Source organism: Acomys russatus, chromosome 21 (genome assembly GCF_903995435.1).
Source record: "Acomys russatus chromosome 21, mAcoRus1.1, whole genome shotgun sequence".
Lineage (NCBI taxonomy): Eukaryota > Metazoa > Chordata > Mammalia > Rodentia > Muridae > Acomys > Acomys russatus.
The window spans coordinates 39,715,922-39,788,010 of record NC_067157.1 but is presented as its reverse complement, the minus strand read 5'-3'; the positions used below and the strand labels follow the sequence as shown (position 1 = coordinate 39,788,010).

General features: G+C 41.8%; 2 protein-coding genes across 2 annotated transcripts; both read right to left on the bottom strand.

Moving 5' to 3' along the window:
• Window positions 1-15,686: 15,686 nt before the first annotated feature.
• Window positions 15,687-42,951, bottom strand: Zc2hc1b (zinc finger C2HC-type containing 1B). The gene is given in 8 exon segments (XM_051164347.1): window positions 15,687-15,784; window positions 17,195-17,303; window positions 20,763-20,902; window positions 33,230-33,302; window positions 33,304-33,369; window positions 34,255-34,374; window positions 36,695-36,756; window positions 42,715-42,951. Coding segments are annotated over 8 exon segments (696 nt in total). The 5' UTR covers window positions 42,743-42,951.
• A 407-nt stretch (window positions 42,952-43,358) lies between these two features.
• On the bottom strand, window positions 43,359-56,783 carry Ltv1 (LTV1 ribosome biogenesis factor). Its single transcript, XM_051164235.1, has 11 exons — window positions 56,645-56,783; window positions 55,779-55,910; window positions 54,189-54,356; window positions 50,227-50,314; window positions 47,611-47,749; window positions 46,679-46,931; window positions 45,655-45,782; window positions 44,784-44,923; window positions 44,440-44,492; window positions 43,885-44,085; window positions 43,359-43,753 (listed from the first exon to the last, which is right to left on the bottom strand). Exons 1-11 carry the CDS (start codon window positions 56,645-56,647, stop codon window positions 43,643-43,645), a joined length of 1,416 nt encoding a protein of 471 aa, XP_051020192.1. The 5' UTR covers window positions 56,648-56,783; the 3' UTR covers window positions 43,359-43,642.
• Between the last annotated feature and the right edge of the window lie 15,306 nt (window positions 56,784-72,089).

The following is a 72,089-nucleotide window of genomic DNA, read 5'->3' as shown; positions in this document are numbered from 1 at the left end:
TTCAGTTAGGGAAGGAGGAAGAAGCTGCCCTGGGTAAGATGCTTAGTTTGTCAAGCAACCACTGGTTGCTCCAGGAATCAAAAAACAGAGCCCAAGGCATCAGGGCTGCACGATGCTACTCAGTAGCTACATGGAGCAGCAGCAGTGTGTATCCTGCCACTATGTTTTCATGGTGATTTTAGTCCTTGCATGGAGGTGCAGGGGGGAACGAATCTGGTGCTGCACCTCCCCAGGACTCTCACTGCTCTTACACAAAGCCCCAAGAAAAGAGCTACTAATCACCAACTGTTAAGCCATGAACTCTTTTTCCATTTGAGCATTAGAGTCTTTGTGGAAAAGCAAAAAGAGCCGTATTTATTTTTTTCTGAAATAATTTCCTAATGCAGCCTTGATCTTTACTGTTCTGTTTTAGACCCAGTTTTTCCAAGGACTCTAAGGTTTGGAGAAAGAGCCACTGCTTTTTATTAGTTATTTCTTGTTTTAGTTGGTATTTCCGGTGTTGCTCTTTTGTCTAAGTTGCCTAATCTTCCTTGTAACTTGCTTATCTGCAAAATAGGGATATGACTCTATATGGACACCCTTGTACTATTGTAAGGCTTAAACATGCTTAGAAGAATGCACAATGTAAACAGGGCTGGGGGGGGGGGCTCTTGTGCATCAACAGGGAACTTTATTTTGGAGACAAGGTCTCACTATACAGCCTAGGCTGTCCTTCAACACAAAGATCCATGTGCCTCCTCCTCCAAGGGCGGGGACGAAAGGTGTGTGCCACTGAAACTGGCAAATTTATTTAACACAAAATAAACAGGAGCAAAGTCAGGAAAACTGTGTTTTCAAAGGAACTCTTTTACCATAGGGGAGTATTCAAATTGTGTTAGGTTAGAAAAGTCAGGTAGGAACAGAAACAAAATGGCGGTGGAGATGTCAGCATTACCGATAGTTAGAATATTAGGAATCAGAATGATATTTACTTGCTTTATACCTTTCCCTCTGTTTCCCAATATCTTTTACAGTAAGCATAAATTTCTTGGGAAGTTTTCAAAATTGCTCTTTCTCAAACAGAACCTCTGGAAGGATTACTTAAAAAATGGCCCAAACCAAAAAGTTCCCAGGGCATTACAACTACTGGCTGACACAGACATGCCTGACGACGGGTGGAGTGCAGAGGATTCAGTGTGGCTCCAATGGCCTGGGCACAGATGCCTTGCATGACACTCACTGCTGTCCTTGCTCTGGTACTAGCCTTGGATTCCAACAGTAACTTCTCTTTAGCACTCTAACTTGTCCCTGTGCTTTGGCCAAGGGAACTATGGACTTCCAGACCACATCCTTGGTGTTCTTATATCCATGTCTTTGCTCTTCTTCAGCATTTTTTTTCATCTGCTGTCTAGCTCATCCCATCTCTGTCACTTCAGGCATCAAGGCCCAGGGACGAAGCTGGTCTCTTTCATTCATTGCCTTTAGACTTTGCTGTCCTGTGTGAAATATAGATATAATGATCCACTGTTCTCCTAGACTTCACTACCTAGGGAACAGCCAGCCATATATAGTAACTTATGTTGAACAATGACTTCTCTTGAGTCTCCATGAAGGTATGTCAACTTCATGTGACATCACAGGCTATCTAGTGTTACTTTTCCTGTGTGTCCTGTGATTTCAAATAAGGCTCTAGGATAAGAAAAACCAATACACTCATGTGTCTGGGCTGCTGTGAATTTCTAGAGACTGTTAAACATGGGAGGGACTATGTACATTTTTTATGGATGACGCTTGGCAGTGAAAGCCAGAGTTTGGGGAAGATACTATAGTTTGGATGTGGGTTGGGTGTGTTTCCAAAGGCTCCTGTGTGTGAAGCTTAGTCCCTCATGTGGTGATGTCAAGAAGGAGTGGACTTTAAGAACAGAGCCTAATGTGGAGAGGACATTAGTGTAATGACCCTAGGAAGGAGTGAAGTAGTTTTCTCTCTCTCCTCTCTCTCCCTCCTCTCTTCACTTCTTCTTTTTCCTTTCTCCTCCCTCCCCCTGCACCTTCCCCCCTCACTTGCCATTGTGAATATCATTCACAACGATTGGCCCAGACCTGTGACCTTCCATCTATAAAACTGTAAACTAAACACATCTATTTTCCTCATTAAGTAACTAGTCTCAGGTTCTCAGTATAGTAATTGAAAATAGACTAATACAAAAGTTAACTACTAGATAGATGAATAATACTATATAAGGTAATAATTTTCAAAAAGGAGACTAAAACCAAGTAGCCTAAACTACTACCAAAGTCAGAGGGCAGCTTGTGGAAGTAGATTCCTTCCTGCCACTTGGACCGAGGGTCCAATCTCAGGTCTTTAGGCTTGGTGGCAAGCAGTTATTCCTTTGAGCCATCTTGCCAGCTCAATGATATACATATACATATACATATACATATACATATACATATACATATACATGGAAGTTAGGAAGTACAAGCTCAGGGTGCCTGTGTCCGGTGACAGTCTTCTTGTGGTGTCATTCTATGGCAGAACACCCAATGGTTAGAGGCCACACTCACATGCATGAGAGTGGGTAGAGCTCTCACATTCTAATTCACCTCTCAGAAATCTCCCTTTCAACACAGTCGCACTGGGGATTACGTTCCCAAAGTATGAATTTAGGTGGACATGCTCTTACCATAGCATTCTGCCTTAGCAGGCCCCATCTGATGTCCTTTTTTGCAAAATAAATCCATGCTATTTCAACAACATTGGTCTTAACTCACACCAGCCCTAACTTAAAAATCCAGAATTGAGAGTTTCATCTATGTCAGAACTCACCAGGCAAATTTCTCCTAGCTGTGAACCTGTGGAGTGAGACGTCATTTGCTTTAAATGCAGGAACCATACAGGCTTAGGATAAAGGCTTAGGAAAGAAAGGTTAACCAAAATACAAGAGAGGAAATAACATTAAGTCTTAAGACTCCAGAATGTGCTCTTTTGATGCCATGCCTCACGTTCTGGATGCAGCACACTAATGGGTAGCGCTCCCCCTTCAAGGTTCATCTGGTTTTGCTGCGCTCAGCCTACATACAACTCAGCTACATGGCTTGGAATTTCTTGCCTGCAGACTTCCTAGAGTGGCATTTATAGCCATTCGACTGGCTATAGAGTGACCCAGGAGACACACTTTTTGGTGTGTCTGATAGTTTCTTGTAACTGAGGAGGAGGGATCCACCGTGAATGTGCGTGGTGGCAGGATCACACAGAAAGAGAAAGCAAGTTTAAGACCAGACTCCACTTCTCTCTGCTCCCTTGCTGTAGGTGAAATGTAACCAGTTGTGTCATGCCCCTGCTACCACTGCTGGCGCCCCTGTTGTGGGAGGGACTTTAGACTCTAGAGAGCTTCTCTACCCCAGTTAGTTTTCAAATAATAGAGGCAGGGACCTTTCAGATTTATAAAAGCTTTAAAGCACCATAACTGGGCAGATATCAACCCTCTAAGTTATTTTGCTGTTTCCCAGCTACACTCACCAAGTTACTTGCCATAATTGTTCCTGCCTGGGCTGCCTCTGTTCCATCAGGCCAGCCCTCATGGGCAGGTGTTCGTGGTCCATCCTGCCCCATGGCGACTTCCTTCTCTCTGGCTTCCTCTCTCCTGCTTCTCTCTCCCCAGACTCCAAGCCCAGGAAAGTAAACTCCACCTTGCTCCTCTTCTGCCCAGTTATAGACTGTCACAACTTTATTTAACCACTCAGAGCATATTGGCAAGCGAAGTTTGCACAACAGCACTTGGCGTACCTGAGAATCTGGGCTGTAGCCAGATCTTGGGGGCCAGGACTTAGCATTTGAATAGATAGCACCAGACCAACCCCCAATATGCCACTCTGGCCACCATATTGCTTTCACTGCCAGGATGGGTTATGTCCTCAAACTCTAAGCTTAAATTGACCTTTTATCCCTTAAGTTGCCTTTGTCTTGTTTTTCTCCCAGCAACAAGAAAAGTAGCAAATACATATATATTCCTACAATCCTGTGGTCCCAGGGGCTACTCTGCTCCCACAACTCCACTAAGTATTGCTTTAGACTGAACTCTGCTGTGCTTACGTGCCTCTGGCAGGTTGCTGCCCACATCTCCAAGCTGTCAATGACATCACTTGAAGGCCAGGTGGGCCACCATGGCACTAGTTCTCTTCTACTCCTCACGCCCATAGAGCTAAGACCAGGTGGGTGCTGCCAAGGTTTATAGCTTGTTCCTCCCAGAGCAGTGGGTGGAGTCACATGCTTCCCCCATCCCCTACCCACCTTGAACCCTGGCTGGGACCACTGAGGGATGCTATGCCAGAATTCAGAAAGCAGAGTCCTGAGGTACAAGCCAGTGAACAGTGAAGTCCTGTGGGCACATCTCTGAAAATAGTACACTCAACGTCTTAGCTTGCTGGAAATTCTCTGAAATACCTTCAGGGTCATTTGCTGACTGGAGGATTAGAAACTGTCTTCTTTGTATCCATTAATCTCTTGAGCAAACAGTTGCGGGAACACACCCTTTGTAGTTTCTCCCAAACATGCTCTTTTATTATTCACAGGGCCCTGCTGAGAGGTTCCCAAGTCCCCCCTTTCTGCTTCTTTTTTAATTATGGATTTCATATTTAAATAGTTTCTGCTTTCTTTCCTTACTGTATGTCGCCAAAGACAGCTGTGTGGTACCTTGAGTTCTTCGCTGCATAGATATTCTTTCTGCCAGACATCTTAAAGTCGGCCTGCTGCAAAGTCCTAGCCCTCAGACAAGCCCTGCCAACTCCACGCAGCTGCATTACAAACTCGAATTTCTAATAGCTCATTTTCTAATCTCCCTCTGGAAGCTCAGTGGAATGGCCTTCTGTTATCTCTATTTCTGCATTTTGAGCATAACTACTCAAGTATAGGCAGGTGGTCACATGCCACTTCACAACGGAGATACATTTCCAGGGGTGTGTGGATGTGTACTTTTTGTTGGGCTAATAGCACTTATGCAAATCTAAATCTATCCACTGCACTGGCAGTCACTTAGTGGCCTCTAGGTGGGCTGGAGACTGGTACCCAGCTAGACTGTAGTGGGCAGAGACTAGTGAACATGAGATGTATGAAGCCACTGCTAGTCCAACACAGCTGCTTTACAATATAATCACTTTTAGCAAATAGGAACATACTCTGAAATAATGCTAAAAAGTATGCTGTAAACACATAAATTGTGTGTTGTTCCAGCAACCTAGTCACTTGCTACCATTAGGAAGTACTTAGTGCTATGCATTGTGGATGTGCTACACTTTTATACAGATGCGGCGATAGATTTGCTTAGCTCAGCATCACCACAAATACATCAACAGTATGTTACATTACAACCTTATGGAAGCTATGCCATCATTAGCCGGTTCTTATTTTCAAGCTCCACTGGGAGCTTATCGCACCATCATTGTATATGCAGTCTACTGTTGACCAGCATGTTATTAGGTGGCCAGCATGTTATTTGGGCTTTGCCTAATGTCCTTGTCTGCCTAGTCCTAATCAGAATTAGCCTTACTCCATCAAGAACAATCTAGAGTTTTCAAGCTTGACGCTCTGAATTCTTCCTGCCTCTACCCCATTACCTGGCTCTGAAGCTGCATGTGTGCCTTCACAAACGTGTCTTTGATTTACTTCTTTGTTGTAGCAACGGCCACACTTCTCGGCGCCGATTTCTGTTTTAGTTTGTTTTGTGCTTCTATAACGGGCTATCTGAGACAGGATTTATTTAGTCTGAGATTTAGTTGTTATAGTTCTGGAGGCTGAGAGGTCCAAGGTGAACTGTCTGCATTTGGCAAAGGACCTTCTTGCTGCACCTTCCACAGCAGGGACCAACTATGTGTGAGCAAGGGAGGTAAAGATAAGCTCTGCCTTCTATATGGAACACAGTGCCAATAACATGCCCATTCTCAGAGAAACAGCATTAATGTAATCACCAGGGCAGAACTCTGAAAACCGCATCACATCTTCAAGGTCCCACCTGTCAGCACTGCTGGTTCTGGGAGTTGCAGCACAGTGCTTATAAACTTTGATTACCTGGTCAAGAATGAACAGCATTTGCCAAAACCGACCATCCCACTACCTGGTGGGTGAGAATGGAGTCTAGCCAAGAGCCAGGACACAAGACTTCAGTGTCCTCACTTGGGACCTTCGCATTTCTGCCTGCTGCCACACTGACGTCGTTTCCAAGGAGGTAATGACTGACTTTCAATAGTAAACCTTACGTGCTAGCTTCCCTCCACAGCTCCCCCCTTTTCTATTTTTCCTGTTCCCACCCTCTTTCCAAGTTTACTAGATTAGAGAGCAAGCATCCCAGACATCTAGTACTGAGGCCAGACTCAACTTTGCACACTGTCAACATCATCTAGCCCTGATGTATTAAGAAATGGTCTCTGTTGGTCAATGCGTGTTGACCTCAAAATTCACAGAGCCCTTTTTACTTTTTTAAGCATTATCATATACTCTGTAAAGAAAGAAATAGACAACTTTCAAAATGTAGAACACAAGTCATTATACTTTAGAGAAAGGCCTGGTAATACATTTTTATTAAACAAATACATGCAGCTTGAATGATTTTTCTCAGTTAAAAGCAAAATCTACCTTACTGTTCACATTATTTCACGGCTCAGGGAAAAGTTAAACCTTGTGAGAATTCTGGGAAGAAGGCAGGGTGGGAGGCACTGGGAATCCCCCATCTAGACCCCCTCGCAAGGGACACAGGGACACGGTCTTCCTGATGGCACTGCTTTTCAATTCCGGAGACTATCAAAAGCTTGCTATCTCCAGGGGGAAGGCTTGAACAGTAAAATGTGTTAATTTTATAAACTTCAACTCTTAGCACAGTAGGGATTTCACTTTCTTTCCTCATGTTCCCAGCTCAGTCTACACTCGACTTGTGAGATGCAGGGTGGGCAGCAAGGATGCTGCTCTCTAGTCATCTGGGGTCTGTGCTCAGATCACTGATTGGTGTTTCTGATCCAAAGGGTGCAGGTAAAGAGGTGGGGAGCCTCAAGCATGGCAACCTTCTCCCACTGATCCCCTACGCTGGCTCTGGGGGATTTTAAAAATTAAATTTTTAAAAATTTCTTTTCCTTTCAGGCAATCAGATACCAGAAACATGACATTTAAAAACATCACATATCCAGGAAAACTTAAAAATAAGCATATATTCCCAGAAAAAGGCACAAGATCTGGAAAGACTTTAGGGCAGTGGTTCTCAACCTTTCTAATGTTTTGACCCTTTAATACAGATCCCCATCCCCCAATTATAAAATTAATTGCTACTTCATAGCTGTAATTTTTGCTTCTATCATGAATCATAATGTAAATATTTGGTATGCAGAGGGTCTTAGCTGACCCCTGTGAAAGGGTCTTTTCACCCTAAGGAGGTTGAGAACCACTACCTTTGAGGATCTACTTGTGCTGATCAAGGGCACAGAGGCAGTCACAAGTTTTAGAACTCAGCAAACTCTGTGGAAGGAAGATGATCCAGTTTCCAGGGTCATTGCACTATTAGATTTGGATGCTTAGTATTAAAAAAAAAACAAACAAGAAAGTAGTAACAATAACTTCTTTTGAGCTTTATTTACTGTGTGCAAGTGTTTTGCCTGAGTGTATGGACATGTACCAACTGCATGTTGGTGTCCACAGAGTTCAAAAGAAGGCATCGAATGCCCTGGAATTGGAGACACAGATCGTTGTGAGCTACCATATGGGTGCTGCGAACCAAACCCAGGTCCTCTGCAAGAACAAAAAGTGCCTTTAAGCACTGACCCTGCATGCCTAGTTTTCAATGAGAAAACTACAGGTGAAATAATGTAATGTGGCTCACCCAAAAGGAAAAGCAAACCACAGACACGGTCCATGAAAATGACCAGATGACAGATCTTCTAAACAGATATAACAGACAAAAACTTAAATACTATAAAGTGCTCAAAGAACCAAAAGAAACACTAGAAAAACTTAAAAAAGAAAAAGAAAAAGAAAAAGAAGAAGAAGTATGCATAGAATGGAAGCAGCAACAAAGAGAGATGGCATTCCTAACAGAAGCCAAAAGTCAGCTCTGTAACTGAAGGCACTAAATGGAACATTTTGCTGAAAGGGTTTAAGGACACATTTTATCAGGTAGAAGACATAATTTAAAAATAAGGCAGTAGAAATGATCAAGTCTGAAGATCAGACAGCAAAACAATTGATGGAGTTAGAAGAAGTGTCTCAGTTGATAGTTGTCTGCCTTGTAAGCATGGGCAACCGAACTCAGCCTCCAGAGCTCAGTCACAAAAAAGCTGGGTCCAGCTGCATTCACTTTTAGGCCCAGTGCTGTGGAGGTGGGATTAGATAGGTGCCTGAGGCTTCCTGGATAGCTAGCCTACCCTAAGTGGGGGCCCAGGCCAGTGAAAATCCACGTCTCATAAAAATGGGTGGCTAGTCTTTTAGCAATGCACACACACACACACACACACACACACACACACACACACACACACACAGACACACACAGGCACGCGCATCACCTGCACACATGAATATACACATACAAAGAAGGAAGAAAATGAAACTGTGCTTAAGGGATCTGTAGAAGTACATCAAGCCAACTGTATTAGTGACGTGCTTTGGCAAAAACACCTGAAAGAAGAAACTAAAGCAGGAGAGGTTTATTTGGCCTTACAGTTCAAAGAGACACCGTCCATTATGGCGGGAAGGTGTGGCATGCAGAGTGTGAGGCTGCGCTGTGAGTAATGGCTCAATGGAAAGTTCCTGAGAGGTGAGTGCTGGGGGTGCTTGGCACTCTTACTCAGTTCAGGACACAAGCGCATGGCATGACAAAAGCCCCGGTAAGGGTGGGTCTCCCTTGCTCACTTAGATCTTTATGAAAACGCTTTGGTATGTCTTCCAGCAGTGTGTTTCCATGGTGATTGTAAGTACAGTCAGGTTGACAGTGAAGACAAATCCTCACACCAATGAATGTATGCATTGTGGGAGATAACATTCATTCTGGATTAAAAGAGAAAAGAGCAGAGAGGTTAGCCATGATATCATCTGTAAATTCCCCAAATGTAGTGAAAGTCATAATAACCAACATTCGAGAAGTACGACAAACTCCAAGTGAGGTGACCGCTGAAGACTGAACTAACACAAAATCAAATTTCCAAAAGACAGCAACAAAAGTTTTTTTTTTTTTTTTTTTTTTTTGAGACAGAGTTTCTCAATGTACCTTGGATAGCCTGGACTCATTTTGTAGACCAGGCTGGCCTCGAACTCACAGAGATCCTCTTGCCTCTGCCTCCTGAGTGCTGGGATGATAGGTGTGCACCACTGCATTTGGCTTAAGGCAACAACTCTTGGAAGCAGCCTGAGAAAAGTGACAGATCACACACAAGGGGCTCCCCAATAAGACCACCAGTAGTTCCCATTGGAACTTTCATGGGCAGAAGACAGTATGTTCAAAAGTGTCTTTAAAAATGGCCAACTAAATAAACTAACAAAAAAGGTTAACCAAGAATCTAATGTCTTTTTAAAAAGGAAGAGAGAAAATAAGAACTTCCTGCCTAAAAGAACGTGTTACTCCAGATCTAGACCCAGGGTAGTCTGTACAAACTGATACACCAACCAAGGACAATGCATACAGAGAACCTAGACCCCTTTATTCAGATACAGCAAATGGACAGCTCATTCAAGGTTGTGGAGGGAGCCAGACTGCCCCTGACCTGAACTCTATTGCTGGTGATTTGATCACTTCCCCTTGGGAGGGAGACCCTGCAGGCACACAGAAGAGGAGATGCTGGCTACACTGATGAAATATGATAGGCTGTGGTCAGACCATAGAGGAGGAGCTTCCTCTCCTCCCCCCCCACACACAGAAAGAGGGAGGGAGAGTGGTAACGGGAAGATACAAGGAGAGAAGAACAAACAATCAGGATATAAGATGAATAAATTATTTTTTTTTAATGCGTTACTCTTGTCTTGTAAGAATGCTTAAGGGACCTCTTCAGAGTGAATTAAAGAACCTTATACAGTAACTCCAAACAGTATGAAGAAATAAAGATTTAATAGAGGTAGTCATGTGGACAATGATAAAAGTTGGCAATAATGCAACATTAGCTTGTAACATTTTTTTTCCAACATAATTTAAGAGAATGATTAGTTTCTGTCTACGGGTACAAAGTTAATATAAAAACATAATTCTGTGACACCAAAAATCAAAAGGTGCATGGTGGTGTGACTTTCTTCCCGGCATGTAGGAGGCAGAAGCAGGTGTGTTTGAAGCCAGCCTGGATCGCCTAGGGAGCACCCATTGCAGCCTTGTCTCAATAAACAAACAAGACCAAGAGGGGAGGGGTGCACCGGACCAGCAAGATGGCTTAGTGAGTACAGGTATTTGAAGGCAAGCTTGATGACCTGTGTTCAGTTTCTGGGACTTAGGTGTACAAAATAAATAAATAAACGCGAAAAAAGAAAACCAAACAACCCAATGTCCTGGAAACAGATATGAAAGGAACAGACATTTTTGTATATTACAGAAAATAAGATGCTATAAATTCAAAGTAGAATGTTATGATTTTAGCATGTTGAATGTAATTCTTACAGTAATCACAAAGGTCATAGCAATAAAATATATATAAAAGGAACTAAGAAAGAAATTTAAATATTCCACTAAAAAAAAGGCAGGAAAGGGCTAATGAAAAAAAAAAAAGAGAAAGAAGGAAAAAAAAAACAAAAACAAACAAACAAACAAAAACAAAACCCCAAACCCCCCAAAAAACAAAAAACCCCAAAGACAAGTAGCAAGTGGCAACATGAACACCATCTTCCCTCATCAGTGGTAAGTTTACCTGTGACTAGAGTAGATGGTCCAGTCAACATCTAGAGATCAGTAGAGTGGACAAGACACAATCCAGCCAGATGGTACCTATAAGGGACTCATCTTAGATGTAAATAAACAATGAGGTTGAAAATCAAAGAGCAGGAAAACAATATGATGTGTAAGTCATTAAAAAAGAGGAATAATATCATACCAAGGTCCCATAAAATGAACTTTAAATCATAAAGTTCCATGAAGGAAAGAGATCTAATAATTATCAACCTAATATTAGATCCTTCAGAACATATGCAACAAAACTAAAGGAATTACAAGGAAACATAAACAGCTTTACAGTAAAGTTAGAGATTTAAACTCCTTCTTTCAGTGGCAGACAGAAGAGCCAGAGGGAAATGAGTGGAGCACAGAGGAGTGAAGCAACACAACGGGTCAACCCCACTGGAGATACGCACACAGCTCTGCCTAATAGCAGCAGCAGCAGCAGCAGCAGCAGCAGCAGACACATTTTACTCAAGTGCACACAGGGCGTTTCCCATCACAGACCACATGTTACACCACAAATCCAAATCAGTAAGTTAAAAAAGATAAACAGCACATCAAGTGTCCTTTCCTAACACAACAAGGTGAAGTTAGAAGTCAGTGGTAGAAGTATGCTGAAATCAAATAATACACTGTTAAGTATGGTTTAGAGGAGAAATCACAGGACAAATGACAAAGGCAAGATGGATGAGGCTGAAATACAACATACCAAGACCTATAAAATGCAGCAAAGGCAGAGGCAATGGGAAACTTATGCTATAGAGGTTTATGTTAAAATAAAACGAGAGAGAAGCTGGGTGCTCAACCTCACACTTGGAGTCCCAGAAGGAGGAGGCAGAGGCAGGGAGGAAGCGCTTCAGGTTCAAGGCCAAGTTGGTCTATGTAGAAAGTTCTTCTCAAGTTTACATAACAAGATCTTGTCTCAGAAGTCCCCTAAATTAAAAAGAAATTAATTTGACAGCCAAAGTTGGCAATTGAAGGCATGGGAAAGAGAAGAGTCAACCTAAAGACAACAAAGAAATGTAAATGATAAAGGGTCTAGGAGAGATAAATAAAGTTGAGATTAGGAAAAAGGAGGGGGGAAAATCAACAAATCCATGAATTACTTCATTAGAAAGAGCAATGATAAACCACTGGGTAGATGAATTAGAAACAAGTGAATTCCCCAATGTAGCAGCCGACAAGTGGAATGCACAGCAGCTCTATTTTATACAATAATAACAAGCAATTTAAATTGTGAATTATGAAATCAATTCTATTTATAACATCATAAGAATAATAAACTAGCCTGGAGCAGTGGGGCATGCCTGTAATCCCAGCATTTAGGGACTCAGAGGCAGGAAGACCTCTGAGAGTTCGAGGCCAGCCTGGTCTTCAAAGCAAGTCCAGATAGCCAAGACCACACAGAGAAACCTGTCTCAAAAAAGCTGATGATTGATTGATGATGATGGTGATGATAAAACACCTACTCAGCCCTAGCTAAAGGCACTTAAGACTTGTAAAATAAAATGCAAAAAATGAGGTGTAGGTATTTAATTCAATGACAAAGCACTTCTCTAGCATGCTCAAAGCCTTGTATTCAATCCCAAACATAGGGAAAAAAACTACAAAATACTGCTAAAAGATATTAACAAGATAAACAAATGGAAACATTTCATATTTATGGACTGGAAGACCTACTATTGTCAAGAAGTCTATACTTTCCCAAGTAATTACACAGTCAATGAAACAAGCAAACCCTTCGTCTTAAGTTACTTTTGCCAGGATATTTTGTCATAACAACAGAAAAGTAAGATAGAAAAAAAATTGGTACAGAGAAGTGGGACCAGTGCCGTGATAAGTTTGACTTCACGGTGCTGAGGCCTTTGGAATTGTTTTGTGGCTGAAATGTAGAAGAGAAATACAGATGGCAGTGGCATGGCTCATGAGATTTCAGAGGTGAACATGTTCTCAATCAGGAACTGTGCCAGGGACCATTCATGTGACATTTTGCTTAATAATGTGGCTTCATTCTTGGCAGAGGAAATTTCAAGACAGAATAGCATTCAGATTGGTGGTGAGCAAAAAGCTGTAATTGCTAAAGAGATCAAAAGTACAGAAGAGAAACCTCATGTGCCACACTGGGACATTGGCCAATAGGAAAGTTGTCTTAATGGTAAAACCCACCCATCAGAGGATCTGCCTTGTAGAGCTCCAAAGTGATTTGAAGCAAAATGGCCCAAGCTGAAGATGCGATTCTGCACGGTCAGCACAGCACATAAGCTGGTACAGCTGCGTTCCAAGAGGGTCAAGCTCAATCTTGAGTCGGCAAGCGAAGTTGACAGCACTGTCTACTGCTTTTGTAGGTATTAAAGATATGAGACTGGAGCAACCTGAAGTTTAGCTCCATTGTTTCTGAGAACAGCAGAGGCCAATGTATGTGTGGCAGGGTGGCCTGAGAAGCCATTGTGTAAAGTTATCAAAGTAAAGTCTAAGTTGCAGTGAAGACATGAGGATATTTGAGATCCCTGGCTCATGGGATGTCATGTGGAAAGCTGCAGGCATGGAGTGGGTCTGGCCTTAGACAGAGGCTGTGTATTATGCACATGGCAGAACTGGAAGGTGGGACAAGCTAAGCATTTGGATATCAGCAAATTGCATCTTGAGTCTCAGATGGCAGACATGGAGCTTTAAGACTTGGCATTTGCCCTTTGGATTTTGGAATTTTGGCCCATCGTTTATTGCTGTGCCATACTTCTTCCATTCTGGAATGATGATGTTTATTCTGTTCCATTGTATGTTGGAATCATGTAACCTCTTTTTGATTGTATAAGAGATCACAGCTAAAGATTGCCTTAAGTCTCAGATGGGAAACTGACTTTGGACTTATTAAACTATTGCAATTGTTAGAGTATGGGGACTTTTGAAGTTGGGTTGTGTATTGATGTATGAGATGAACATAGGACTTTGGTGATGAGGAATAAAATATTATGCTTCAAAATGATGTTGTATTTGGGTGTCAAGGTGACGAGGTAGAGTTGTGATGGTTAATCAGTTTTCAACTTATGAAATCTAGAATGCCTGGGAGATGGACCTTTGGTATACTGATAGGGTATATCTCAATCAGGTTGATTGAAGTGGGAAGGTCCACCTAGTATACCTGCATTCTTTCTTATGCTGGGAGGCAGAGCTATATAAAAAGGAGAGGGTGAGCTGAGTACAAGGGTTCATTCGCTCTCTGCTTTTTCACTGTGGATGGAATATGACAAGCTTCCTCAAGCTCCTGCTGCTGTCACACAATGATGGACCATAACCTAACAATAATAATTTAGAATTACTCAGAATTGCATATGTAAAAAAAGAAATATAATAAAAAATTATTTAAAAAAGAATACTCAGAATTTAGAGTAATAATGATGATGATTTTTAATTACTTAGAGCTAGTCAAACACACTTCTGGGTGTGTGTTGCTAGCATTTGTAGATGGTCATGCTAGGGAGAAAGACACTCCCTGCCCTGAAAGTGTGAAGCACCATCTACTCAGGCTGGGGGCTCAAATAATCAAAGTGGACAAAAAAGAAAGCCAGATCAGTACATGCCCATCTTTCTCCACTTCCTGGCCACCACGATGTAAGCTTATCTTCTATGCCACGTCCTCAAATGTATGCCTTGATTCCTCCCAACTGTGACCCAAAACAAACTCTTCCTCCCGTAAGGTTTTTCTGTTGGGCATTTGGTCATCACAGTGATGCAGAAGAAAGCAATACAGCAACAACTTAAAAACAGGAAAACTTGACTAGGAATTTCTCCAATGATGAAACATTAATGGCCAATAAGTACTTGAAAAGATTTTTTAGCATCTTAAATCATTAAACAAACGCACATAAAAATATTGATGACATATTACTTCATACATTTGGACTATCCCCTCGCCCTCACCCTCCCTCAATTTGGTGAAGACATGGAAACACAGGCCTTTTTCTTGAACAATGTTAGTAGGTAGAAATAAGATTGTATAGCTGTCACAGAAAAATATCACTGTGACAGCTTCTCAAAAACATAAAAACAAAACTACTATATGACCCAGAAATTCTGCTTCTGAGCATTTACCCCAGGAGTTGAAAGTCAGATCTCAAGGAACTGAAAAAGTAGTCTTGGCTATGTTTTCAGCAGCTAAGCTGCAAGTACAACCCACTGCACACTGATGGATGACTAGATAAGCAAAATATCACACACACACACACACACACACACACACACACACACAAGCGGATGCATGTGACACATGATGAAATGCTAAGCCTTAAAAGGGAAGGTAATTCTGACATATACTGCAACATGGCTGGAGCTTAAGGACACTATACTAAGTGGGATAATCTAGTTGTGAAAGCAGAAATTCTGTGTAGCTGAGGGAATAACTTGAATAGACAAGATCATAGAGTCGGTGGCTGCCAGAGATCAAGAGAGCAGATGTTTAATGGGTATACACTTTCAGTTTTACAGAATGAGAGCCATGCACCCAGCTACTGGAGAGGCTGAGGCAGGAGGATCTCAAATTCCAGCACTACATAGGATACAGAATGAGTTCAAGCCTAGCCTGGGCCACTTAGTGTATCTGTCAAAATAAAAAGTCAAAGTAGGGCTGACAAGAGGGTTTGGCAGGCAAAGATACTTGTCGCCAAGCCTGATGATCTGGGTTTGGTCCTTGGGACGCGTGTGGTAAAAAGAGAGCACTGACTCTTGCAAGTTGTTTTCTGACGCCCAGAGTGTCATGGCATGTGCGCATGCACACCGTCTAAGTAAACACAATTTAAAAGAAAAAAGGGAGGACGGAGCTAGAGCTCAGCAGTAGAACACTGGCATAGAGTGAGCAAGGGCCGAGGTTCCATTCTCAGTCCATGGCAGGAAAACGGCAATAGAGGTAGGCGGCGCAGTCGCTCCTGTGAAACATGATGAATGCATTTAATACCACTGAGCTGTATATTAAAATGGTTAAGATGGTAAATGCATGTAAAAATTGGAAAAAATGAAAAATATTTTATTAAAAAGGTACAAATAGTAATGTTGCCAAAACAAAACCAAAGTGGGGGAAACTCTAGCAACTTGAGTTTGGAAGGCTGTGCAGACAACTCTAAAATATCAACTCTTGAGTTTTTTTTTTTATTTTGTGTGTGCGTGGCATATGTGTATGGCATTTCATGTGTGGTGTAGGTGCACATTTACATATGTGGGTGCAAGCACCCATGTTTAACTGTGTGTGGAGGCGAGGGAAGGATGTCGGGTGTTTTATCTTATTCCCTTGAGACAGGGTCTCTCACTGAGCCTGGAGCTAGGCTGGCATCCAGAAAGCCCATCAATCTTCTAATCCCTTTCCCCCATAGCTCTAGGTTTACAGGCATGGGCCTGCCCACACCCGGCTTTTTTCTGGGAATTTGAACTAGAATTCTCATTGTACAGGAAGCGCTCTTACCCAGGGAGCCATTTCCGTAGACCCTCAGTTAAGTTTCTAATCCCTTGATAAGCCACTCAAAACAAACAGCAAAGCTTCTTGGTGCTATCACTCGGGCTGAGATCGACTATTACCTTCAAAACATGACTGCTGTCCAGAAGTGACGCCGTGGCTGTGATATAATGCATACTGCCCAGACGGTGCATGTTGACAAGTGATAGGAAAGTACCCAGGGGTGGAACGGAACACAAGGACGGGGACCAGGGAAATCGGGGGGATGGGGAAAGACATCAACCAAAGCGAAGTTGTGTGCAAATGTCACAGGGCAGTTTCTTTCTTTGTCGGTTGACTTTATAAAAATGCATGTGGGGCACAGAGAAGCCGATCCTGTTCATGTGTAGCTTTCATGGGGTGGAGAGCGCAGTGGACATTTAATCCTGGTTACCAGCTATGTGCCTTAGAAAGGTCACGTATCCTCTTTGGGCCTCAGTTTCCTTTTCTGTAGGTGGCCGAGTAAACTATGGAGAGGATCCGTGGGAGACCCAAGGCCAGTACCATGATTGCGGGCGGCTGTGCTTGCTACCACTCTGAAGAAACTATTCATTTGTACACCTGACACGAGAGTTCACAACCTCAGTCCTTTTTAGTTTTAGCAGACTGGAGAGCGGTAGCTGTGGATTCCTGCTGCCATAACCAAACAGGACTTCCCACATGGTCAGAGTGGTGCAATCCTGATAAGGAATATTCCCTCTTGACCAATAAGCTTCAACCTCAAACAAACCCACATCCAGTGCAGAAGCAGCACTGGGTGCCATTTCAGCATTTACTGACCACCAGCAGATCTCCAGGGCAGGATGGAGGCTCTGCCTGCAGGCCAGTGCAAGTGCAGGCTCTGACTTACGTGAACTAGCCGTGGCTTCATTCTTGGTTTCCACAGCTCTGCTCTGCAGCAGGGCTCCCACAGCACTCGTAACAGTTGGTTCTTTTTTGGGACTTGCCTGGGCCTTACCCTAGAGATAGAAAGGAAACAACATTAACCCTGGGTACCAAACATGAAGTAAACTTGCATTCACTCAACTAGCAGAAGGCTAGAGTCATCACTCAGACCTCTCAAAGAGGAAGGAGACACATACCCTGTGCTTTAGTTAGCCCAGGCCCTAGTCTCCTGCTAGTACTCAAAGCTGCAGTATGGTTTTGGAAATATTCGTTCAAAAGCAAGCCCTTGGGGTTGGTGGTGGTCTGTTTATCCTGTAAAATCAGTTGTGTGAGGACAGAAAAGTTCTTTAATGTCAGTCAGGATATAGTTTTGGAATATTTTGTTTTTCTTTGCACTTGAAGATGGCTTTGCTTTTCTAACAGGAACAGAGAAGAAAAATAGATTGACAGGCAGCACATGTTTTAAGCATAGGATTCCAGCGTCCCCAGGCCCTTGCTGGTCCCACAGAACAGCTGCATCCTACACAGACAGAGACAGAACAAGGGCAAAAACCTTCCGAGGAGCCCCTCTTAGCTCACTATGGATCTGCCTCCTAGCCCATGGGAAACATGGCACAAAGATAATCTCATATTTAAGTAAGCTCCTCACCAGTTCAGGACTTATTGTGATAGCATAGCAGGCAGATCATCCATCCTCAACCAGCTAAAATATTTATCATGATCATTGTTGTTGTTGTTGTTGTTATTTTGTGTATAGCGGGTATATGTGTACGCATTCAAGTTGGTGTGAGTGTCTGCCTGCCCAAGCATGTGGAGGTCAGAGAAGGATGGTGATTTTTTTTTTTTTTTCTGTTATTCCTCTTACTTTTTGAGACAAGGTCTTTCATTGGACTGGAAGCTCGCTGTTTTGGCTATCTGGCTAGCTACCTGGATATATTTGTCTCTATCCCCAGTACTGGGATTATAGGCAAATGTGACCATGACTGGCTTTTCTGTGCTGGTGATTTGAACTCAGGCCCTCTTGCTTTCACAGCAAAGGTTCCTATTGAGCCATCTCTCTAACCCTCAAGGCTTATTTTTAGAGGCCCGTCTTGATCTCCTCTGGTTAAGGGGTATAACAGATTTTTAAAGTTGATTATGTTTGAAATAGCAACACATTTTGGCTGAGCCATCAAACAGCCCTGCAAGTCTGGAACAAAATCTCCCTTCTTGTTCCATTTCTGAACAAGCTTCACTATTAGGCAAGGTCCCAGAGTGGTGGCATTGGCACTTGGGGAGCAAACACTGCCATTCAGTCAGTGAGCAAAGGAATGCAGGGAGCAAGCAGTTTCCCCTCTGTACTCCCAGTTACCACTAACCTCTGGAAAACAAGAAGAGGAACGGGGCCAAGTCACTGGTTATCCTGTAGGATAGCCAGCTGGCCTTCTTCACAAATAAAAAACACTTCTGTTTGCTGGTTCCCTTCACCCTCTTTGGCTCCACTAATCCTGGCAAGCTCCAAGGACTGGATAGAACTGTCTGTAGTAATGTAGTATGGGGTAGAAGAAAAGATGAAGTCACAGACTTGTCCACACGTAGGTTAAATTCAAGCCTAAAGCTGCCATGGTCCTTCAAAATTGTGACTTCCAAACCCCAGCAAGAAGAAAGTGCTTTTGGAAAGAAGGAGGAAGGAGAGGCAAAGGACTTTCTGCGCCAGCACCAGACTCCCAACAACTCAACTAGTTATGTGTGATTAATGCTATTTACAGGTGAAAGTAAATCTTGAAGTCTTACCCACAAATAGTCAAGCATACAGTGGGAAATCAAACCCTTGCCACCAACTGCAGAGTCTCAGCTCTCTTGACCTCACCCCCTACCCCCCCCACCTTCTTCTCGGCCCCCCTCCCACCTCCTCCCACGCTCTCACCCCCTTCCCGCCCCCCCCACCCTGCCCTTCAATGTCTCTGCTGGAAAGACCTAGCCTGTATTCACCACTGGTCCAATGCACGAGTACCCCGGCTCCTGTGTTCCTTTAGGTTTACAGAACCTCTAATCCAAAGATGTGTAATCAGAAATGCTCCAAAAATCAGAAACATTCAACCACCAGAATGACATCACAAGTGAAATCTTACATGCATGACCTCACGTGATGTGTTGCAGTTGAAACACAGGTACATGGAAAACTTGGTATAAATCACTTATAAGCTATGTGTCTTAAATGTACATGTACATGCCAATTTAAAAAAATTTACAAGAACTCTGAAATATTTCTGGTCCCAATCTTTCTTTCTTTGGTTATTAGCCTAGTGTTTAGCGGCTGAGCCATCTCTGCAGCCCAGTCCCAATCATGTTAGACAAGGGATTTTCAGTCTGTAGTATTATCTGCCTAGACTTTAATGCCCAGTTTTATCTTAGTGGCAATCATTTTCTCAACTTCTTTAATTATTCCTTATGTCATTCCCCTATTAGTTCCCTCACGCCATGAGTCCTTATAATTCTGCTGCTGTGTTTTCTTCCTGGTCTCCCTCAGTTCATCTTGAATAGTAACAGCAAAAGTGACCTTTTTGAAAGTGCACACAGCATGTCACTCTGTTTTCCCCCTATTGAAGTCATGCTCCTATGATGACACATGCGGCCACTGATAGAAAATGGAACAGAAACGCCAATACTGCCAGGCATGAGTGGCACATGGCTTTAATCTCAGTAGTTAGGAAGCAGAGGCAAGCGGATTTCTGAGTTTGAGGACAGCATAGTTTACAGAGTGAGTTTCAGGACAGCCAGAGCTACACAGAGAAACTTTGTCTCAGGGAAGAGAAAGAAAAAAAAAAAAAAAAAAAAAAAGGCAGAAGTCGTGGGAAAAGGGTGGAGGCTTCCCAGAAATTTTCCTGCTCCTGCTCCCAGACTCCCAGACTTCCAGACTCCCAGGGTCTCAGGGTCTCAGAGTCTCAGGCTCCGATGTTCCCTTATTTTTGAGTATCTATCTGATCAATTCCTTTCATCCTCCAATCTCAACTGGCTTGAACCATAACCCTTCTAAATCTGTTGCTTTTGTTGTTCCATCTTGTCAATCCTCGTCAGAGTCTGTGCTTTTGCTTAGCGCCTCAGGCCATAAACTAGACGTGTTATGTTATATATTTCATCCATGCCCCTTCTCTCCCCTACAAATCAGAACCCAACCTGGGAGGCATCTTCTTGGCAACATTTTCCCCACCCAGACCAGTTTCACTGAGTCATAGCTCTGGGTGGGTTAGGCTGATAAATACCATTGGATAAGCAGGGTATTAGCCTAATGCTACAGAGACATTCCTTATACACTGAAGTCTTCATGCCAAGAGGCTTCAAACATTATAAATAAATATATATATATTTTTTCCTGCAGCACCCAAAGGAACTTCAAGCCAGAAATAGACAACTCCCATGAAGATGATTGATAGTGATAACCCTTCTGACCCTTGTGTTTCTGAGCATGGACAGTTGAACTTTGGCAGATCCTGCCTGTTTGCCCCTAGGCATGCAAGGACACAAAGCCCACATCTAGGGGGAGAGATATTTACCTGAGCTCTCGATGCTAGTCTGGCCGCTGTTTGGGCCGGATCAAAGACGCGCCGAGAACACTGATCTTTGCAGAAATTAATATGTCGCTGGGCAGCCGTTTCATTAAACCTCCTCATACAGTAAGGACACTGAATATAATCTGGATGTGAATACACCAACAGGCCACAGTTAACATTCCAAAGACAACTGTAGGATGGAACTATATAAAATGGATGAAGTAGAATGAAAACTGCATTGCAGCCCTGAAGAACAAGGCCCCAGATTCTTGTTTGAGACACCCTAGTCCAAAAGGGGAAGCCTAGATCAAGACATGGCAGGGCAAAAAAAAAAAAAAAAAAAAAAAAAAGAATTCCCTAGGTACTATTTCAATTAAAAATATCCTTTTAAAATCTTGGCATAATATCTTTTTTAGGTAATAGATTAATCGTATCTAGGAACTTCAAACTCACGCCTTTTGCAGAAGTCCTACCATCACAGCATACTAGTTTTTATGGTGCCAATGTGAACGCATGACCCAGAAGAAGCCCAGCGATGGTACTAGTTGAGACAGAAGGTTTCTCAGAGTTATGGAGAGATACTGTTTAGTTTCAAAATGTGGGTTTTGGGGGGGGGGGCGAAGATGAGGTTGGGCTCCAGTATCATAGTGTCATTAGCAACAAGAATGTCTTTTGCACTGGCTGGTTTTTTCTCCACTTACACAGGGAGGCAAAGGTCATACCCATGAAGGGACAGTATGAAAAGAGAGAAGGATAAGAGTTGGTTGGGGGTCAAAAATTGAAATGCAAACAAGGAAGGGTGATGGGAAAGTAGCTTTAGAAATAGCTTCGGTTTCCCAGGCAAGGGTCAGGCAGCTTGTAGTGACCCTTGATCATCTGCGGTTCTGTATAGCACCTTGTCAACTTTTTTTTTCCCCCATGTTTTATTATCAGATACAAGATGCTAGTGAAAGCCATGGGAATGGAGAAAGATCTAAGGTCATCTTGTAGAGTGGAGATTCTCAGAAGCAAAGCTGGGTCTGCCTATCTTCTCTAAGCACGCAGGGCTTAGGGTTAGCTTTGTTCTTGATTTAGGCATCTTAAAGGGATAGCCACGTGGGTATGAGTGACATCAAGAGTTGCTTCCCAGAAAGGATCTGAGCTGTATCACCCTTGCACTTAGAATGGAAGTTTACATTATGGAATAGTCAAAATTCCTGCACGTACAGCCATATCTTTAAAGAGAAGTTGTTTTAGTGTTTAAGCTGCATTTTAAGCCCTATCTTTAAGCAGGGCTTAAAGTTTTCTATTTGAGCAAATTCCTTCAAAAAATGAATGCTCCTCAAATTTAAAAATTATAAACATTTAGGGATGACCTAGTCATTCCTTTGATTTTTCCATTCCAGAAAGCAGTGCTAATCATTCATTCAATGCCTACTATAGGCCATCCATTGCTTCTCATATGGAGATGCAGTGTCTCAGCAGTCAAGGAATGTGTATTTGAATGCAGAAACAAAAATTGAAAATTTCACACAGCGGTAAATGGCTTTAAAAAATAAAACACTGAGCAACATTAAGAAACAATGAGGAGCTTAGTTCTAGAGCCTGCCTGACTGGTTTTAAGCCCAACTTCTTCACTTGCTATGTGTAGGAACTTGGACAAGTTGCTCAACTGACATAGGCCCCCATCTCCATATCACCTATTTCATCAGGTTGTTGGGAAAGTTAATAGGTAATCCACACAAGGGCTTGGCACAGCGGGAAGGGTGGGACATACGAGAATGTTATAAATGCTGTCTCTTGCTGGATGAAAACAGGTCCAGCAAGCATATGCTTCCAACTCCTAAACAAGAGGGCAAATGCTTAGAAACTAGAATATGCCAGGATCATTCAGAACTCATTCACAGCACTGTAGAAAAACTATGTAGAAATGGGCATTCATCATGGAGGTTATTTCTTGCTTTTTCAAGTCTTAGAGCAGACAAGCTGCTCTTATAAATCCTACTCAGGTTGGTTGAAGACAATGATTTGGCACCATTGAGCCAAATTCCGTTCGTCCACCTATCCATTGCTACCCTTCCTGTGCACTTCTTGGAGGCAACAATGTTTGAATGCATTTCCCTGCCAACCAAAGTCTCTGAGATAAAAAGGCAAACATACTTTCCAATTGTCAGGGAGCACTAGGTGCCCTGAGACCCTCAAGGAAGAACAAGAATCTTGGGCATGAGGGAACAGTACAAGGAGGAGAAGGTCCTGTGGCTGAGGATTTGGGGTTGCTGTTTGCATTCAGATGTCAAACCATCTGAGCATGGTTTGTCACAGCTATATGTTCTATCCTAGTCTCAAATTGAGCAATCTTCTTATTTAATAGTTATGGGCTCACAAAAATCATTTTCTATTGAAAATAAATTCAAAGCCTAGAATGCTAATCATGGCACTATTGATACTGAGTTAAAAAACTGGACTACGAAGGGATTCTTATAGGAAAGATGATGACTGGGGTCTCATATTAAATTAAAGTAGAAGAATAAAAATTAAATGACATGGAGATCCTTATGCAGCCTATGAAAAGCTCTCCACTAACCCAAGTACCATAGAACAATCACAGTTCTAATTATTATATATCATTGCTACCCTATGATGTTACAATGATCTGGAGATTTGAATCATTTGCAGACTTGGTTAATCCAGGAAGATCTAGAATAAATATATACAGGTCATGAAAACTGAGTCACGAAAATGGAGACTCATGCTAACAAGTCAAAGGAAATTGCTTGCACACTCATGCATATTAGGCCATATTATATACAAAACTCTCCTTGTATGTGAATATCAATTTTCCAGGTTAATATAAAATCCTCGCACAAGCAGCGTAACCAAATTGAGATGAGAATGTGCTATTGTGAGGAACTGCTAAGTACGTAGTAAGGAATTTAATTATGAACTTTGTATTTTAGCATAAAAATCCAAAGGGAGGAAACTTAATTGAGTGTGTGATGAGACCTGCAAAGGGAATTCTTCTTTTGAGAAATAATAATTCTGTAATTTTAGAGCCCACCCGGTAAGGCAAGAAAACTACAGAAAACCACAAAGCGCATCTGACACGGTTTCACTTCATTAAGTACGGTAGCCATCAACGTGTGGCTTCTGATGTTAAAATGAAGCTGTTTCTCATCCAAGGTATATGCTTTGTTCTGTGGAGATGACTTCGACGGTCAAATGCTTACCGTGCAAGTTTGATGCCCCAAACCCACATAAAAATGTGTGTGGTGGCATGTGCTAGTAATGCCAACACCATGTGTGGAGGCAGGAGGACCCCTGGGGCTCAGCAGGTCTAATGTCTAAACAATGAGCCCCTGGCCCAGGAGAGATGGTCTCCAGAGAGGTGGATGGTGGTCTGAGCACAGGATCTAAGTCTTTCCTCTGGCTTCCATATGACATGCTTGTCCATGAGCACTTATGTGTCTTTATACCCACACAAACATGCATAGTCACACAAGGAAATGTTCTTTTCTCTGATCCTTGTTACCAACCTGGTAGACACAGATATTTGCACTAAACATATTAAGATGAAACATTATTTTGAGCTGTATTTTCATTAGGATGCAGCAAAATAAAGCAATTATTAAGATTATTTTCTGGCGTAGCAGATGATTTGAGTTTTAGGAGGCACTTATTGTGTGATTACACTGGGGCTTGTTTTTAGACTTCTTCAAGTGAGCTTTTTGAAAGAATACCTTATATAATAAAATGCATTTATTTGATTTATTTGAAATGGGCAGTTCTGTGTGTTGTGACAAATACATGCATTTGTAGGGCTGCTCCAATTAAAATGTAGAACATTTACATCCAAGTTTTTTTTCTCATGCCTCATTTCAGACACAATTCTCCAAATGCAGCCTCAGTCAAGTCAGTGGGCTAGTTCCCTGTCACTGTAGACACGGTTTACTTGCTCTGTAATTTCGATACTAGATAATCCATCTTGTTACATGTATAGTGGCAGTGTGGGATAGATTTCATTTGTATATATTTCACAGCTTGTTTTCCTTCTTGCTGACTGATGGACACTTTCAGTTGTTCCCAGCTTAATAAATGTGAGTAGAAGACATTATGGCTAGATTTTAAGTCTTTGCATAAGTGTCTGGGAGTACGATTGCTGCATAGGTTAAACATATGCTGAAGGAAACAGAACAAAGGGACTGCATTCTTTCACCAGCAGTATATATGGCATATAGGTGCTACACATGGCTAATGGCCATATTGTTAGGGTTCAATTTTAGTCATGCACATGAGTGTTGCACTGGTTAGATTTTTGTCAATTCAACCCGAACTAGGAATGTCTGAGGGGGAAAAAAAAAAACTTTAATTATGGATCATTTTTCACTTTTAAATTCATGACTGATGTGGGAGGGTTCTGCCCCCTGTAATGCCGCATCTATATAGGTGATCCTGGGTTGTATACGCAAACAAGCTGAGTGGTCCATGGGAATCAAGGCAGGTGTGGGCATTCTTTGGTGGTTCTGATTCAGTTTCTGCCTTGGTTCCTGTCTTGAGATCCTGCCCTGGCTTCTTTCAACAAAGGACTGAGATTGGAATGTGTAGGCCAAATAAACTCTTTCCTCCTTAAGTTTGTCCTGGTTGTTGTTGTTTTAGCAATAGAATACAAAATAGAACAAAATTTGCTGCAAGACACTGGGCTATTGCTGTAACAAACAAACAAGAAAACCCAGAAACAAAAAGCAGCTCAGTTGACTCTTGTCAACTTGATTTTTACAGCAATCCGTAGTTACAAGACTGGATATTTTAAAAAGACTTTGAACTTTTGAAGTTATACTATATTTCATATTGTGATATAAACATGAGATCTTAGAATAAGCAAGAAAAGAAAGATTATGCCTTAATAATAATATATTTGTATGTCAAGTTGACAAGAGTCAATTGCACTGTTTTTTGTTTGTTTGTTTCCTTTTTTCTTTTTTTGGTCAACTTGATAGAGTTAGGGACATCAGGGAAGAGGAGAAACTTAATTGAGAAAATGCCTCTGTCAGATTGGCCAGTAGGTAAATCTATGGGGGCATTTTCTTGATTAATGTAGGGCTAATATAGGAGGGCCCAGCTCACTGTGGGTGGTCCCACCCTGGGTCGTATTTTTAACAAGCAAGCTGAGTGAGAGCCATCAGGAACAAGGCAGTAAGCAGCCTTTATCTATGGTTTCTGCCTCAGCTCTTGCCTCTAGCTTCCTGCCCGAGCTCCTGCCTTGGCTTCCCTCAGTGACGATCTGTAATCTGCAAGACATAATGACCCCTCTCCTCCCCAAGCTTCCATTGGTCATCTTGTTAGGATTCTGCTTCAGGCTGCATATTTGTGATGTCACTGCTTACCTGCCATGGGGGTGTGGCCCTGCCTAGGGCTATATAAAAGGACAGTCCTACCTTGCCCCTCTCTTCCTCTTCCTCTGTCTTCTTCTCACTCCTCCTGTCTCTGACTCTGTCTCTATCTCTCTCTCTCCTCTCTCTCTGTCTCTCTCTCTCTGCAGTACCCCTCCTCCCTTTCCCTCCCTCCCCATGCTCATTTAATAAACATCATATAACATAAAATCTGCTGTCTGGTACTTATCACCTTATTTTATTATCCTATCATCTTATTTTTAAAATCATAACGCATCGTGTTTATCATGGCAACAGAAAGCAAAGTGGAAGAGGCGGTGGCATTTCCCTGCAGCCTTAATTTGCACAGTGAAAATAATGTGAAGGAAAATTGTCGTGTGCTTGCCAGCTATTATTTGGTGACATACCTCTATGTCCTTTTATGGTGAATTGCAAGTGTTCTTTACACAGTTTTAAGATGAGCCCACTGGGCAGTGGTGGTGCATGCCTTTGAGACAGGTTCTTACTTTGAAATCCAGGTTTTAACTTAAATCCTCCTGCCTCAGGCCTGAGATTACGCACATGTGTCACCACACTCAGTTTATCAAACTCTTTCAGGCTTAGTAATCTTTGCTGACCAAGTCTTGTTTACATTTCCTCTAACTTTGATAGTATACATAGGTCAATGATCTATTTTGAATGAATTGTTATATGAAGTATGAGTTTTTTTTTTCAAGTAGATATATCCAGCACTAATTGTTGATAAGACTACTCTTTCCTCCAATTAGTTATCTCAGTACCTTGACTTGGAGTTACTACTGCTGTGATAAAACACCATGACCAAAAAGTAAGTTGGGGAGGAAAGGGTTTATTTTGTTTACACTTCCACACCAATGTTCATCATCAAAAGCGCTCAGGACAGGGGCAACAGGGCAGGAACTTGGAAGCAGGAGCTGATGCAGAGGCCACAGAGGGGTGCTGCTTACTCGCTTGCTCCTCACACCTTGCTCAGCTTGCTTTCTTTAGAATCCAGAACCACCAGCTCAGGGGCAACCCCTCCCCCCTGTGCCTCACATACACACAGTGGACTGGTCCTTCCACATCAACCACTAAGAAAATGCACTATGAGCTAAGCAGAGTATAGTGGCCCACATCTTTAATCCCAGCACAGGAGGTAGAGGCAGGGGCTCTCTGAGACTTTGAGGATAGCCTGGTCTACATAATGAGTTTCAAGACAGCTAAAGCTACACAATGAGACCCTGTCTCAAACAAAGGCAAACAATAGGGGGGAAATGTACTACAGGCTTGCCCATACCCAATCTTATGGAGGCATTTTATCAATTAACTTTCCTTTCTTTTGGATGACTTTAGCTTATATCAAGTTTAGCCAGAACACATCTTAAAAGAAAACCAATCATGCTTAGTCTATAGTCTATAGTCAGATTCTATTTTCTGTTCAACTGGCCTTTTCACAACGTATTGCCACGACTGGGGCATTTGTCACAAATCTTGATATTAAGAGAGCATATCTTTCTCCCCAAAACTGGCTCGGCTATTCCAGATCCTTCCAATTTGCACATGCTTTTAGAGTCAGCTGGTCAACGCCTACTTGGCAAAGAAGAGCTATAGTTATTTTTATCGGAATTAAATTGAAACCATAGAGAATTGTGGGTAGAGTTGACATCACACCACACACTACTGAGTCTCAGGCCATGGGAATGGTAAGTCTTTCTATTAATTTTGGTCCTAATTCCTCAAAAGAGTATACTGCTTTTCATTTTATATTTCTGTGCGTATTATGTCAACTATATTTCTAGTTTTAGCATTTTTATGTTACTGTAAATGTTGTTTGCTTAATTTCACATTTAACTGTTTCTGCTTTATCAACAGAAGTACAGGATGCACTGAATTTGTTCTAATTCTATAAGCTTCCTAGTGCTGTCTGTATGTCCTCCTTAGTGACTGCAGTTTGTGGTTCATATAACTTTACTTCTACAGCTCAGTCTTCATGTTAGTAGTATGTGTGTGTGTGTGTGTGTGTGTGTGTGTGTGTGTGTGTGTGTGTGTTATATGATCATATGTTGAGTGTTATCTTATTGCACTGAGTACTATTACAGCAAGTTTAACAGAAGTGGACAGAATGGACATCTTGCTTCCCCCTGCTGCCCCCCGCCCCCGAGCTTAGTAGGAAAGTGTTTAGTTTGTCACCATTGAGTGTGGTGAGAAATAGAGATTTCTCAAAGATTCCTCAAAATTAGAGAAATGATTTCTTACTTTTCCATTGCTGAGAGAGATGTGTTTTGGTTTTAATGTGTATAGTGTTACACTTTGTCACCCATTTCTGCTCTTTTGAGGTGGTCAATGCTTTTAAAATATTTTATTATTATAATAAATTACATTTATCATTTTCCTTTTTCTTTAATTTGGGTTTAATTTGCTCTTATTTTAACTTTAGAAGCAAAACTTTACTATCATATAAGCTGAGTCCCTGTAAGTTTGATGTTTTCATTATCATTCACTTAAAATACTTTCTAATTCAATATGTGTTTTTTTTTCTTTCATTTTTTTTTTTTTTAATTCTTGGGTTGTTTAGAAATCACTTGCTTTTTGTAAATCCTTAGAAAATTTCCAGGCATATTTTTTCATTAATTTCCAATTTAATTTTATTATGGCCAGAGAATATATTTTCTGTAGGGGTTCAAACCTTTCAGGATCCCAAAGCTGTCATTAGAGCCCTGAATATACTTGAAAGCAGAGCGTATTCTGCTCTGCCTGTGTCCCCTGGCAGTTATCGATGTCAGTGACATCAGGTTGGCTGGTACGATTGCTCAGGTTCTCTGTATCTCTACTGATTTTCCTGTGGGTCTGCTTACTAGTTAGTAAGGTAGGAATTACAAGTATCTGAATATAATAAAACTGCCAATCTGTCTTCTTTCAGTTTAGTTAGGTTTTGTCTCCCAGCCTAGGAGTCCCCAAGCGTGCACACACACAGGTCTTCTGAATGACTGTGTCTTTTGAATCTTCATCTTTGCCTCCACTTGCCCTGAAGTTCACTTTGCCTGTTGCTAAGAAAATATTCTGGTCCTATGATTATTGTTTGCATCTTTCCCCATGCTTTTGGGTTTTGTCCTTAAAGTGTGTTTCTTGTGAAAAGCATACTATATTGTAGGTTCTTGCTGTTTTACCCAGCTTGACAGTGTCTGCCTTTCATCTAGAGTAGTGTGCCATTTGTATGCAGTTTTTCAGCCCGCACCTTGCTATTTGTCTTTATCCTATGTGTTCTCTGCTCCCAACCCCATTTTTTCGTACCTGATATAGTCCAACTGGTATACCTTAACTTTTTGAATGATTCCTGTAGCAAACTCCAATGTGTTGTCACATGATACTACATCTATTCTTATGTAAGAACCTGAAAAAAATATACCTGGTCTCCTCATTCAACTTTGTGCCATTGTTTCATACATTTCATTTTACAGGCCAAAATCCTACCAAGAATGACATTATTTTTGCTTGGAGCAGTGACATAAAACCCAGTGGTGGCACTGCACTCAGTGAGGACAAGATGAGAATGTTCACCTTTACCATCTATATTTAACAAGTATTGAAAGTACTAGACAGAACTTAGGCATGAAAGGGAAATAAAAGCATCAAGTAGAAAGGGGAGAGTAACATTATCTGTTTACAGATGACATATATACAGAATGCTAATGACTCCACAGAAGCAGCACAAGAGCTAATAAATCACTTCAGCAAAGCTACAGGACATATAATTGATATACCAAAACCAAGCTGCATTTTTATATGGAAATAACAAAGATGAATAAAGCTAAAACTTGTGTTTTCTATAAAACCAAGAAGTATTAAAAATGAATAAATTTAAGTGAGAAAGCAAAAGACTTATATGCATAAAAAATGGTAAAAGAAATAGAAAAAAACATAGATAAATATAAAGCCATTTTTGTGTCCATGCACTGGAAAACAATATTGTTAAAATGATAATACTAACCAAAGTCATCTAAGGGTTTAGTGAAATCCCTGTTAAAATTCCAAAGTAACAGTAAAAAAAATTGTTTATTTTTTTATGTATACATGTGTGTGTCTGTGTGGAGGTTTGAATAAGAATGGCCCCTTATAGGCTCAGATATTTGAATGCTTGGTTTTTCTGTTGATGGAACTGTTTGGGAAGAATTAGGAGGTGTGGCCTTGTTAGAGGAGGTGTGTCCCTAGGAGTGGGCTTTGAGGTTTGAAAAGCCCATTCCATCCCCAATCAGCTTTCTTTGCCTCATGTTTGTGGCTTAAGATACAAGCTCTCAGGTATTATTCCAGTGCCAAGCCTGCCTAATTGCTGCCTCACTCCCTGTCTTCATGACCATGGACTCTTACTCTGAAACTGTAAGCACCAATAAACTCTTTCTTCTTTACATTGCCTTGGTCTTGTCTTATCACAACAATAGAAAAGTAACCAAGACAGCCTGCCAGTCTATGTGAGCACCATGTGAGTGCAGGAGCCTGGGGAGGTTAGAAGGCTCTGGAATTGGAGTTAGAACGATTGTGAGCCACCACGAATGTGCCGGATACTGTCCCTGGGTCCTCTGCAAGAACAATAAATAAACCCTCTTATCTGATGAGTCATCCCTCCAGGCCCCAAAGTGACATTTTGGTAGAAATAGGGGGGAAAATCCTAAAACTTATCTGGAATGTCAGAGGATCCTAAACACTCAAAATAGCCTTTTCTATCTGGAGCCTTCAATTTCAAGACTTATTTTAATTCTACGGTAATCAATATAGAGCTGTTCTGGCATAAGGACAGGTATAGATGAATGGTATAGAACAGAGATATTAAAATTTCAAAGTACAGATACTTGACTTTAGACATTTTAAAGATTATTTAATTATTTGTGTGTGTGTGTGTGTGTGTGTGTGTGTGTGTGTGTGTGTGTGTGTGTGTATTATGTGAGACTCTCCTTCTACCATGTGAGTCCTAGAGATGAAACAAAGATTGTTAAGCTCAGTGGCAAGCACCTTTACCCACAGAGCCACTTTACTGGGCCATAAGCAACTTTTAATAAGATTACTGATACTGTTTAAGAATTGAGGAATGGCTTTTTAAAAAGACTTTTGAAAAATTGCTGTATATTCATTGTATAAAGTTTTGGTTTCATGATAACATTTTGACTGATTGTATTACATATGTCAATGGTTCTCAACCTTCCTAGTGCTAGGACCCAGTTCTGTATTAATGCTTTAATACATTTCCTTATGTTGTGGTGACTACACCACAACCATAGAGTAGTTTTTGTCATTCCTTCATAACTGTAATAATTTTGCTACTGTTATGAATTGTAACGTAGATATCTGACATACTACCCTGCAAAGCATCAAGACACACAGGCTGAGATCCACTGATGTCCTGTATGGTTCCCACATTCACTTCTCATCACCCTCATGGGTGGTCTTTTTTAACACATATTTGCTGAACAAACTGGTTATCAGTGCGCATAGGAGTAATATTGAAGCCTTATGTTTGCATTACACACAAATGCTAACCCCAAAACACCAACCACCTCCAAATTAACCTGGAACCCGAGAAGAATTAACACAATGAGCCAGGCAGTGTGGTGTGTACCAGTCATGCCGGCATTGGGAGGTGGAGAGGGCAAGACCAAGGATGCAGAGCTGTCCTTCACACACAGCAAGTGTGACGTCAGCCTGAGCTACGTGAGGTCCTTTTCCCCAAACCAAAAACTCCCCAGGGGATCAGTGTCGGCATTATATTTGGCAGTGTGATATTTTTGGCTGTAACATAACAAAGTATATACAACAAAAGAAAAAATAGTTCCAAATGTAAAATTTTGTGCTTTAACTATTACTAATACAACCCAAAGGCGATACACGACAGGACAAAGATATTTGCAATTTTCACATTAGACAAGAGATTAAAATTAGTCAAACTGACCCCTATCCCTAACCTCCAACTTGTAGAAAGATGGGATAGAGAGATAAGTTAAACATTAATCCAACAAAACAAGCAGACAAACACAGAACAAAGCAGATTGTAAAAGTTAAATGGTTGGGCAAAGATGGAGCAGAAAATTGAAAAATGTCTGAAAAGGCAACAGAAAGCAATGTTTGAACTTTGACTAGATTTTGGATTCTGGCTGGATAGGGGTGTGAGGAAAACCTTAAAAAACATTCTTCATATAACTTGGAAAACATGAACCTGTGTTTTGCTTAGGAGATAATTCCTGATGTGGTCAAAGAGAAGGCATTGGTATTTAAACTTCATTTTTAGAGACTTCTTCCATGGTCACCAAGATGGCTCCATGAGTAAAGGTCCTACCACCAAGCTGGCAACCTGGTTTGATCTCTAGGACCCAGAAGAGTAGGAATAAAAAAATATGACTTCTAAAAGCTGTCCTCTTATCTTCATGTGCGCGTGTGTGTCTATGTGTCTGTGTGTGTGGTATGTGACCCAATAACACACACATGCACACAGACAGACAGACAGACACACATACACACACAGACACACACACACACACACACACACAGAGAGAGAGAGAGAGAGAGAGAGAGAGAAGGACAGACAGACACACACACACACACACACACACACACACACACACACACACAGATTGAGACAGAGAAACGGAGAAAGGCTAAGACAGAGAACCAGGAAGAGCAGAGTCAGCACAGGCAGACAGACAGACAGTGACAGAGAGGCAGCACTGCCAACAATCTCGGACTCCAGAATGCAGGTAAATGATTACTGTCCTTTTCTATCCTCTTACAGATTTGAAAAGTTTCAAAACACAAAGCTTGGAGTAAAGAAAGCTGTGAAACCACTTCAACTACATCAAATGCTTAGCTCTATGAGAGTAGCACTTGCAAACAGCTGTTGAAATGTACCGACCCTACCAGGTGTCATGATAGCTCAGGACAGTGTCTCATGGCTGAGCAGGCAGGAGGGAACATAGAAGCTTTGTGAACTGGAAGGAAAGGGTAATGTGTGCTGCATCTATTTACTTGCATAATGGATAAAATTACATCTATGTCATTGTTACTGTCATTTTATATGGCTGAAAGTCAACCATGGACTCAAAAGCAAGCCAGCTGTCCACACACCTGGGTTGACTGTTGGCGGGGGAGGAGGTGGGAGAGGCCGGCCCTCTCTAATGGCGAGAGTGCACTCTTTCGCGGGATCGGATCACATTCAAGAACTCCTCATGTTGCTGCCTCCAGTTAGATTTCCTCACAGGCTGAACCTGTGAAAAACAAAACCAAAGCAACATCTACTACCCTTGACCACATACCAAGCAACTGATTTCTTTTTAATAACTAGGTTTTAAGCTTATAACAAATAGGATCATGTAATTTGTAGAGAAATAAACAAAAATGCCCCCCAAAGAACTATTTTTGAAAGTTTGGCAACTACAGCAATAACATTAGAAAGTTACAGCAGTGTCAAAGACACAAAATAAAAATCAGAGAAGCAATGAAACCATAAAACTATAGAGAAAGACAGATGCAAGATTAAAAGTGGCTTTCTTAAGATCTTGCTTGAAAATTACATTTATTTTCTTTATTCTTGTGTGTGATTACATATACACCACAGCACATGTGGGATGTCAGAAGACAACTCTCAGGGGCCATTTCTCTCCTTCCACCGTGTGGTTCTTTGGGGACTGAGCTCAGGTTGTCAGGTGCGGTGGCAGGCATCTTGCTGGTCCCATTGGTAACGTTCTCACTGGTATGAGTGCATGCCTTCTATGTCACTACTGAGGAAGCTGAGGCACTGGGACTGTAAACTTCATGCTAGTTGGACTCTCTAGTCAGCTCATGGCCAACCTTAGCTATCTAGTGAAACCTTATCTCAGAAGGGGGGAAAAACTAACTTTCTTCCCAGGCCTCTTTCTAGACTGAAAGGCATGCTAATGAAAATGTAAACAGGATTCTTTTAAACTATATCTGGCATCTGGAAAGTATCTGAAATTTATTTGGAAATCTAAGTTAAGATTGTACAGAAAACTAAAGGTGGATTATATCGAAATGCCATTACACTGCCTTATCAAGCAAAAATGAAAACAGAGAGCCAAGAGACCAGCTTAAATGTACTTCCTATAATGAGATGTAAGGAATTGTTGGCATACCTTGGACTGGGGAGGCTTACTCACAGTGGGAATGTCTGTTCCCTGTAATCTCTGCTTCAAGGAATTGAAGGGTTTGCGTTTTTTGTTGAATACTTTTTCACATATCGGCCTGTGTCTTTCCTAAACAAGGAAGGGTAGAAATTTCATTTGGAAAATGTACTTTTCTCAAGTTTTAGTGACTACGTACTTAGTTCCCGGGACAGTGACTGGCTAGTGTCCGCAGAACTTAGTCTCTTCTCTAACTCTATGCCACAGTGGAGCAAATCTGTCAGCTCTCCCAGCCGTGTCAGACAGCTCAGTACTGTATTTAGAAAAAGACAAGAGATGATTTTACAGTTTTCCTATACTTGTGGGACCTTCCAGAGGTGAAGTCTAAACTGGGAATGGTAGCACAGGCCTCTATTTTACTTCTGGAGAAGCCCAGGGAATATTGTGAGCAGAGGGCAGCCTGGGCTACATAAAGACACCCTGTCTGAAAAACAGAACAGCAAAACAGATGAATTCTTACTGGGAGGATTTTTGGTCATCAGGGTGTACCCTTTCAAGGAATTATGGCACTAGGGCCCTTTCTAATTTTCTTCTGCTTACTGCTTATGAGTGGGAAAGTTCTGGATTCTTTATGTTTTACTGCTACAAGCATAGCACCGAAGTAGTCAGGCTAAATGGGTACCTCTAAAACTGAGACAAAATTAATGTTTTCTGTTTCTAGTGTGGCTATCTCAGGTATTTTGCTCTAATAACAGAAAGCTAACACAATTGCTAAAGAGTTTACATTTAAATTTACATCTGGAATTCTATAAAAGGCATATTCTCTTTATTATAAACAGTAATCTTTTAAATACTCAACATTTCTAACAGGGAAAAAAAAAAAAAAGGAAAACACATAGACCTCTGCTTGGTATCCCAGTCATAAAGTTATGGTATGTTGCTTTGAATAAGAAATGTCACCCATACACTTATGTATTTGAATACTCCTTCCCATATGGGGACATTGTGTGAGGCTGTTCAGGAACCTTTAGGAGGTGGAACCTTACAGAAAGTCTATTATCAAGCCTGACCTATTTCCTGTTCACTTGGTCTGCTTCCTGTGTGTAGATAAAATGTGACTAGCCAGCTTTCTGCTCCTGTGGCCATGCCTTGCCTTCCATGTCATGTCTTCTTGGCCATGATGGCCTCTATCTATCTGGAACCATAAGCCAAAGAAAACCTTTTCTTCCTTAAATTGCTCTTGGTCAGTGTTTCATCACAGCACCAGAAAATGCAGTTGGTTTTTGTGCCTTTTGGGCATGACATCTTTGTCCTCTTCACTAAGAGCTACCATTTACAAGGTTGCTTTGTCTGGATCCCCAAATGCAGGTTCTATAAAAATCTGTGCTTCTGCAAGTCATCCATGTTAAACTATAGGAGAGGCTGTCAGACCACATGACCAAGTGTTCTGCACAGCCCTAGAAAAAGGAGTATGCAAGTCTACTTGACATCTAGTGGTCACCATCCAGCAGTCCCAGCTAGGTCTCAACATCTCTTAGGGGGTGCAGCTCTTAGCTAGCACAGGTAATCGTGTGCTGGAAGATACTGCATACACTGGGCCTGGATGAGCTCCACTGGTAGCTTTAGGAGCTCCAATCACAGTTTATCCAGAGGACCAGATTATTATTATTTTTCCCAGAAAAACAAAATTTACTACCTCAAAATTCTGCAAGTTCAATCTACCATCCCATGATCTAAAATATCAAAATGACTGCATTATCGTCCTAAGAGTTTCTTTTAAAACTGTATCTTTCTTGGCTGCCTCTTTACAATACTAGGGTGTACCCTCTGTTTGAAGTCCCTCGTGTCCCTCAAGTTTGAAATAATCCAAACTTTTATTCAACTTTAAAGCCTGGGAACTTGACATGCAGTTAGTTCGTAGCTGGAAAATTAGATCTTGGAGCAGGCCTGTATCCATGCATTATTTGTTCAAATGGTATAAACCCCCCTTGAAATCAGAGTTCCGTGTACGTGGCAAGGCAGAAAACAGGAAGGTTACAGGACTTGTCAGAATTAGTGACAAATTTGCAGCTACGAGCCAAGTTTCCAGATGCCTGAAATTCAATGCTCATTCCTCTCGACCAGCTAATTTCCCTGGTGTTTTGGCCTTGAAATTTGAATTTTTGATGCTTAAAGAAAAGGCGGAAGAGCCAAAACCTCTCAAGGGATAATTGTCTGTGCCAAGACCATTCCATCTGGCATGCTTTCAGGGAGACCGTAGTTAATAGGGTCACTTTTGAATGGGGCGTTATCAGCTTGCCTCAGTGTCCTCCAGGCCTGAAAGCCATAGGTTATGGACTTCTCCTCTCCCCCCTCCACATCTGTCTTTAATCTTGGCACTGTTGCCTCTTCACTGACTTGACAGTTCATTTAACTCCAATGAAACACATCTACAAAACGTCTTTATGTTTACCAGAACATCTGTTGCAAAGCATCTCCCACAGACTTCACAGGGAAATAACTTCTGATTGCCATCTGCAGGAGATTCAAGAGCACATTATGTTAAGTTCCACGGAATTGCTTGGCTGAGGAGAGACGAGTGACTGCAGGTGACCTCAGTCGCCTGACAGCCTCACAGTTGTCCATCCTCACCACCTGCTTCCTCCTCCTCGGAAGATCCTTTGCAATCCCACAAGTTTTCCTTCATAATATAAACTTCTCACCTCACCAAACAAGGAAATTACATAAACTTGAGGCAACCAGAGTGTAATTATTTGCTTTAGTAGGTAAATGAGGTGCTGAAAACTATGCACTAGACATAAGCAGAGTTAATATAGCATAAGGTCACAAATTATCTGGTGGTAATCTGATGGTCTTTGGGATTCTGCATAGACTGTTGGTGATGTCTCAAGGAAAACTGGTCCCTGTCTTCTCTAGACAAAGGAGAGTGTTCTGTAAGGGGCTGGAGAGCCGGCTCACAGGTCATGTGCTCGCTGTGCAAGCATGAGCAACTGAGTGTGGATCCCCAGTACTCTGATAAATGCTGGCATGGTGGCCTACACCTGCAACTCCAGCACTGTAGGGGAGTTAGACAGGCAGATTCTGGGGGTCCCACTCACTGGCCAGCTGAGCCAGTCAGTGAGACCCAGGCTCAAGTGAGAGACCCTGTCCCCCAAAATAAAATGAAGGACAATGAAGAAAGACACTTGACATCAATATCTGGCCTGCCCGCCACACGCGCGCACACACACGCACACGCACACGCACATGCACACACAATCATAGGCACTTTAAAATAAAGAAAAGTTAAGTGCTGCTTAAAGATATGTCACACAATAGTTGAATTTCTACCATGGGACTAAAAAAATATTGCAAGAAATACTTAAATACTGAAAGGAACCCATATGTAGGTCCAACATAGGAAAATGACAGAAAACGGCAAGATATGTTACTAGTTTAGAAGATAAATTACTTTAAAAGAAGTTAGATAAAAGCAAAACATTATGGACATCTAAGATTTCACATTTTAGTACTTTGCTTTGCTGGAATTTGTGTATATAAATTTTCTTTTTTTAAGTTTCAGGTCTAAGCATAGGGATTTCATATTGGAATAAAAATATGGCTTTTATTTCACAGACAAGGGGGCCATCCTCAACTCTCAGGTCCTCACGGGTACCTGCGCAGAGCTTTGGAGGACTCACATGACATCCTTACAGATGGACAGGGGCATGCTAACTTAAAACCTGGGATGGGGACTTACACAAGAAAGGAAGGAGACGGATGAACTGAACAATCTCCAACACCAGTGTTTTTGGGGGAGTGAGAGGAGGGTGAGGAAATGACAGAAAGACGAATGCTTGGGGACAATGCTAAGTTTGTCGGTAGGAAGTTTGAAGACACAGTGGGGCTGTGGATAGAAAAAGGGCTTTGAAAAAAAGAAAAAAGATTCATCTAAAGAAGAAAAATGACCCCACTGTTGGAAATACTGAGTTCAATAGAGTTGTCCAGCCAGCAGGATGAGGGAGGTCGGGGTGAGGGACGCAGATGTAGGTTTTGGGGAGTGAGGTAAAGCAGGACACTGCCAGGGAAGAAGTCGTGGAAAAAGCAATGGAGAGAGGGTCCTTAGGGAAACTTCCACTTAAGGCCAAAAAAATGATGGTGATAAGCCAGGAGAAGCAGGGAACAGGGCCATGGAAACCAACAGGGGAACCATGTGAAAAAAGGGAGGTCTGCTTAACAGGAAGCAGATGGCAGGCCGTACAGACGTTGTTGATTTAAACAATTTCTTCGCAGGTCTGCTAATTGGTATTGTGTTCTCAGCATAGGCCATCCGCCTCAGCCCTCAGAAACACTCTCCCTCCTGTTCTTTTCTGTTGTCTGCAAAACTGGGTCTTAAAAATAAAAATTTCAGCAAAGCTACCCATCCCCCCTACCCCCCAATACACACACTCCCCCAGACTTGTTAATAACTACTCCTTGATTTTACAACTGTCATTTTACCAGGTGTGGTGGCGCACACCTTTAATCACAGCACTCAGGGAGGCAGAGGCAGGCGGATCACTGTGAGTTCACGGCCAGCCTGGTCTACAAAGCGAGTCTAGGACAGCCAAGGCTACACAGAGAAACCCTGTCTTGAAAAGCCAAACAAACAAAAATATATAAAAAAAAAAAACTGAAAAATTTCTCCAATATTACTGAAGGTAACATTTTTATTCATGTTACAGTCATATTTATTTGCTTCTCTTCTTTTCTCTTCACGTCTCTTCTTGGTTATTTCATGGGCTCTTTACAGTAACCTTGTGAGACGGGGCTAATCTTTCAAATGGAGAAAATGGAGAAAAGTTAATGACTTTTCTCAGTCCACAGATTGCAAGTGTTAAGCCTGAGATTTGAACCCAAGTCTGTCTCCATAATAATTGAGGCAGAAATTCAACTATAGCTTTACAATGTCCCTGCTAATCTGCAAACCTCCAGAAGGCTGATGATCTTTGGTTTAAATAAGTGAGTTTTAATGAATTCAAGGCATTTAAAATAATAGATGTGATCCAACAGAAAACTTGGATATGGATGGACCACTCTATTCTCAATGACATTCAAGTCGGAAACTTAAAGAGAGCATCTGCCTTAATAGCTGAGTCACTCATACGGTTCTGTCGCCTACTCTGTACTGATTCAAACAGAAGATTCAATTGCTACAACCTTAAAAGAACACTTTCAAAACAAGCAAAATGTCCTTCAATGGGTAAAAGGCTAAGTGAGCTAAATGTGCCCTACCTTGGAACACTACACAGCAATAAAAAGGAATACTACCGACCCACGCAACAGCCTAAAAGGATCTCAGTGCTGAGTGAAACAGGCTACACCCTACATGACTCCATTTGTAAAATCCTTAAAAGTCAAAACGACAGAGAAAACACAAGATTCTCAAGCCCTAAGAATGGCTGGTGGGCGAGGAAGTTGGATTAAGGTGGTAGAACGAGAAAAACCCCCCTTTATGTGACTGAGTACAGGGCTAAGAACACACATGGTACTGACATTTACTGGTTTAGGTGTGGTAGTGCAGCTATTCAACAAGAACGGTGGAGGAAACTGAGGCTAAAGTTGGAAGGGATTTCTCAGGTATGCTGCTACTTTTTATGAAACTAAGTATATTTGTCGGAATGAAACATTTGAAAAACAGGAGTGAGCAAACTGTGTCTGTGAACCACACCTGAGGCTACATGTCTCTAAAAATAGTGTAGGGGAGTGCCCCCATACACCTTTACTGGTATCTATTGTTGTGACTGCACTTGTAAGAGGACACATGACCTGGAAAGCACAACAGCATACTATGAGGCCCTTCATAGGTATGGGTTGCTGACTGGTGAAGGAGAATATACCAACTAAAAGTAATTTATGAAGCTGGGTACAATGGCTTACATTTGTGATGTCAACACTTAGGAGGCAGAAGGACTGCCTTGAGCTCAACTTTAATCTGGATTAGAGAAACTAAAAAAAAAAAAAAAAAAAAAAAAAAGCACAAGTAGCCGAGTGTGGTGGTGCATACCATTCATCTCAGCACTAAAGAGGCAGAGGTAGAAGGATGTGAAGCCACCCTGGTCTATAGAGCAAGTTCTAGACAGCCAGAGCTACACAGAGAAATCCTGTCTAGGAAAACAAAACCGACCAACCAACCAGCCAGCCAAGAAACCAACCAACCAAACTACCACCACCACCAACACATCTACAAACAAACCAAAAAAATCCAAAAGACCAACCTAAAATATTTGTGAATAACATGTTGATGGATTTTGATTTATTTACAAAAAGAAATACACAGTTAACTATATTTTCTTCCTCTTCCTTTCCTTCTTTCTCTCTTTACAAAGTGCATTACTGTTTTAAAAAATCAGAACGACTTTAGGCTAGCTCTGTAGTTCTGCACAGACAAGAGGTGGAGGTAGGTCTTGGTGAGCTCTGACACAAAATCACAAGCCAAGCACGCAGGACTCCTCAAATGCCCCGTGAAGGCTTCCAGGAGTCACTCAGCACCTTGCCAGCTGACATCTGCACACAGGTGCACACACTCTGGACGCTGAAGTCAGACTTAGGTCATCTCTGAGACATCTCAACTAAGAGTTGCCAATGCTGCCTCCACAGAGGTAGGTTCGTGCTTCTCGTTCAAAGATGAAGAAGAAGTGTTCAGTGGTATCAGGTAAGTGGCTTAAAGGGAAGGAGTTAATGGTTAGTGTAATGGACTGGGCAGTTTATAAGTGAGTAGCAGGGAAAGATAAATTTAAAATGGATCCTGAGGCCACTTGCTTCTGTGTTCTATTATTTGCACAACAGGCATGTGCTTGCATCTTACATATTTTACTATACGTTTCACAACTAATCTACAAAGCACTGGAATCTGCCCTCTAACTAGATCAAACAGGCACGTTAAAGCAAAGCACTATCACCACATAAAAAGAAAAACATTGAATATGTGGGCAGGGTTAGGAGTCAGAGTTGCTCTCAACTGAAGGGTTGTGATGACATCACAATGCAGATTGTATATAACTACCATATCAAGGCAGCATGCACAAATGGCACCAGCAGTGAAGACACACACGCTTAGTACTACCAAAGTATCTAATCAATCCAGGAAAATGCTCACCCAAGACTAAAACTCAGCAGGCGGGGCCAGTGACATGGCCAGCAAGTAAGTGATTGCTACATGACCTGAGTTCAATTCCCGGAACCCACATAAAGGTGGAAGAAGAGACCCAACTGAAAGCTGTCCTTTGACTTCCACATGCACCGTGGCTTGTACACCTACACATTCAATAATAAGAAATAAGAAGTTCATAACGCCTACTTGGTGTCCTTTCTCCTTGTTAAGCCTTGTGACTCTATCACTGGACTGCCCCAAGTTTGAGCCATTCTCTTATGTAGTGTTGTACCCTGTATCCATCCATACATCCGTCACTTAAGACTACTAAATTCCAGGCACTAGCTTGGGCAAGAGGGTAAAGTGGTGACATAGTTTTGCCCTCCAACTTTTTTCTAGTCAGAGGAGCCTAAGAAACTGTCCCGTAAGTCAATGTTATGGAAGAGAAGTGTAGGGAGGTGGGCATGCTTTTAAAACACATACTCAGTGAAAAACATATAAGGAAAGTGACAACTGCACGTCAACCTTGAAGGCTTATCTAAAGACCCGGGAACAGAGAGTACCCAGGTCCTCAACAAGAGTGGTGCTTATCAGTGTCAGCATCAGCACTTGTCTGTGCAGCTGAACTGAGTTCTTGAAGGCAAAATCCCTCTTATCTCTGTGAGCTCCTATCGTTTAGCACAGAGCTGACGCAGCTTTCAGTTCTCAACACTTTATGGAGGACTAAAAACTTGAGTATTTGAATTTATGTGTGATTGCAGGTCTGGTGTCTGTAGGGAGAATACAACCTTAGGGAAATTCATTCAGGCCACTACAAAATAGTTCTCCCAAATAGAATTACAATCTGTAAGCTAAATGAATCAGCCTCTGTAGCAACATGCTTCTCAAGACTTGGACCTGAGTTGTATGCTCTTATTTGCAAAATAGACTAATTTTAATAGGACCGGTCACAGCTTGTGCCCAGGACTCAATGCTTTGGAGGCTCTTCTGCTGTGGTGGTTAACATGATAACCCATTGAGGATGTACATTCCCAGTTTCACATAAGACAGCAACCAACTCTGCTGCTGCAGGGTGGCCTAGAGCAGACACCCAGCATCCTACCCTTTCCTAATGACAAGGCATAGACCTTTTATTGTTGTTGTTGCTCTGGTTGTTAAGTGTTAACAGAATAGAATTGTTACTGTTGTTCAGAACTCTAAAAGAAATACAGCCAAAAAACAAAACCAAAAAACCAAAAAACCAGTAATTTAGATTTCAATGAATAAAACTCAGAACAAGATAATACCGTATCACCTTTGAACAGATAGTAAGCTTACAGGTGATGACACTTCTAAAAATCTAGCCATCAAGTGTAGCTCACCTGCCACAAGTGGCTGTGCCTCAGCCATTTTGTTCCTCACTCTGACCAACAGTGTCCACACTGGTTAGGGGCAAGGGAGCAAAGGTCAGTGAGAAGTCACAGTTTAGCAAATAATGAATATTATGATGGAGTCATTGCCTACACCTTGGATCAGTCTCTAGATGTCAAAACAACAACATCTCATCAAAACCGGGGAACTTCTGAGTGTGTTTTAATAAGCCATGGATGGTTCCAAACATTAAACAATGTTGGAAAGAGAAACTTTCTAGGTTACAGTGAAGTAAGAATTCCTGATCACTCCAGCTATGCTGTTCCTAAATCCCACAGGGAAAAGCCATCTGGTCTCAGGGCAGGAAATGGCAGGCCCGACAACTGGAGCAATCATCTCCAGTCCTTTTGACAGGGTCGTTTTGTGCACACGGGAAAATCAGCTTCTTGCCGTGGAATCTTCTCAGGGACACTCTTCTCACCACTGAGAACAAGCTCAGCATTTCACAACTGAGCCTAACCAGATCCCTTCTCTACAGTCGGCAAATTAAACCATGTAATTCCCGAGAAGGCGTGGAGAGGTTTCAAAGCCATATCTGAGAACATCTGCAAGGAACAAGCCTGACAACCATACAACTAAATGAGCACACTGATTCCGTCCATGTTATGAAGACATTTTCCTTTAATTTATCCAAACATTCATGAAGTCATTTATTTCAGAGGAAATATAAGCTTATAATATTAAACTTACACCATTACAGTATTTACAAGTTAGCTGACAAGAGAACCTCACTTGTATAAAAATACAAACACTATTTCTCTCAGCTATTTGCATATAAAAATGGCAGGGACAAGTTTACCGCTCTTGAGATCCTGATTAATTATGGAGCGTAATAAAGACCACTGAAACGGAACACAACGTACACCAAATGTCCCATAATTACAGCTTTAGACCCTCAATATTTTTCTTCAAGTTCAGCAGCTCCTTTTCTTGCCTTCTTTTCTCCAGTTTGAATGCTAGTTTATTAGCTTTCTTCTCCACTCTGCGTTCCTGTACAAGAGGATCTTCACGTTACTTACATTTTCATACGTTTATATGGACAGACCGAGTCACAAAAGAAAACCTTTGCCACAACCCTCCCAACAGTGCTTTGCAAGCCCCACATCAGCAGAGGCTGTTACCTTCCGCTCCTCTTTTATGGCTTGCTTTCTTGTTCTTTTATCCTCTTTGCTTTCATTTTTGGAACGTGGCTGGGTGGACACCTTGGGTAGATCACTGCCATTGATCATTTGCATTCGTTCAACCTGCTTTGCCGTGAGGCCTTTCTTCGGTAAGACATTGAGAGGTATTCCCGTTTTAGAAGACAGGTGGATTTGTTTGGGCTGCAACAGAGATAACACAGCACTAGATTATCTCCCATTCCTGTTTAGCTCACTAACGATGCACTGTTGACGCTTTTCCTAATCACAGCGCTAGCCACAAAGGGACAGTTACTGCGGGAAAGGGCATTAAAGATAAACTCTTATTTGTATGTGTGTGTATTTGCATGAATGTATGCCATATGCATAGGTGCCTCTGGAGGCCAGAAGAAGGAGTCATAGCCTCAGGAGCTAGAGTTACCATAGATGTGTATGCTGTGAACCTAGCTGGGTCCTCTGAAAGAGCAGGAAGTGACCTTAACTGTTGAGCCACCTCTCCATCCCTGTAAATGGTAGCTCCAGGATGTCAACACTTACCTTTGGTTCATATTTGATAAGCTGTGGATGGTTGTATAAATTGGAGTATGTACCTTGAAAAGGAAGATCATGTCACTTAAGTCCACTGTACGTTCAACAGAATCACCTACAGTTCATACTATGTTCCCAGTCTTGGTGTTTTCATAGTATAAAATCACATTAGGGCCTCTCTGAAAACCATTTTGAAATTATTTATAACTCTGTTGTAACTGGACACTCATATTGTAAGTCTTTCTCACAAATTTCCTCAAAGTTTAACTTCTACTGCAACATATCTACTTTCCCACAACCACTGTAAATGACTTTCTTACTTCTGGCAGCGGAGTGGACAATAAGATACTTACTGCAAATGGACTCGCAATCCCACTTCTCTTTGGCTTCCTGAAGAACCACAGTAATAATCTCTTCCTTTTCAGACTCATCACGCTCACTCATTGGCAGATCTTGATCCTCAAAAGGCTCAAGAGTATTCAATTTTACACAACTTTTTGGGTGCATTTTATAAATTGAAAACAGGATAAAGAAAACATTAAATTCCATGTCACTAAAACAGCTAACAACAAAGGCAATTTCAAATCCTACTCTGGTGCCTGTCACATTCTTGACCCATGTCTCTATACCTAGCCCTGCCCCACCCTTCCAGGGGTTTTGCAAATTCACTCTGCTGATAGGCACATCAAGTCTAGCTGCATCTGTACAAGACGGCAGGCTCCCTAAGATGAACACCAGCTGCTCCTCTATCTCTCCAAAGTATGCGCAGAATTCCCTTGAAGCCTATGGCCCCTTCTGTAATGTGTAAACTGCGTGCCACAGTGTCTCATGGAACAGGACCTGTTAGCAGACTGTAATACCCCAGCAGCTTCTCTCAGATAAGAGTCACTTTGACGCAGAAGCTGACTGAGCAAATACTTCACTGGTGAGCTCTGCTGATCAACTGGGGAAAAGTTTATCTATTAGCCATAACTATTTACTTCTTGGAACTCCCACCACTTGAGAAAAAAGAAGAAACCAGACACTTTTCAAGTTACGATTCGTCAGCCTGAGGCTGGAAACACTATTATTACTTCCCAACTCCAACATGCCTTTATGTTTCATCTACCCCCACACCTTCAGTTATTGTAGCATGATCTTAGGTCAATTAGTACGGACTCTACGTGGACCCTTCTCTAGCAAAGCCTAGAAAAACAAAGCAGCTAAGGAGGGACAGCTGCATACTTCTCGGCCTTCTCCTTATAGTAGTCATTCAGAACTTCCTGCAACCGACTGCTGTCGACTTGAATGGAACCTTCCAGTTCTGCATTATCCAGAGCTCCGATTTCATCGTCGTCATATTGTTCATAAAACTTGAATTAAAAACAAACAAACAAACAAACAAAAAACAAAACAAAAAAGATGCCATGAAAAACAAACCACAACTATTTATGATTTTTATTTAGGTTAACTTTACTCCTACGTAGTATTTCAGCACTACTAAAGCTCAAAACTATCACTGATGTGTCAGCAGAGAGGAAGCACCACTGGCAATGCAGAGAAGATATACATTTGAGAATTTTTGCCTGTGGAGAAATCTTATCCTAACTCAATACAAACATATAGGTAATGTACCTAAGTAAGCACGTTAGAGATGCTATGAGAAGGTACTAAGAGCTATAGGACAGAATGGGTGAAGAGCAGCCACGTGACTATCCACACAGCACTGTAACCCAGGAGCTGGCCTGCCACAGAGGAGCTGGAGCTAGTGTACTTCAAGTTTTACGTGTATCTCACACTCTACTGCTTCTTCTGTTTTTAGTGTTAGTTATACTTGAAAAACCAACCAACAAACAAACAAAAATAGAACTTTGTTTATGCTAGGCCAGCCAACTCTTAGGAAATTTTATAGATTAGGGTCAGATGCAAAATTGGAATATCAAAACCCCAGAAAAAGATGCCAGTATATTAGATCAGTCAACTTTTGGGACCTAATAGGTTCCTTTTTGCCCAGGGTGTGGCTCTGATCTATGTTAATGCAATACACAGTTAATGGTTCCAGTCTCTCTCTCTGGTTTTTTGTGACAGGGATTCTCTATGTAGCCATGGCTGTCCTAGACTCACTTTGTAGACTAGGCTGTCTTTGAACTCAGAAATTGCCTGCCGCTGCCGCCCAAGTGCTGGGATTACAGACATGCGCCACCATGCCTGGCTCTAGTCTCTCTTTTGCATGGAGAGAGTGCTCAGTGCCATTTCTCAGGGACCTCACCTTCTCAAACCTCTCATCATGCAGAGTCAGCTGTTCATTTCTCCTCATGACTGAAGATGTCATGGAATACTCTGTGAAACGGCTTTTTGTTTCCTCTTCCCAAAATAGGTGCTTTCTGGTGGTTTCCTGAGGTGAACCAGGGGCAGATCCATCACCTCCACCTGACAGTCGGCCTGCAGAGCTACAGTCATCCTCGCTCCCATCCTCATCCTCCACATCTTCCCACGCATTGCCATCCTCACTGTCAGAATCCCTAAAGCCAACAGGTCATAATCACCAGTCAAGGTAACTTAAAAACCAACAGAAGGCTGGGTGGTGGGGCACACACCTTTAATCCCAGTACTCGGGAGGCAGAGGCAGGTAGACTGCTGTGAATTTGAGGCCAGACTGGTCTACAAAGCGAGTCAAAGGAAGCCAAGGCTACACAGAGAAACTCTGTCTCAGAAAAAAAAAAAAAAAAAAAAAAAAAAAGAGAGAGAGAGAGAGAAAAGAAAGAAAGAAAAACAAAAAACCAAAAACCAAAAAACCAAACAAAAAAAAACCAAACCAACAGACCTAGGGGAGGGGAATAGGATGAAAGGGAGGAAGTGGGAACAGGAAGATACAAGTGATGGGATAACAACTGAGATGTAATCTGAATAAATTACTTAAATAAAAAAAATTTTTAAAAGAAAAACAAAACAAAACCAACTGAACAAAGTAACTTTATACAGAACTGGGAGCTACTGCTGGGTGGCTCTGGAGGGAGCAGGACTGGAGGTAGGAAAAGCATCCAGCCATCAGGATTCTGGGATTTGAGCTCCAGTTACTGATAGTATGTCTCAACTGTAACTATTTTCTGCTCTAATACAGACATCTTGGACTATACATTCTTAGAACTGTCTTCCTACCGAAGCGTGGTTCCCCTCCCACTAGAGAAGCCCCAAACATACGGCACATCCATCCCATCTTCTCCCACTGGCTTGTTGGCCTGAAGGATGAAGTCATCTTCAAGGAGGTTTTCTGGGTCGTCAAAGTCAAAATCATCATCAAGAGCAGCAACAATGTCAGGATCAAAATCCAGTCGAGGTCCTAAAAGGAAAAGAGAAACTGAGCAAAACCTGTATCTTTAAAATCTCAGCATTCAGGAGTTCAAGGTCAACCTCAGCTTTACTGTGAGTTGGACACCATCCTGAGCTACACTGCCGCAAACAAACCAAACCAAAAAAACCAAACAAAACAAAATAGAAATCCCCAGGTCTCCTGCACCCTACCTGGGGGGTGGGGGACACCAAGAAAACATAGTCCATTTACGGTATACAATCTGATCTATTTATATACTGCAGATAGAAGATTTAAAAATTAAGTCCAGTTTAGATAGATAGAATAAAAAAGAATCCATTCTTCAATATTTCCTAGCAAAGTCACTTCCATTCTGAATCTATACTATTAAACTCTATCTTCTTAGCAAAATTCCTAAATTTTCACCTGCAGGAAGAATCCATTTATTAGAATGGATTTAAAGAATCCATATATTAGAAATAAATATTTGGTGACTTTTACATGTTCACAAACTTCGGTTACAAGTTTTAATGAATCCCAGCTGGTTTCTTCAGATATATAATTCTATTTAATAAAATGAACTCAGGAAAATGTTTTAAAGTTCAAACTTTTCATTTGACATGCCTGCCAATAAGGCCTACTAGGCCACCCCTGCCTACTTCTCCCGCTGCGCTTTTATTTATCCTTCACGGCCTCCTGGCATGCTCAAGTGTGTACAGTGTCCAGTGTTTACATTGTCTGGGTTTTGCATGTAGTTAGTCTTCTGTCTGAACACTTTCTTTTCCCCAGCATCCCCCTCCTCCTCCCACCTGCCTTCTACTTCAGAAAGCAACTGGGTTCAGGGGTGTAGCTACTGCGTAGAACAACCACAAATGCCACAAATGAACTTTGCTACTTTCTTAGAAGCTTTGCCCAGCCTCCCAAGGCCAGCTCTGGTGCCTCTTACATTCATTCTCCTGTGCCACAACTGTAGCATCTCCTTTCGTATCTTTCTAACAGACAGAAATTCTCTGAGTTAAAGATGCTTTACTTTGGTTTAATTCAAGACTCTACAATGGCCACTCTATAGAATAAACTAATGAAAGAATATTAGAAGGGCAAGTATTAACTTAGGAAAAAATACTAAATACTGCTTCTGTGGACCTTTGTTTTAAACTACTACAATGGTGGTATTGAAAGTTTTCTTTAAAAATAATACTTTCAGTTTATCTTGAGTGAACCACAAAATACTTCCAAATTTGGATTTCTTCCAAATACTTACATGCTATTGTTTAAAATTAAAGGAATAACGATAACAAGTTATCTTCATAAAAGAGCACGTGAACTTCCCTTCCTGGATTTCCAGTCTTCTCCAACGAGACCTATAAAAACCTGAGACGCTGATGCACAACACAAACTCCTGCTGGCCACACTCACTTCCTCTTTAAGTTCTATTATCCAAATTCTAGAATTCTCTCAATTGTTTCAACTCTTCATTGTAGACGGGAAAATTCTGTATCACCGTGTTTCTTTTTGCATTAACACAAATTAACTCAAATGAAAACTTAAAGAAGCTAGAATTTTTTTTTCTGTGAGCATTAGCCTTTAATGGATGAGCCACCTATGAACTGCAGCCTCAACAATGAACAGCACAGCGAGAGATCCCAAGGATACAGCAGTGGTACTTGTACTTTTGGAGTAGCCAGCAGTCACCCAGTTAGACTTAAGACAACTTAAACAGGAGAAAATTCATGCCTGGTACTGTAAACTTAGCCAACTACCAAGGAGATGGGAGGTCATGGGCCCTAGAGGAAAATCTACTTCTGCAGCATTCCTGAGTCAGTCAAATCCCAAGTGCACTCTAAATACTCATTCTCATATGCAGAGACGCCTTTCTCACTGCAGTAGACAAGAGACCAGCACAGAAAGCCATAACTGGTCAAAACGCAGACAACAACTGACTGTGGGTCTAGTTGTCCAGACCCACATGCTAGGTTTACAACATAACCCATAACACCTAAGGCTCAAGAAATATCAAAGAAGGGGATCGGAAAGATTTTAAGAGCCAGAGGTCCAGGATGCCTGTTACAAGGTAGTGTTTTCTGTACAACAGTAGTTGCATCCATGGAATCTTGAATCATATCCTCACCTAAATAAGACCCACACAAATAAGAACACCAGGCGACCTCCCAATGTGATGGGGATGGAGGAATCTCACAAGGCTCCACTCCTAGATCAAGATGCTGCTGAGAGAGGGAGAACCTCTCAGGAACAACCTTCCATAGGTTATCCAAGCCCAAGTGATCATCCCTAAACACACATGGACAACATTAAATGGACCCAGCAGGCTGTATTTATACATACATGTATATGTAACAATAATTAAAGAATGAACAGTCATGAAGTTGAAAGGGAGTAGAGGATGCAGAAGAGATTATGGGAAAGGGGAATCATGTAAATATAGTATTCATATATAAAATTTTCAAATAATAAAATGAGCGTTAAAAAAAAAAAAAGTTAAAACTTACCTGAAACTGGAGCTGCTTTGTTTAACAATCCAATATCTTCCTCAAACTCTGATGCAAACACTGATGAAGGCAACTTAATTGCAGTGCTCTTGAAAAGAAATTAGTTGTTAGAATTATTTAGAAAACACTGTCTAGTCACTGAACTGGATTAAAAAGTATGCTTTCAAAATTCATATCCACTCAGCCAGCCTCAGGCTGCTACCATACTTGAAATAGGGTTTGCTGTGCCTTATTCCCCGTGAAATAACCCAATGTACACATCACCCTGAAACATTAATGTTGAGACCAGATGGGCCTGCCAGGTGGTCAGTGTTCTGTTCTCATGCATGGACTACTGCAGTAACAAGCTGGAAGTGGTCTGCATGAAGGCCAGTCAGCTGTGAGTCTCTCACACTCTATACTTACTAAGATCTACTGTCAACAAGGCTGCAACCATATGTACTCTCTCGCTCCTGAACATGAGTGCAGTGGTTTGCCCTCACAGAAAGGGGAGAATGAGATGTGAAGACGGACAGCCTTGAATGAGGCATCCACGGGGCCAGGACTCTGATGTTAGACTACTGGCAGGATTTGGAAGTTACAAGTTATAGGAGTGACAGAATCTTCTTGAGTCCCCAAGAAGGAAGTGAGCCTTCCAAGAGCTTGGTTTCAGACTTCTGGCTTCTAGACCTGAGAGAATAACTGTCTGCTGTAAATCACTGTTTGTGGTGATTTGCTGCCAGTGTCAGGAAGCTGATACCAGTGCATCCTTGGACTTCTCACCTGTGTGCCAGCACACATTCTCAACACTTGACCACGACCCTAACAGAGGCCCTTTTAAATATTTCACAGCATCCTCATAACTATTCCTGTTAGCATGGACATTTCACTGAAAAAAAAAAAAAGCTCAAAAGTTGAAAAGCTACATGCCTGAAATCAGTCATTAAGAAGACCCAGGATTTAATCCTCATTTTACGGCTCTACCTGCCTAGAGCCCCCAAAATAATGCATTTCCCCCTTACACTAGTGATAACATCCCATGGTCTGGCGGTGGCAACAGCCTCGCTTGGAACCAGTTGTCTTAACTCCAATGGAGGTCAAAGAATCTCTGGCCCTACATCTCTCTGAACGCTGGCGCACCATGTTTTCTCTCCTTTCCATTGGGTAATATCTCATGTGTAGTTAACCAAGTCACTAAAGTTGCTCCATCAGTCAATTCCTAATTCAACCCTATCTCCGCCAGATGTGACCTGCCTGCACTTTGAACAGGTCCTGACTTCCTGAGACTCTGCAAGATCCAAGCCTACTCTAGGTATCCAAATGTTTGTTACTTGGCAAAAGCGCGTAGGACTCTAGCCCAGCTCCTCACTGTCATGTAGTAATTCAATATAATTTAGTGAGCATGCATAAGCCTGTCCCTATGATCCAGAACATGCCTTAGTCTGTTCCTGACTGAAGTGCTCTTCCCAGGCATATTTACATCTGCTGGTCAGCTCACCTCATTTTCCCCTTTATAAAGCTGTTCATAGAATTTCCTTTCGTGTAAACCTTTAGCTCCTCCATCTTTACACTATGCAATCTATTCAATACACATACATACTCTGATTGACCCATTTAGCTTTACTTTCTCCTCCTCCATCACTTAGTATGTGAGGGTGAACACAAATACTATGTCTATGTGCGCCTCTCAGCTCACCCACCCTACCCTGAGTCCAGCAGCAGCAACGACATCAAGACAGATGCCCTCACTGGTCCATAAACAGAGCACTCTAGCTGCACAGTGGTGCAAGACTGGATTTCCAGCTCTGGGAAAGCTGAGGTAGGAAGAGTCAGCGCGCCAGGTTGGCCTGGGGTACACACAAAGACTCTGCCTGAGGGAAGATGAACGGAAGCTTCCTTCTAGTGTAATGACACAAAGGCTCATAGCTACAATTCTGTGGACCCTTGTTATTTACATTCTGCCATCACCACCACTGTGGCATCTGTGTAGGTCAGAGACAACTCTATGGAGCTGGCTCTCTCCACCTTTATATGGAGAACTGGGGATTGATTTTAGGCTGTCAGTTAGACAAGAGCCCTTACCCACAAACCCTGCCCTAATAATTTAAGACTGTGATAACCAATCATGATGGTTCAAGCTTGAAATCCTTACACACAGGAGAAATAAACAAGAAGAGCTATCTTTATATATTTACTTAAAGCAAGGTCTTACTTATGTAGTCTTGCTGGCTAGGAACTCAGTATGTAGACTAGACTGGCCTTGAACTCAGAGATCCTCTTGTTTTTGCCTCCTAGATCGTGGGATTAAAGGCATGCACCACCGCAACAACCATTTATTATTTTTAAAGCAAGCCTGAATTGAGGTTTTCTGTTATTTTGAACAGAGACTATCCAATAGCTTGTCCTAATCAACAACAACAAATGTGTGTGTATGTGTGTGTACATATACACATATACATATCTACATCTACATATAAATATATATATATATCTATCACATACACACATATACTTTAAAAGTGTAAGATTCTTCTTAAAATTCTGAGACTAAAGCGGGATTTGGTAAGTTTACCTATGGGATTGTTTTTTCAACTCTTGAAACGTAGTCAATCAGATAAATGATAGTTCCAATAATGATCACTTTCGCTTCCAGGCAGATATGGTTATTTTAATAGCTGTGAGGTTTTCAGCTCTTCTCTCACAGCAGTGAATACACTGTCATGTGAAAATCAAGGCAAGCCCAAGCAGTCCCATCTCTGCTGCCCTCTGCACTGCACTATATTCTGTGCCTCTGCTGCACCCAATCCTCCGATAAAGTCAAACCTAACAAGGGCTTTAAGCCACATTTTTATGAAGCAAAAGCAAAGGCACCTAAGCCACTTCTAGGTTACCATGTATGGTGTTCCAATGACACCTTCATGTATGCATACCAAATGACGCATTTGTTTTTAAATTTTACTTGTCCGTATAAACACAAATGAACTGTCCATTTAATAGCTTTATTCTGTTAAAAGAAATAGTGATTCTTCTTACCCAAAATGAATTAAAGATTAAAAGCTAGCCTTTCTCTGCTCTGTAGAACTCATGCTCACGATGCTATGACTTTACTAAAACTTTCCTTCCTAGGAAAGAGACAGCAGGAGACCGTCATCTCCCCATGGGGCATAAAAGGGGCACTAAGTACCCTGCTGGAGGAGGGAGAAGAGAAGCCGGATCTGTGGTACAGAAGTGGTGTGCCATGTGCGCCCTGAAAGGAGAATGAACCGAGAGCTGCAGTTGTCACCTCTGTCTTCAGGACCATACTCTGAAACCTGACTGTCATCTCCTTAGCAGTGACCTTTACCCAGGGAGACATAAGATCATATGTCTCCTCAGAAGACATCTTGCCATCTCTCTTCTTTCACTGAAAATCCCAATGAATGTCTTTTCCTTTTTTAAGTACCAGGTGATAGAATAAAAAAACAAAACAGCATGCAAAGGAGGCATCCTCAACATAAACAGGCGTAACTGGGACTCCCACAAGCAGCACTGGGCACATATAACGGTGCCTGTCTGCACTGAAAGGGTTAAGTGCAATGCAGCAGCCTGTACTTTTGCTGAGAAGACTAACAGTAGCTTCATTACAACCCGTTCACGATGGTTACCTTGCAGTTTTCACAGAAGTATTCAAGATCCACAAATTTCACACCTAAAACAGTTGACAGTCACAAAACAATGCTAGAATACAGAATGTCCTGTTTTCTTCTATGGAAAATGCTGCCTGACACAACTCAAAGTTCTGAACCTTGACACCAGCTACCAGAGAAGTGGCCTATAATTTCCTGGCGCTGCAGATATATAAATATATATCTATATAATTTTAGGCAGTGACTCTCTGTTCATCATACTGACACCATTTACTACCCCAACGTGACTGACTTAAAAACAAGGCGCCTTTCCTCATTGCTGCAGGGTTGCACACTTAAAGGGCCGGGAGAGCTTACTGGAAACACCGAGGCTTCTTTATCGTCACAGCTGTGCGTGCTGAAGGCGGTGCTGGGAACGAGCTCTGCGGGTCCAGACGGCTCCTTCAGGTGCTGCAGGTAGTCATAGTCATCATCGAAGAACACGCCGTACTTCCTCTGCTCTGCCCGTCTCTCCTCAGTATTTACCTTGGATAACAAGATGGAATCAGCTACTCTGCCATGGATAAGACCAGGGTCCTTACAGAAAGCAGGACTTCCAGGCGGGAAATGGTCCATGGACACTGGCTGACAGGAATCACTCATTCTCAACAAAATACCAAAACTACTGCATGTCCAAACCAGAGTGCTACATAAAATTAGAATGAAGGGAAAACAAGCCAGGCTCGGGCAGACCACTTGAACCCCAGAATGTAAGGCAAGCCCGGAAAAGGCAGCAAGACCTTGTATCAAAGACAAAGTAAAACACGAGCAAAGACACACACAACGAGAATGAAAACAAGTCTTTCAACTAGACGACTCTGTTTAACAACTCCAGGTAAGAAATATATGTAACCCACACTCAAAAATGAGGTCGGGGGCTAGAGAGATGGCTCAGAGGACAAAAGTACTGTCTGCTCTTCCAGAGGTCCTGAGTTCAATTCCCAGCACCCATATGGTGGCTCCCACCATCTATACTGGAATACGTTGCCCTCTCCTGGTGTGCAGTACACGCAGGTAGAGCACGCATACATAAAATAAATAAATAAAATCTTAAAAAAAATGTAGTTGGAGGATTAGAAGAAAAGATTTGGGGACTTTGACAGTAAATATAGTTTCTTGTATTTACAAGCAAAGAAAGCTTTTCAGTGGTATAAAGAGTGGCTTTAATGAAAGTTAAACAAAAGCCATTGCCCTCAAAACTGAAAACATTTTTGAAGTTTTAGTTTTTTAATGAGTATTTAGACTACATGTGTATGTGAAGGAACAAAAGAGGGTACCTGACCCCTGAACGGCTGTGACAGACGGTTGTGAACCCACACATGGGCGCTGGGAACTACACATGGGTTCTCTCAAGAGCAGCGAGTAAGCACCGAGCTGTGTTTCCAGTATCCCCCAGTAGTTTTAGATTATCCATCTTCAACAAGTATATGGTAACATAAACCAACCTTCTCCAGGCTCCCTTAGGATTCCCAAAGCTAATTCATAAGCTTAGATGTTTTGTATTTCATGAGTGACTAGGAGGCAAAAATACAAATCAAAGGCTATTGTAACATGGCAGAACCCAAGGGACAGCAGACACTGAGCATATGGTCAATGTAAATAACACTACACAGCACTGTAGGGTGTGGTCTAGTGAACTTTACTAATGTTCTGTAAGATCTCTTTAATAATCTCAAAGATGCTTTATGCTGTCAATCAAAAAATACACAACATCAAACAATTGGAAACCCAGTCACAGCTCATTCGCTAGAGACCAGTTTCTGAGAGTATCAGCTCATTATTAAAATCTGAGGGTAGAGTTCAAGGGTAGAGTGCTTGCTGGGCATGTGTAACTCTCCTGGGTTCCATTTTCAGGACTAGAAAACTACCATCCATCTAAAAAGTTAGTGGTTACAGGGCAGGGCCTACCTTCTGTGTAGGCAACAGAACTCTCTGGGGTGCAGTTTCATCTGCTGCTAAGGGATCTCGCTGGCTCCGGTGGACCAGGTGAAACGACAGAGCTTTCTTCTTTTCTATAAAGGGCTTCTTCTTTCTGTGAGGCTACAAAATAATCAGGAAAGGTCGATAAAACAGAACCCCCACACAGTGTACAGTCCCTCAACCACAGTGTGTGAAGGCTGAACAGATTTGTCAGATTTGCACATCTAAGCCAGGACTATAGTCCTTGTCTTGTGAAGGATTCAGCGACCACTAGCTGAGCACCTACTCTGAGACACCTGTTCAGAGGAGTTGGGAATATGGCAGTGGGCCAGTCGGGGAAACTCTCAGTTCTCAGCAAGCAAATCAATAAGATAATGACCTTAGTGAAGAAAAATCAAACAAGGTGAAGTGAAAATGCCTAAAGTCCTTTATAATGCGTGCTCTGGGAAGGTCCCCGAAAAGTTATACCAACATGACAAGGAGCCTGCCACAAGAAAATGTAGAGGCGACAGGCGTTTCATCTACTAACTAGTAAATAAAACCAGGACACTGACAACTTGTAAATCGAGATGTCAACTAAGTGTCCCAAGAGGATCCGGGAAGCAGGGGGCGGAGCTTCTGTGTCCCGGGGACTGAGTTAATCCAAGCCGTCAAGAATTGTACAACTCCCGGAGTTTTTCAAAAGGGAAACAACTATCTCTTCTCCTTCCAAAGTGCACCCGGGGTTGACGAAGGTGACCGGCCTCGGGGCACCACGCCGCGCAGCCAATGACCTAAATCAGACGCAGGGAGGGGCAAACACAGACATAACCGGAACCCGCCGGCTCCCGCCGGGAGCACCGCGGATTTCTCACCATGATGGGGCAGGGACTCCCTCTGCGGAACCGTGGAAACCGAACCGCAGCTCACCGGTATCTCCCGGCAGAGCCACACGTGGGTACACAGGTCCAGAACAGCACGTCACACGATGGCGTGGCAATGGACCAATCACCGAGTCGCTGCGGGACCGAAACCGGAAGTTGCGTAAGCCGGTGTCGGCTGAACGCTCGCGGGAACTTCCGGGAGGCGGGACTAGCAAGGGCCTGGGTAGGCGGGGCTTTACTAGCAGGAGTTGGTGCCTGAAGGGAGGTGCCTAACTAACCTGAGTTCTACCTGAGGGTCAACTTCCGGTTCCAAAGCCCTAAGGGTGAATGAAACATTATCATTGAAGATATTCCTTACCTGTTCCTAACAGAAAAAAACAGAAAACAAAAAACAAAAAACAAAACAAGACCAACTCTGCAGGTTCATGGAAGGGAGGTGGCCACTTCCTTGGCTTCTTGAACCAGGGGAATCAGTTGCCCAGCTCTAGTAGGCAGACTCAGACATCGTCAGGGTCTTAATTTTACATCTTTTGATGAACAATCACCAACTGTATCTTTAACACAGTCCCTAAGACTACTGGTTTTAGGAGCATATGACGAAATAAACTAGATACCGAAACTCTGTTGATTGCATATTTTCTAAGACGAAAACTAAAATTACCAAGGTGGGTTTTGTTGTTGTTGTTGTTTTTGGTTTTTTTTTTTTTTTTTTTTTTTAACATCAGTCGATGCAGATGACAAAATTTTATTGTAATCAAGCCAATACTGATTGATCAGGGCCACAAAACAGATTCAGGAGCTGAACTATGACCCTGAAGGGATGGTGTGCAGCATATTTAAAGGATGAAACCATAAAGGGAGAGAGAGTGGGGTGGCCTGTAGCATTGTGCAATCATATTTTGACATAAGGGGTTGAGCAAAGGAGTTTCTATCAATCAGGATAGAAGTAGGTTCCTGGGCCTGCAAACATGAACTTAATTTGACCCTGCCAACTAGATGGAAAAGTTGTCCTCGAGACTTCTGGACTCAGACAACTGTCTTCTTACAAGTTGTCCGTGCATGTCTGGACTCAGAACTGTTTCCTTACAACACAAACTGTCCATCTATTTGAAAGTCCTCAGCTCCCATAGGTCGTGGTGGGACGTTGAACTTAGTTTCTCCCTATGATTAAATGGAGTCTAAAACCAAAATGGTAGTATTTAGAATAAGTTTCTCTCGCTTGTTTCCAACACTATGACTGTTAACAGTCAGGCAGCTCTGTGGACAGCTGCAGGGGACTTGACAACGGGTCAACAGGCATCTCTGAGGCCACTCCAGAGACTCATCCACAGCACAATATATGTCATCACCAGCTGCCAGGATGCAGGGTCTCCTCAGAGATAGTCTCTGTAAATAAAGTCTCTCATATGGACCTGCCGTGTGGCAAGATTTGTGTATACATTATATGAAAGGTGCTATTATGACCATTACATTGAAAACCAAAGTTTCCGCGGGGCATGGTGGCACGTACCTTTAATCCCAGCACTCGGGAGTCAGAGATGGTGGATCTCTGTGATTTCGAGGCCAGCCTGCTCTACAACGTGAGTCTAGGCCAGCCAAGGCTAACACAGAGAGACCCCTGTCTCAAAAAAACCAAAACAAACAAACAAACAAAAAACAAACAAACAAAAAAAACCCAAAACAAAAACAAAAGAACAAAACAAAACAATCCCCAAGTTCCCAGAATAAAAAGCCTGTGTTGAAAGTTCTACAAGGATAAATGACTAATTAGAACTTCTTTATTGTGGAAAGTTGGAATGTTGCAGACCCAGAACCAAAGTATTTTGATCTATCTTCAATCCCCTTAGTAGCCAACCGCTTGCTGTCCTCTGTATCTGACCTAGCTACTCTGTGACTATTAGGTAAATCATTTGACATGCATTCTTATGGACCACCGTTTCTGCCAACCCCAAAGCCAAGAACCCCATCAGCTAGCACTCCGAACCACAGCAGAGTTTCCCCAGAGCTGCTGTAACCTGTCTATCTGTGATGGCCAGCAATGTGCTTGGCAAATGAATTTATCTGTCAATATTTATGATTTTTTTCCTGAGATAGTGTTTCTCTGTGTATCCCTGGGTGTCCTGAAACTAATTGGGTAAACCAGTTGAACTCAGAGACCTGCCTGCCTCTGCCTCCTGAATGCTGAGATTAAAGGTGTGCACTAACAGGCTCTGCTAAAGGGTTTTCTTTTTTTCTTTTCTTTTTGTTTGCTTGTTTTTCTGAGATAGGGTCTCAATATGTAGCTTTGGCTGTCCTGGAATTCACTACGTAGACCAGGATGGCCTCAAAAAGATCCACCAGTTTCTGCCTCTGGAGTCCTGGGATTAGATTTATAATTCTGAAAAAATAATTAATAGCAACCCATGTGTCCACTTCCACTTCCATAGTCAACCAGGGCACTATGAATCTGTGGTCTTAGACGTGGCACTCATAATTGGTGTAAAGATAAACCCTTCTCCCTCTGAGATGAGAGGTACACTCTACACCAACCTTACACATACTAAAAAATGAGGTAAAAAAAAAGTGACTTTTCATAATAAACACAATTGATAGGTGGAAAATCTGAGACATAAAGCCAAAGAGTCTGACTAGAACCTGGATTTCTACACCATACTGCTTGCTTTGAACGACTAACAACATACACATTTTGCCATTTATCGCTGCAATGCAAACACTAACATATGGCTAAGTGCTTTCTATTTAGTATGCCATTTAATTCCTTCCACAGGCCCATGAAGCCTAGTTATAGAATACGAAGATAACCAGTGATGTATGTATCTGTCATTCAGAATAATGAAGTTACTAACCCATGGGAAAGCATAGAAATGTTTAGGAGAGTCATATTCTTACCCATATTTTTTGCTGCCTCTCAGTGACCAGCGTACTCTGTTGATTTTTACTTTCCCAATTTCCATATGTGTAGTTTCATTACCCAATTTATTACATTGTTCATTTTAAACACTCATCAAGTCTCTTCCCTGGATACTGTGTCTATGTTCTGGCCTCAGGATAACGTCAAACTCTTGGATGGTGATGGAGATTTCATCTCATTTTAACATTCTGTTATTTTGCCAACGACTCCTCATATCCCAGGCCTGTCAAACTGTTTGTAGGTCCCAAAAGCACCTGGTTGAGATGGGCTCTTTCCTGCCTGTCTAAAGGGTTCTCCTCCTTTCTCTGTTCCTTATGGCTTAACATTCTGAGTCCTAGGCTGGAGTTAACCCAAGATGGGTGGCAAGGGAATTCTTCAAACACATTTGGCAAACCATTTGGAGATGAGGTCAGTTGAGATTTCAAAGAGAGAAGCAGTAAACACTAGGGGGTTCAGTTCAAACTCCATATGAGGATTTAAGAAATGTGGCTCAGAGCCATGACAAGTTTGTATGGTTGAGCAACATATTTTCATATTTCCCTGCTTTGGGAACTAACCTTCACAGCTTTATCAGTGCCTGGAAATGTTCAAGGCTCCATCTTAGGTTCAAGCCTACAGGGAAAATAACACACGCAGCTGGCCAGGTCATAGAACAGTCAAGGTACTCTGTGTTTCTGTGAGGGCGCAGAAGGAAAGTGGAGGGATCTTTCTCTAGAACACTTTCATATATTAAGAATGAGGGAGCATCCCAAATGTCATGGTGTCTGTTGATTACACTACCCTGCTCAGTTCTACTGAACAGGAAGTCCTGATTTCCTCTGCTACCATAGCCTGACTGCAGACTCCAATTGCCTTAACTACATAGAAAATGCTTTGTACTGATTGCCCTGTTCAAAGCATTTCACATATGTTTATTCATTAAATCCTCACAAAATGATGGAGATACATACACCAAGCCCATACACCATTATCTTTAAAAACCTATTTGGCTCAATGGATGAAAGCACTTGCCTCCTAGTCTGTGGCCTGATTCTTATCCCCAGGATCCATGAAAGTTGTTCTATGATTGCCACTTGCACGAAGTATCACATGTGCACCCTCTCACATACAGTCAGAGATACAAATATGTGATGAATAGAAAAGATGATTTCAAATTGGGGAACATAAAGTTTAGTAATTTTTTTTTTTGTCTTAGAGTACAGAGACAGTCCCCGAGGAAGCTGAAGTGGGAACTCAGATGAGGGTCCTGCCTCAGTCAGGGATTCCTAAATGACCATAGTACATTCTACTTTAAAACTAATTTTCCTGCCAATGAATACCAACCCATGTGCTGATCTTATAGGATGAGAGAGAGGTTTGAGTGCTGTCTTAACAGAAAAATGTTATTATTTATTATTATGTTTTTACTAAAGTGCCTATCAATTGATTTCTAGAGTGATGATTAAACCCAAATTGAACTTTTACTTTCTTGTTAGTATCATCTAATTAGCTGTATCTATTTTAAAATAGTTAAATATAATTTGTGGTTTTGGCTAGGCTCTGGAAAGTTGTTTTCCCTATGTGAAACTAACTTGCCCATTGAAATTATGTTTATCATACTAGCCTCATTTCTACCCCCCTCAGTATTTCTCCTACTTAGAAAACTTCTTTCCATCAGCCACACTCAAGAATTCCAGGGCAGCAGGAAACCAATGTACACAGAAGTGGGGGAATTATTACTTGGGATAGGAAAACTAAATAGAATCTAAAGCAGTGACTTCAGGAGTTATAAATTACATGCTTGACAATCTTAATAGTGTTTACAGAGGTAGCTAATTTATAGGGAGAGAAAATATATCTAGATTGATGTACCAAAATGTGTGCTGAAACACTGCTTGTCGTAGAGAAACATAAAATAACTAAACGTCCATTAGTAACGAATTAATTGAAGAAAAAAAAAAAACCCACTAACCATCCCTACAAACAGCCTGCTGTGAAGGCAGAAGGAAGATCAACTAACACAGATGCTTAGTGTGCCAGACAGGGGAAGAATGACAGAACACCTTTGGAAATGGCATTTTGACAGTTATAAGCTGTAAAGGAGAGAAACATTTTCTATAGAAATAGTAATGCAAGCATGAAGAAATATCTGGAAGACTATGCTTAAAATTACAAATAGCAGTTGCTCCTGATGAGCCAGGAGAGGAGTGCCTGGAAATTTCAGCGGCTACTATAGACCCTTCATCATTGTATGTGTCTTTATACTAAGAGTTGCATCAATAGTTTCCTCTGAGATTGAAACATCCCATCTCTAGTGAAGCTTTTTATGAAACAGGAAGTAAAGAACCCCAAATACCTCCAGGAAGTTTCTGAAACTCACCAGATGCACTAGTCCACCCCCCCCCCACGAGTACAGAAACAATAAAGACTGCTGAGAGTCACCCCTGACAAGCCAGCAGCCAGGAAGAAGCAGTGACCAGCCAAACTGTGTTCAGAAAACAAAGAGCAGCTGAAGAGGCCCTGTTCAACTGAGCCACTTGGAAAGACACTCTTCAACCTGCTTGAGCCTTGCAAAGTGCTCCAGCAGCCCAGGTTTAGTGAGCTGTCACCCAAGTTGGGGTGGGCTTTGGTAATGCCGTCTTTGTGTCATTTCTGCACCTGTAAGTAACTCTGCCACCCATAATCCTTTAAATTACCCCCAATAAAATGCAGTGGCTCACTGAGTTGGACATTTGTGGTCACTGCACTTTGATCATTTGTCAGTTCCCTACCTGGGGTGAGTAGACGTTTCTTCATGTCTCTCCAGGAAAAATCTGTTACACATGTCATGTCTCTGCACTTGTAGGAGATTGGTTCTAGTAGGTCCCTGAGTCCCTATGAACCTCATCTAGACATTGAAAATAATCTCTAATGACTTAGAAGCTGAGGTGCAAGCCAGGTGCAAGGTCAATGCTATGAAATTGTTATACCGTATTGTAGGGAACAATAAAACATGTCTGACTTAGGTGTAGTGGTATATACCTATACTCCAAGGTCTTGCTTGGTTGAGGTAGAATGGGTTCCAGGCCAGTCTGGACTATGTAGTAACAATAAAATGTGGAATATATATATATATATATTCATTAAGAACACAATGTTAAAGAGTGCTTTCTTTGATTTACCATTGGTCGAATCTTCCAATATGTGACTCTTGAACACAGAGAACAGAATATATTATATAAAGGCACATGTGAAAATAGAAGCAAGGTCTAAACAGGTTAGAAATATGTAATCTAGGCCAATTAGCATTATAAGTCATCAATTTTAAATGATTAAATGATGCCACTTATATAACTGTAAAGTTAGCATGTGGTAAGGATTCTGTTTTATGTTTTACCAATGAGACAACAGGTCAATGTTACATTTAGTCCCAAGAACTGGGGCATGATTAGAGAAGGAACATTTGGAAACATGTGTAAATGGAGACCTAAACAGTTCTTCTACAGCGAGAAAGGGAAGGCATTTGGAAAGGCATTTGGACCTGTGCTGGGTAGAATTCATGTACTTAGCTACCTTGAAATAAGAACAGTGCTTGGACTCCTGTCAGCTTCATGGAGCCCTCCAAAATTCTGAATGGGAAGGGATGCTCACTTATAGAGACCTCATTTGTTACTGAAGCATGGATTTACTTCTGGTGGGACGTGAGGACAGCAATATGTGACTGGTACGCTGGCTGAGATTACTTTCAGGGTCTTTGCCACATTCTTATTGTGTGACTTGGGGCAAGTGAGACTCAGTTTACTTGCCTCGAGGTCAAACGGGAATGACCACATTAGAGGAGCTTCATGGCGTGCTGTTAAGTGAGGAAATGCGTGCGATGTGCCTGGCTTACAGTAAGCATTTAATGACCATGATAAGCTTTTGGCCCAGTCACAAGAACATCATGCCCCAGGACCACTGTCTCTGAAACCAGCACCTTCAGCACTGAGATAAGCCAGGGCATGAGCTTTGCTCACATCGTGGGGCTGAGATCACTTGCACACTGACCCTGGTTCCCCTTCTTTGGCCTTTTTACATTTCTGGCATGATTCACTTTCAAATATTTTACTTGCTTCTATCCCTAGAAATCCAATTGATTATTTATTTATTTATTTATTTATTTATTTATTTATTTATTTATTTATGTATTTATGAGACAAAGTCTTACTGTTTTCTCTAGATCTCAAGTAATTCTTTTCCCTCAACCTCCAGATAGCTAGGACTACAAGGATAATCACTGCCCATGATTTTAATTGTGTTCTTTAAAATTCCCTTCAGCCAATCTGGGCGTGGTGGCACATACCTTTAATCTCAGCACTCAGGAGGCAGAGGCAGGTGGATCAATGTGAGTTTGAGGCCAGCCTAGTTTTCAAAGTGAGTCCAGGACAGCCAAGGCTAACACAAAGAAACCCTGTCTCACCCCCCCCCCCCAATCCTTTCAGCCATTTTCTCCTCATATTTCTTGCCTTTCTGTTCACTGACTCTTGTCCTTAGAATCCAAAATCTATACGCTTGATTGACAGATACACTTGCAAATATTAATCTGAATTTTCTTTACTTTCCCTCTGTAGCCCTGCAGGGAATTTTAAAGTTTTCTTTTGTAGGTTTCAGTACCATTGACTTTAGTTTTAGGAAGCAAGCGAGTCATAAGTCATTACTCCCTTTCCTTTGAGTAACAGATATTACAGTACAAGATACACTTTTTTTTTTTGAGCTAAGGAGCTAATTGCATCATGTACCTATTTAACTTAGGAACTTAACTCTATGTTTCAGGAAGTGAGAGAGAGGGAAGGTGACAGACATTTCTACTGAGGGAAGTTGGCACTGCCGCTTGTCCTTTATCAATGAGCACATGCTCAGAATGTTGGTGACTTGGCGAGACACGCATCTGCTTTCCTCTGCACACTCATATCTTACAGGCACACACTGTTGTCTGTTCCTTGGGTAGCTTGTACTGCGAACATATCATTTTTCCACTGTGAGGAGTGTAGTTCTTAGGTCGCCTTTATTAGTGTTTCGCCACAGGATCTCATGTGGCCTAGGTTGGCTACAAACTCACTACGTAACTCTTGATCATCTTCCTGCCTCCAGGCTGTGGAAGTACAGACATGTGTCAGAACGCCCATCAATTCTTATACTTTAAAGGAATGGTCGCATGATGGCACAGGTGGAAAATGACACATCTGAGGTTATGTGACAAGACACTGTGAAAGAACAAATGTGCTGAGGATGTTGTAAAAGTGATCTTCAGGCAATTTGCACAACACGTGGATGAAACAAGTGAGTTCTGTGTTCATACTTAGGCCTCTCCTCCCCCCTCTCTCGACCTATATATTCTAATTAGATACACATCTAATACTAAGCTTTTTTTTGGATAATGGAGATAAAACTCATATAGATCTATATGTACACAAAATATAGCAACTAAATATAAACTAATTTCATTTGTGACCATATTAAAGAATGAACAATTTATTCTAATAAGAAGTAAAAATAAACTGTTTGATTCATTGAGATAATATTCTTATATATAAATTTGGTTCAGGAATTTTCAAATGTAATTTTGCTTTGTAATTTAATATACTGAACAAAAGGCCATTTTACTTTATTTAAAATTAAAGAAACTAGTAAAGTCCTATAAAATTAAAAACAAGCAAGTATCAGAAATGCCCAATGTTGTGCAAATAATTTGATGTTGTGGTCTTAGAGAGAAAGTCAGGCAATGAGAAAATAGTTTGTTAAATTTTGACTCTGCTGATAATTTCATGGGTTTAAGCTCCATTTTCTTTCTGTTGGAAAGGTTTATTGATTTTCACAACTTCCATTGCATGTATTCATAATTTTCAACTCCCTTTCTCTGAGACATTTTCCCTCCCCCCCCACACCATTGTAGCGGATGGAACCCCAGAACTTAGGTAGGCTTGGCACATGAACTCTCGCATTGCGCTACCTTCCCGATTCCCAACTAGACTCTTCCTCTGACCTTCAGGCTACTGTGTCCCATCGACTCCTGTGCATCTATCAGTATGTGGGCATCCCAGTAAAAGGCAAACCAAACAATGAATTGCAAGGCCAAGACTAAATGCTTCACATCTCTGTGTCCTCGGACTCGTTGGCCTTCCTTCTCTGTACCCAGCTCTGCCTTATATCAACCTGATCTCTGCTGTTCTGTCCAAGTGATGTCACCATTATTTGTACCACACAGATGCCTGGCTAGGTGTAGATGTGACTTTTGCCTGCCACCCTTCCCCACATGCAACACTGCAGCTTCCCTTTAAATTAGTTGGCATTTGTTCGTTCTAATAGTAAATGGCTTGGCTGGAGCCACCTTCCTCCACTAACCAGGCTACAGCAATGGTAATGGACACCATGTTTCCAACATTGTTTCCTCTAGTTCATTGCGGTCAGGATGGCTGAGGTGAGTATAAGAATGCTACTCCCGAGATCAAAGTATTTAATGGGTTCCTTTTGTCCTGAGGATAAGTTACAGTTTCCTTTGATAAAGTTTACAAGGACCCACCCAACTTCATATTTTTTTATCTCTCCTAAAAAATAAAAATTGCTGGGTGGTGGCACACACCTTTAACCGCAGCACTTGGGCAGCAGAAGCAGGCGGATCTCTGTTAGTTTGAGGCCAGCCAGGTCTACAGAGCTAGTTCCAGGACACCCAGGGCTACACAAAGAAATCCTGTCTTGAAAAACCAGAAAAACCCAACCCAAAACCAGGACAGCAGTAGCTCATCACCAGAGTACTTGCTTGACAAACAGGGGTCCCTCAGTTCAATCATCAGTAATCCTCCCCACCTGGGTGTGGGGTGGGAGAGAGGGAAATCCCAAAACAAAACCCAACCCAACCCAAACTGAAACAAAGCATAAAACACTTGAACATACCAACCATTTTCCAGGCAGGCTGGACAAACCAACTTTTTAATGGTTCTGGTTTTTCATCTTCTCTCCTAGGTCTTGTCTAGGAAAATAATGACACATGGGTTCCCTTTCAGTTTTTCTATCATCCATAACCTTTTCCTGGAGCTGAAAGAAGCTAAGTTAGTATGTGTTAAACCCTGAAGGCATATTCCAATCCCCTTTTTAGTTAAAATATGCTCCCAGCTTCTTCCCTTGCTTACATTGCATTATCACTGAGGACAAGCAATGACATTTCCTCATGGTAGTCTGGTGCTGGTAAGAGCCGGAGGTGTAAGTAGTTATGTGACAATGGAACTGGCAAGTGAACTTGGGTCCTCTGGAAGAAAAGTCTAGAGAACCCTGACTCTGGCCCCCCTCTCCTCTCTCTCCTCTCTCTCTCTCTCTCTCTCTCACACACACACATTAAATCTTAAAAAAAAAAAAAGCAACAATTCTTGAGGTTGGTTTTTAAAATTAAAAGTACAAATTACTAGGCCTCACATACAAAATATATTAAAAGTTAGGTAGGGTTGAAATATCAGGTAATTATAAGATGTATCTGAATCTTTCTTTACAAATGAGACCTCCATGAGCTTTTAAGATGCCTATGCAGTCAGGTATGGTGGCAAATGCCTTTAATCCCAGCATTCGGGAGGCAGAGGCAAGTGGATCTCTGTGAGTTCAAGGCCAGCCTGGTCTACAAAGTGAGTCCAGGACAGCCAAGGCTACACAGGGAAACACTGTCTCAAAAAACCAAACCCCCTGCCCCTTCCCCAAAAAGAAACCTATGCATGCTGACTTGGTGGTACATGTCTGCAATTCATCATATTTGGGAGGTGGATACAGAAAGATCAGGAATTTAAGATTATCCTTGACTTCATATTGAATTAGAGGCCAGTCTGGGAGACTCTATCTTAAAAACACAAAAAATAAATAAAGAAACACAAAATAAAAAGACTGAACGCCATCTGAAAAAAAAAAAAAAAGACAAATAGTAACAGACTAAAACTAGGACTTCCCAATGATTTTATTGAGGTAACGTTTCCCAATTCTATACACACATATATGCATATACATATGCTTAGGAAAGCTAAACAATGTTCTAAGGCACTTGGAATTGTGCACAGCAGAGTATCCTATTATATTATACTACCAGATAGAGTATAATTTTCCATTTTAAATAACACAAACACCAATGTGGAATAAAAAAAAGATAATACATGGTCTTTCAGGTTACAGTCGTGGAATACCTATGCTTCGATGTGTATATTGCGGGCATCATACCCACATACTGTGATGTAGTAATGGATTAAGGACAACCAGAGGGAGGAACTGTCGTGCGTATCCAGACCCAGGTCCAGTTATCAACACCTTCAGACAGCACACTTGTGCGATGATTAGATCACACACTGGAGACTCACCTAGCTACCCTCACAATAGTAACAGTTTGCTGTCACCATCACGTTAACCAAAGCTCAAAATAAAATAACACAGATAGTCCCTTATGGGAAAAACCACTGTTACTTAGGGGTGGGATGGGGGGTGGGGGAGAAGAAAGACTAGTTTGAATTTTCAGCAGAAATTTTCTTTTGTGGGATGCTTTGACTATATCGGCACACGTCTAAGCCGCAGAAGAAATACTAAAGAATTAGTGCCTATATTTTAAGTGATGGAAGTGGTTTGACCCTCAGTTCTCGATTACTCTTTCCAAATGCTAGTTAGCACTACAGTGGCGATTTCTCATGGTGGATGCTTTTTAGGCAATGTCATGATATAGTAAAAAACAAAAAACAAAAAACAAAAAACAAAAAAACACATCAGGAGCACCCATTAAGGGAAAAGCCCCCTTCCCCCTGCAAGCTGGCAAGTGGCACAAATATTATTGGCATTTTAATAAACCATAAAATTGACCTGAGGGTGGAGGGATGTCCTGCCTCATTTACTCCTTCAACATATTCTCTTTAAAAAAAAAAAATACTATTAAGAAACATAAGAATGTTTAAGCACCATCTAGAAGTTTACACTGTCACCACCTTTATTGACTCCGAGTTGCTCTGCTTCAAAAGAAAAGTGCTTTTAGAATTTTAATATTCAAATATAATAGTGGGAGAAATTAATTCCATCCTTGCAGCTAGCTGCAATTCATCTGAGTTATTTTGCAAGACGTATTGATTATTCAATTACAGTGGCATAAAGAGCATCTTTCTTTTTGGTTAGCACAGGCTAATCTAGCTGCCCCCCCCCGGAGGGCGTGGGGCGGAAACTCATTCTGTTCTGCCTATCCGTGGTGTGAGCAATAGGAATGTGGTACAGTTGAACCTACATTTCCGCCACAATGTCATACTTGCACTTCTTATTAGAAAAGTGGAACCATATGGATATGTTTACAAGGTGGGGGGTGGGGGGTGGGATCCTTGCATGTTTGTGTGGCTAAACCGTGCTGTCAATAGGAGGGAGCGAGAGCCTTTTTGGGACTACGGTGTAACCAGGTAGAACCTAATGTCGACTTTCAAAGAATGATGGTTTGTTCAGGGCCACTGTGTTCTGATGACCAGCAGTCTAGTTCTGAAGTAGCAACGTCAATCACCAAGAGTTTGCTTCACGCGCTTTCTGCAGGAGTATCAGGCCAAGTCACTCTGCCCACTGCCCGCTGTACTGGACAAAGCTGCCTGGGAATGTCTTTCCTAGGGAAGAGGCCATTTACGCTGCATCTAAGCAAAAGGCTTGAAACAGAAGTAGATCGAAGACGTGCAAGGCAGTAGAGATGGCGTTTGGGGGACAGGCGTTTTCTACCATGTGTCCTCGTTGGAGAAGACGGTGGTTTTCAGGTGAGGGGTGCACTCTTCTATGTGGGAAGGTTTTTTTCCCCCCACAATGCCTGGGAATGATCCTGGTGTTGAGTGACCAGGGGCCTGGGATACTGAGCGTTTTGCAACATGTGGCACGTTTCAGCACAGCAAAGAATTGTCCAGAGCCAAATGCCAACGGCATCCGCACTGGGAAACATCTGTCAACGACTCTTTGTTCACATGCAGCTGCGATAGAGAAGCAACAAGCTGAGTGGCATTTTCCTGAAGTAAAACCCAATATGGCTAGAAATTGGCATTAGGTAGGAGTAGCAGCCACAGGGCTCTATTTTCTTTGCCAAAAAAACCTTGCAGTTTATAAAATGAGATTTTTGTTAGTTTGGGATGAAGCTGGCCTCAAACAAACAAAGCAAAAGAAAGCAAAACAAAACAACAAAACTCCAACAAAACAAAACAAAAAACCCCAACCCCCCAAAAAAGCTGGTCTATATTACAGTTGCTCTCTAAAAATGCTAATAATGGTTCAGGCTTTGAAAGAGGGCTGTAGGCTGAACAAATAGGAAAAGTAAATAACAAAAATGAGAATGGTTTGGGGTTTTCTGTCTTTATCTCCGTCAGCCTTCGGTCCCTGCTTGCCTTAGTGGAACCCAGAGTCCCTCTTTGGAACTTGAGTTTGAGTTGCCTAGGAATGCTCCTTCCCTCAGGAAGCTGTTCCCATTAATGTGACAATCGCTTGTTTCCGTCACTGCTGTCCCCTCTAACACATATCTTCTGAAGGTTCATTCTGCTTTGTTAAATAAAACATATCACCAGTGAGTAGACAGCAAACACTAACAAAAGATTAATTATTTTAAGGGCTGAAGGGACAACTTGTATATGCTAAGGACATGAAGGAAAATGATCTCAAGCACAGCTTCTTGTGCTGCTAGTGATAAGTGACTCACGCGAGGACGTAGGAATGCATAAACAAATGCGGCATACCGAGGAAAATGACATAAACCCATATATCCTGTATTAGATTAAGTCTGTTTCACAAACACTAAAGAAAGATTATTTCTTTAAAATATGCTGCCAGGAAAAAAAAAAAAATGCTGCCAGGACCATGCGCAAATAACACAGGGTGGGAATTTTGAGCAAGAGATGAAGAAAATAATTTTTTTAAGCTGTTCAAATGTAGACACACTGCTATGTGGTAGACTGGCCTTTCTATTGTGCCTGCAGCTTAATCTTTACAGGTTTTGTCTGCCCTGTATTGGTGTGGGTTTATCTGGGCATGTGGTATCAACTCGCATTTCGCTCTCTTAAGCACAAACTACTGTATTTTTTAAAAGTGCCAGTGCATCACTGACTTAACTCAGGGCATATAGCCTGGCAGTCTCTATGGGCTCACAACTCATTTTCATTATTTGGTGATTTTTGAAGAGCATATTCGATTCTTCTATTTCCTTAAATATATCTTCAATTAAATTTCAGAACTCCCTCCTTACGCCAGGGCCAGATAACTGACTGCCTTCGTGTGGCCAATAAGGATGAGAAGGAGAAACCAGAAAGGCAGGTTTTCTGGGAAAGCCAGAGAGACCGATACGTTTGCCTTTCCTTTAAACACTCAAGATGATTCTCTGAATATTATAGATTTTGGGTAAATGGTTTGAGGAATAAACATAAAGGTAAATTACAGATAATACAAAGCTATAAGACATTTCACGTATATAGGAAGTCACCAGTGAAGGTGGCCCAAGTGAGTGCGGATTAGAGGGTTGCTTTTTGTCATGTTGGTTGTTAATGACGACAAGGTTGCCGAATGAAGTGGACTTAGTGCCTTCCCATAACCTCAATACCAACAGAATTTCCCTCCTCCGTTGAAAACCAGGACGGAAATGGCCACTTTGGCTTTTCTATGCGGTCTAGTTCTTTCTTGGTGGGACCTTCAGTGAGAGCTAATCTTCTGTCTTCACTGTATCCCAGGAGTTAGGACAACTCGGTTGCACCACTGGTCTAGTGGTGTGCGTTAGTGGAAAACTAGGACTGTGCTGCAACTGCAACAAAAAGCAAGTCCAGTTTCTGCCTACGTTTGTTTTCTTAGAGAATAGCAGCGTGCTGGTTGGGCTGCAGAAATGCCGGCAGTGGGCAGTGGCTTGGCTGCAGGAAGAGGGAGCCATGCCTTTGCCTTCTGTGGGGTTGCCTGGATGGAGGAGACCTGTGAATGGACTGCTGGTAAGGCTATGTAGCCTCTACACTTTTCTGCCTTTAAAAACTAACCAAGGAAAGAGAGCCTAATTCTGAGAACTACAGCTTGGAGCATGGTATTCTAATTCTTTCCATGGCTTTTAAAAAATATCTAATAGACCATTGTAGTGAAGTAATCAGTGCTTCCAATTATTTAAATATTAGCTATTTAAACTTCTCTCTCAATTGCAAAATTTTCTCTACATGAGTCAATCCGTATGAAGAAAAGGTGTATGTACCATAAATCTGACCAATGATGTCAAGGAGACATGTTTTCATTTGTGCAGTGCTGGGGGTTGAACTGGGGCCTTCAGCATGCAAGGCACTTCGTGCTTTGTTTTGTTGGTAGTGGGTGACTATCATTGTGCAAAGAAAAATTGTATAATTTGTACCACTAGTGGGAGGGGGGTAGGTTGCTCTTTTTAACCAACCAAATAGGCATGTTTATGATATACCCTTTGAATGACAAACTGGTGCCTCTGTCTTGGATTTACAATGTATGGAGAACATGCAATTAGAAGTTTAAAAATGTTCCAAGATTATAAGCATAAACAAAGAAGCCTTATCTGCCTTGGCATTTTTTCTCATG

Bases quoted from the DNA above. Each gene is read 5' to 3' on its own strand.
- Ltv1 (XM_051164235.1), bottom strand. The intron at 44,493-44,783 runs GTAAGTATCTTA...TTCCTTTTCAAG, and splicing joins GGATTGCGAGTCCATTTGCA to GTACATACTCCAATTTATAC. The intron at 44,086-44,439 runs GTAAGTGTTGAC...TCTCTGTTGCAG, and splicing joins TTATCAAATATGAACCAAAG to CCCAAACAAATCCACCTGTC.